Below are 72,089 nucleotides of genomic sequence, written 5' to 3'. Positions count from 1 at the left end.
GAATTTGATTAGGGCTTTGATGTTAGAGTTTGTATAAGGTTGAATCGAGGTTGATTTCATGCTTGAATCAAATCAAAATCGAATAAAGTCATGAAAACTTAGTCTTAACTATATAAACCATTCAACCTTTGGTCTTAAAGGATGAGGAAATTTTTTCAAAAATTCTGAAATAGCTGGAAATGATGTAGGGAGTATTTTACAAGCCTTATAAAAATTTGGGGACCATTCTGTAATTTTTGAAAAGTTGGATGACCTAATGGGAAATTTTGGAAAAGTTATGAATTGTTGTGTAATTGTTCAATAATTTATGTACTATGCTGGAAATTAATGTTTGAGTATTGAAATTTAAGTTATGATGTGAAATTTGATTATTTTGGAAAGCTTGTAAAAAATTGAGGTTTAAATCACAAATATGGAAATGTTGGGAGCTTAAGTGAAAATGTTATGTGAAATTTGGATTAAATGGAATTTGAATGGTCAATTGGAATTGCTAAGGTCAACATTTATGTTGTGACATGGAAATTATATCGAATAGGCATCGAAAAATTTGTTAGGAATTTATTTTCCAAAGTATGTCTATGTTAGTAAGATTCTAACATTTGGTTTGAATTTGTATATGTTTGGTAATGATGTTCATTTAGATTGAGTGCTTGAAATCAACATAAAATATTATTAAATCTAAGGAGAAGCTTAAGGATGAAATGGGAAAATTATAAGGAAGGTTGCAAGCTAAGGACACCAGGTGAGTGCAAATTTAATTTGTATTTATGTTATCGAACAAGCATTTGTAACATCCCAAAAAGTGGGCTAGTGACCAAAATATAAATTTTGAAAGTTTTAGGATTAATGTAGAAAATTGGGAAACGTTTAAAGACATAAATGATATTTTCCCAAAAAGAATTTTATTCCATAAATGGATTTAGTTTAGTGATCAAATTATAAGATTTTGAAAGTTTGGTGACCAAAGTATAAACTTTAAAAAGTTTAGGGGCCAAAATGTAATTTTAAAAAGTTACAAATGGGTCACGAAAATAAGAAAATAAAAATATTATTTTCACATTTTTAAAATTTTAGAAAATAATATTTAAGGATTTAATTCCATGTTTAATTTGGACTGTTGGATTAAAGTGACAAAATTGTAAGTTTTGGAAATTGCAAGGGCAAAATGGTAAAGTGGGAAAATATTTTGTCTATCTTTGACTATTGGAAGATGATAAGGTTGATGTGACTTGATATTAATGTAAATATCAAGTTCATTAAGGGTAAATTAGTATAGATATTTTGATTTCAAGGGTAAAGTGGTAATTTGACATTTAATGATATTTTATTCAATATTTAATTAAGAAAGATGAAGAAATATAATATGGTTTCTTCATCTTCTCTAGCAGCAAACGTGAGATCTCCCAAAGGTAAGAAAAATATTTCTTGTCCATTTTTGAGTCAATTCCTTTGGAATTCGAGTTATGTCGTGAAATAGGAAAGGGATCTACGCGAAAAACGCTATCATTTGGTACCAATATTTCTTTCTAATCTTGCTGGATTTCAAAGATCCCAAATCTAAGGGTTTATTTTCATGATAGGATTCATGAAATTGATGATAATCTTGATGATTTAGAGGTTGTAGATTCATTTTCAAGCTTGATTTATGGTTAAAACATGTTCGATCTTTCTAGAAATTATTCTTTGAAAATTCGAACATGATGTATTTGAGTTAGAAAAATTATGGAAAATTATATATGGTCTGCAAATGATGTAGGAAGTATTCTACAAGATATAGAAAATTGAGGGAACATTCTATAATTTTTGAAAAGTTGGGGGACCATCTTGGCAATTTTGGAAATGTTGTGAATGATTGTATAATTGTTTAATAGTTGATGTACTATGCTGGAAATTACTATTTTGGAATTAAAATGAGTATTTAGATGTGAAATATGACCATTTTGGAAGTTTGAAAAGATTGGTTATTTAAGTGCAGCATTCACATAGTTAGTGTACTGATACACTAAGGAAGTGTATCAATACCCCCCTTAAAAAGGAAATTCGAATGCAATTTGTGTATCGATACATAGGCAGTGTATCAATACACCAGTGAAGGGATATACCGATACCCTATAGTAGGTACTGATACACTGAAAAGGGAAATGAAATAGATCTTTCCTTTAGTTTAAGAAATGAAAACTAGAGTACGTTATTGAGAATATTGATATGTATAAATGTATGATTGGGTAGATATCGAGCACAAGCAAGTTCTGAAACGCCCACAAAGTTAGGATCAATCCAAAGAGATAAATCATAGAAGTATATTTGGATATATAAAGTGTCAAGGTAAGTGCAATTTAATTTGTACTTATGTTATTGAACAAACATTGGCTTGCGATGAGCCAGTGACAGAGTTACTATGGTAAGAAGTGACTCCTAAAATGTTATTTGATTTGTGATTGATGTAATTATTATGTGTGCATGAGTACATGAAAATGGGTATATGTGTCATATGTTATTATATGTGACATGATCTATATGATTACATGTATATGCGATAGGTGATATTGAATTACATGAATATATGAAAATATAATACAAGCTATGTGGCATTGACATAAGTGACTATAAGAACATGTAATATAAGATACATGAATCTAATATATGAAAATACATGCCTATGTGACAAGCTATGTAAAACTGTGAGATAAGTTGTAGGGCATTGATATACGGACTATATGAAAGTATGTACATGAATACATGTATAAGTTTATATGTTATTCTATGTGCTATGTGACGTATATATGAACATATATTAATACATGTGATATGTGTTACATGATATGAACCTATGTGATATGGGTTATATGACAAGAATGATATACAAGCTATATGAGAACGAGTTATGAGATATATGTTTACATACATGTGGTATGTGACAGAAGAGAAGGAACATGTGATTATAAGAGAAATGATATAAATATATAAATATATGAAACATAATGATAATGCCCATGATAGGTGACATGAGAGCTATAGGTATAGTTGGCATGCCAAGAGTCGAGGGTTATCTATGTTCTTCGAGACATATGGACTGATTATCTATGTTCTTCAGAATATATGGACTGATTACCTATGTTCTTCGGGACATATAGACTGATTACCTATGTTCTTCGGGACATATGGACTGATTACCTATGTTCTTCGAAACATATGGACTGGTCATGCGGGACATTTATACGAGCTGTGGTGACAGCATAATAGTGCACAACCACAATGTACTCACATACCTTAAGTTCTCAATAATGTACATGGGCCTACAAAAGGTATCAAAAGTGTGTTACATGAATTATATGATGTTACGTGTGTTTCTTTGTGAAATGATATATGTATTATATGATATACAAAAATGATAAGTACAAGATCATATAATAAATGGGTTAATGATAATGATAGAGATCATGATAATGATGATATATGTGCATGTATGCATTCTGTTATATGAAATGTTCTATGGTTTTATTATATGTTTTATATGCCTCACTAAGTCAATGACTTAGCGTGTGATTGTTTCACACGTAGGTTCTGTGAAGAAGAATGAGTAAAGTTAAACAAGACAGGCCAGCTCTCCTTTCCAAAGATCAAATCAGAAAAGAATTGAATGGTATGTATTTTGTAATACTGATTGTGGTTGGCATGTAAATAAATATTGAATCTGATATGCTCTAATCCGTTTTATAAAATCATATGATTGTATTTTATGTAATTATTCAGTCGTATTTAGTAAAAGTTTTAAAATTATTCACTAGTTTGGTACGAATAAATGTTTTGAAAAGTGAATGTGACACCTTAGATTCATATCTAGTCGGGTATGGGTTAGGGGTGTTACATTTAATGGTATCAGAACTACGATTTAGCCGATTCTAGGTTTAAACCGAAGTTAAAAGTGTTTTAAAAAGTATACATGCAAACACAAAGTGAAAAATTTTCTGATCTGATAGTGTAAAGAGTGTGTTGTCTTGTTAATAGAGTTAAATTGTTATGTTAAATGTTTTATTATGAGAGCTTCCAAAGTGAAGTGGAAGGCGATTAACCTGAAGGTAATAGAAATTCACCTGCCCTGACCAGGCAGGATGAAGAGCGAACACCTCAGGGAGTGCCTGTATAAGATTAGAGAATGTTTTTCATGATGTTGGATAATATTCTTATGTGTTTTCAATTTTATACTTCTTTAACTCATAGAATGAATGTATCAAAATAGTTAAAAGAGTTAAGAGAACCCGAGTTCAAGGGTGAATTTGAGGAAGGTTCTGTTGTTACAGACCTTTGATTAAATAATATGAAGATAATGTTAGAAGGTTTTTATTTCTCCAAAGTGGAGAAGTTAAATTGAGTAGTTTCGTTACTACGTGGGCAAGCTAGAGTATGGTGGACAAATGTCACCATGAGAATGTTAAAAGATCAAGTGACGTGGTTATTGTTTGTATAAGAGTTCAAGAATAAGTACATTGATGATCAATTTGTAAGACAAATTAAGCTAGAATATACGAGCTTGAAACAAGAGAATTACACCTTGTATGGATATGAATGTAAGTTTAAAAAGATAAGCAGATGTGCTGCTGAATTAATTCCGATTGAAAAGGATTCATGTGATTGGATGTTTAGGGCTTGCACCTTAAATTAAAAGAGTGTTATTGGTTTTGAACTTGTTCTCGTTTCAAGAAATGGTTAATCGCGTTAAAGCTCTAGAGAGAGCCCATAATGAAAGGTTTGGAGAACGAAAATCTCAAATGATAAAGAATAAGGTTCTGTGCAAGTAGTGTTGACTATCAAGGATATGAAGATGTGATAAAAAAATTTGTTTTGAGTGAAAAGGGAAACTAAGACCTACATTCATTGGACCTTATGAGATCTAAAAAAAAATGTGGATCTGTAGTATAACAGGGAAATACAAATAAGATATGACAAAACAGTTTCCCATCTCTTTGAGCAGTGAAAATTCGAGGACAAATTTTCTTAAGGGGGAGAGATTTGTAACATCCCAAAAAGTGGGCTAGTGACCAAAATGTAAATTTTGACAGTTTGAGGATCAAAGTAGAATATTGGGAAATGTTTAAAGAAATAAATGGTATTTTTCCAAAAATAATTTTATTCCATAAATGGATTTATTTTAGTGATCAAATTATAAGATTTTGAAAGTTTGGTAACCAAAGTATAAACTTTGAAAAGTTTAAGGACCAAAATGTAATTTTAAAAAGTTACAAATGGGTCACGAAAATAAGAAAATAAAAATATTATTTTCACATTTTTAAAATGTTGGAAAATAATATTTAAGGGTTTAATTCCATGTTTAATTTGGACTGTTGGATTAAATTGACAAAATTGTAAGTTTTGGAAATTGCAAGGGCAAAATGGTAAAGTGGGAAATTATTTTGTCTATCTTTGACTATTGGAAAATGATAAGGTTTCTGTGACTTGGTATTAATGTAAATATCAAGTTCATTAAGGGTAAATTAGTATAGATATTTTGATTTCAAGGGTAAAGTGGTAATTTGACATTTAATGAATATTTTATTCCATATTTAATTAAGAATTATCATATGATTTCTTCATCTTCTCCAGCAGCAAACGTGAGCTCTCCCAAAGGTAAGAAAAATATTTCTTTTCCATTTTTGAGTCAATTCCTTTGGAATTCGAGTTATGTCGTGAAATAGGAAAGCGATCTACGCGAAAAACGCTATCATTTGGTACCAATATTTCTTTCTAATCTTGTTGGATTTCAAAGAGTCCAAATCTAATGGTTTATGTTCATGATAGGATTCATGAAATTGATGATAGATCTTGATGATTTAGAGGTTGTAGATTCATTTTCAAGCTTGATTTATGGTTAAAACATGTTCGATCTTTCTAGAAAATATTCTTTGAAAATTCGAACATGATGTATTTGAGTTAAAATATTATGGAAAAATTATATAAGGTCTGGAAATGATGTAGGAAGTATTCTAAAAGCTTTATAAAATTAAGGGACCATTCTATAATTTTTGAAAAGTTAGGGGACCAATTCAGTAATTTTAGGAAAGTTGTGAATGATTGTATAATTGTTTAATAGTTGATGTACTATGCTAGAAATTACTGTTTTGGAATTAAAATGAGCATTTAGATGTGAAAGATGACCATTTTGGAAGTTTGAAAAGATTTGTGATTTAAGTGCAACATTCACATAGTTAGTGTACCAATACACTAAGGAAGTGTATCGATACCCCGCTTAAAAGGAAAACTTTCGAATGTAATTTGTGTACCGATACATAGGCAGTGTATCGATACACCAGTGAAGGGATGTACCGATACCCTATAGTAGGTATCGATACACTCAAAAGGGAAATGTAATAGATCTTTCCTTTAGTTTAAGAAATGAAAACTAGAGTATACTATTGGGAATATTGATATGTATAAATGTATGATTGTGTAGATATCGAGCGCAAGAAAGTTCTAAAACGCCCGCAAAGTTAGGATCAAACCAAATAGATAAATCATAGAAGTGGATTTGGATATATAAAGTGTCAAGGTGAGTGCAATTTAATTTGTACTTATGTTATTGAACAAACATTGACTTGTGATGAGCCAGTGACGGAGTTACTATGGTAAGAAGTGAATCCTAAAATGTTATTTGATTTGTGATTGATGTGATTATTATGTGTGCATGAGTACATGAAAATGGGTATATGTGTCATATGTTATTATATGTGACATGACCTATATGATTACATGTATATGCGATAGGTGATATTAAATTACATGAATATATGAAAATATAATACAAGCTATGTGGCATTGACATAAGTGACTATTGGAACAAGTAATATAAGATACGTGAATCTAATATATGAAAATACATGCCTATGTGACAAGCTATGTAAAACTGTGAGATAAGTTGTAGGGAATTGATATACGGACTGTATGAAAGTATGTACATGAATACATGTATAAGTTTATATGTTATTCTATGTGCTATGTGATGTATATATGAACATATATGAATACATGTGATATATGTTACATGATATGAACCTATGTGATATGGGTTATATGACAAGAATGATATACAAGCTATATGAGAACGAGTTATGAGATATATGTTTACACATACATGTGGTATGTGACAGAAGAGAAGGAACATGTGATTATAAGAGAAATGATATAAATATATAAATATATGAAACATAATGATAATGCCCATGATAGGTGACATGAGAGCTATAGGTATAGTTGGCATGCCAAGAGTCGAGGGTTATCTATGTTCTTCGAGACATATGGACTGATTACCTATGTTCTTCGGAATATATGGACTGATTACCTATGTTCTTCGGGACATATAGACTGATTACCTATGTTCTTCGGGACATATGGACTGATTACCTATGTTCTTCGAAACATATGGACTGGTCATGCGGGACAATTATACGAGCTGTGGTGACAGCATAATAGTGCACAACCGCAATGTACTCACATACCTTAAGTTCTCAATAATGTACATGAGCCTACAAAAGGTATCAAAAGTGTGTTACATGAATTATATGATGTTACGTGTGTTTCTTTGTGAAATGATATATGTATTATATGATATACAAAAATGATAAGTACAAGATCATATAATAAATGGGTTAATAATAATGATAGAGATCATGATAATGATGATATATGTGCATGTATGCATTCTGTTATATGAAATGTTCTATGGTTTTATTATATGTTTTATATGCCTCACTAAGTCAACGACTTAGCGTGTGATTGTTTCACACGTAGGTTCCGTGAAGAAGAATGAGTAAAGTTAAACAAGACATGTCAGTTCTCCTTTCCAAAGATCAAATCAGAAAAGAATTGAATGGTATGTATTTTGTAATACTGATTGTGGTTGGCATGTAAATAAATATTTGAATCTGATATGCTCTAATCCATTTTATAAAATCATATGATTGTATTTTATGTAATTATTCAGTCTTATTTAGTAAAAGTTTTAAAATTATTCACTACTTTGGTACGAGTAAATGTTTTAAAAAGTGAATGTGACACCTTAGATTCATATCTGGTCGGGTATGGGTTAGGGGTGTTACATTTAATGGTATCAGAACTACAGTTTAGCCGATTCTAGGTTTAAACCGAAGTTAAAAGTGTTTTAAAAAGTATACATGCAAACACAAAGTGAAAAATTTTCTGATCTGATATTGTAAAGAGTGTGTTGTCTTGTTAAATTGTTATGTTAAATGTTTGATTATGAGAGCTTCCAAAGTGAAGTGGAAGGCGATTAACCTGAAGGTAATAGAAATTCACCTGCCCTGGCCAGGCAGGATGAAGAGCGAACACCTCAGGGAGTGCCTGTATAAGATTAGAGAATGTTTTTCATGATGTTGGATAATATTCTTATGTGTTTTCAATTTTATACTTCTTTAACTCATAGAATGAATGTATCAAAATAGTTAAAAGAGTTAAGAGAACCCGAGTTCAAGGGTGAATTTGAGGAAGGTTCTGTTGTTACAGACCTTTGATTAAATAATATGAAGATAATGTTAGAAGGTTTTCATTTCTCCAAAGTGGAGAAGTTAAATTGAGTAGTTTTGTTACTACGTGGGCAAGCTAGAGTATGGTGGACAAATGTCACCATGAGAATGTTAAAAGATCAAGTGACGTGGTTATTGTTTGTATAAGAGTTCAAGAATAAGTACATTGATGATCAATTTATAAGACAAATTAAGCTAGAATATACGAGCTTGAAACAAGAGAATTACACCTTGTATGGATATGAATGTAAGTTTAATAAGCTAAGCATATGTGCTGCTGAATTAATTCGATTGAAAATGATTCATGTGATTGGATGTTTAGGGCTTGCACCTTAAATTAAAAGAGTGTTATTGGTTTGAATTTGTTCTCGTTTCAAGAAATGGTTAATCGCGTTAAAGATCTAGAGAGAGAGCCCATAATGAAAGGTTTGGAGAACAAAAATCTCAAATGATAAAGAATAAGGTTCTGTGCAAGTAGTGTTGACTATCAAGGATATGAAGATGTGATAAAAAATTTGTTTTGAGTGAAAAGGGAGACTAAGACCTACATTCATTGGACCTTATGAGATCTTAAAAAAAATGTGGATCTGTAGTATAACAGGGAAATGAAAATAAGATATGAGAAAACAGTTTCCCATCTCTTTGAGCAGTAAAATTCGAGGACAAATTTTCTTAAGGGGAGAGATTTGTAACAGCCCAAAAAGTGGGCTAGTGACCAAAATGTAAATTTTGACAGTTTGAGGATCAAAGTAGAATATTGGGAAATGTTTAAAGACATAAATGGTATTTTTCCCAAAAATAATTTTATTCCATAAATTGATTTATTTAAGTGATCAAATTATAAGATTTTGAAAGTTTGGTAACCAAAGTATAAACTTTGAAAAGTTTAAGGACAAAATGTAATTTTAAAAAGTTATAAATGGGTCACGAAAATAAGAAAATAAAAATATTATTTTCACATTTTTAAAATGTTGGAAAATAATATTTAAGGGTTTAATTCCATGTTTAATTTGGACTGTTGGATTAAATTGACAAAATTGTAAGTTTTGGAAATTGCAAGGGCAAAATGGTAAAGTGGGAAAATATTTTGTCTATCTTTGACTATTGGAAGATGATAAGGTTTCTGTGACTTGGTATTAATGTAAATATCAAGTTCATTAAGGGTAAATTAGTATAGATATTTTGATTTCAAGGGTAAAGTGGTAATTTGACATTTAATGAATATTTTATTCCATATTTAATTAAGAAATATGAAGAATTATCATATGATTTCTTCATCTTCTCCAACATCAAACGTGAGCTCTCCCAAAGGTAAGAAAAATATTTCTTTTCCATTTTTGAGTCAATTCCTTTGGAATTCGAGTTATGTCGTGAAATAGGAAAGCGATCTACGCGAAAAACGCTATCATTTGGTACCAATATTTCTTTCTAATCTTGTTGGATTTCAAAGAGTCCAAATCTAATGGTTTATGTTCATGATAGGATTCATGAAATTGATGATAGATCTTGATGATTTAGAGGTTGTAGATTCATTTTCAAGCTTGATTTATGGTTAAAACATGTTCGATCTTTCTAGAAAATATTCTTTGAAATTCGAACATGATGTATTTGAGTTAAAAAATTATGGAAAAATTATATAAGGTCTGGAAATGATGTAGGAAGTATTCTAAAAGCTTTATAAAATTAAGGGACCATTTGTAATTTTTGAAAAGTTGGGAGACCAATTCAGTAATTTTTGGAAAGTTGTGAATGATTGTATAATTGTTTAATAGTTGATGTACTATGCTAGAAATTACTGTTTTGGAATTAAAATGAGCATTTAGATGTGAAAGATGACCATTTTGGAAGTTTGAAAAGATTTGTGATTTAAGTGCAACATTCACATAGTTAGTGTACCAATACACTAAGGAAGTGTATCGATACCCCGCTTAAAAGGAAAACTTTCGAATGTAATTTGTGTATCGATACATAGGCAGTGTATCGATACACCAGTGAAGGGATGTACCGATACCCTATAGTAGGTACGATACACTCAAAAGGGAAATGTAATAGATCTTTCCTTTAGTTTAAGAAATGAAAACTAGAGTATACTATTGGGAATATTGATATGTATAAATCTATGATTGTGTAGATATCGAGACAAGAAAGTTCTGAAACGCCCGCAAAGTTAGGATCAAACCAAATAGATAAATCATAGAAGTGGATTTGGATATATAAAGTGTCAAGGTGAGTGCAATTTAATTTGTACTTATGTTATTGAACAAACATTGACTTGTGATGAGCCAGTGACGGAGTTACTATGGTAAGAAGTGAATCCTAAAATGTTATTTGATTTGTGATTGATGTGATTATTATGTGTGCATGAGTACATGAAAATGAGTATATGTGTCATATGTTATTATATGTGACATGACCTATATGATTACATGTATATGCGATAGGCGATATTGAATTACATGAATATATGAAAATATAATACAAGCTATGTGGCATTGACATAAGTGACTATTGGAACATGTAATATAAGATACGTGAATCTAATATATGAAAATACATGCCTATGTGACAAGCTATGTAAAACTGTGAGATAAGTTGTAGGGAATTGATATACGGACTATATGAAAGTATGTACATGAATACATGTATAAGTTTATATGTTATTCTATGTGCTATGTGATGTATATATGAACATATATGAATACATGTGATATGTGTTACATGATATGAACCTATGTGATATGGGTTATATGACAAGAATGATATACAAGCTATATGAGAACGAGTTATGAGATATATGTTTACACATACATGTGGTATGTGACAGAAGAGAAGGAACATGTGATTATAAGAGAAATGATATAAATATATAAATATATGAAACATAATGATAATGCCCATGATAGGTGACATGAGAGCTATAGGTATAGTTGGCATGCCAAGAGTCGAGGGTTATCTATGTTCTTCGAGACATATGGACTGATTATCTATGTTCTTCAGAATATATGGACTGATTACCTATGTTCTTCGGGACATATAGACTGATTACCTATGTTCTTCGGGACATATGGACTGATTACCTATGTTCTTCGAAACATATGGACTGGTCATGCGGGACATTTATACGAGCTGTGGTGACAGCATAATAGTGCACAACCACAATGTACTCACATACCTTAAGTTCTCAATAATGTACATGGGCCTACAAAAGGTATCAAAAGTGTGTTACATGAATTATATGATGTTACGTGTGTTTCTTTGTGAAATGATATATGTATTATATGATATACAAAAATGATAAGTACAATATCATATAATAAATGGGTTAATGATAATGATAGAGATCATGATAATGATGATATATGTGCATGTATGCATTCTGTATATGAAATATTCTATTTTTATTATATGTTTTATATGCCTCACTAAGTCAACGACTTAGCTTGTGATTGTTTCACACGTAGGTTCCGAGAAGAAGAAGGAGTAAAGTTAAACAAGACAGGTCAGTTCTCCTTTCAAAAGATCAGATCAGAAAGAATTGAATGGTATGTATTTTGTAATACTGATTATGGTTGGCATGTAAATAAAGATTTGAATCTGATATGCTCTAATCAGTTTTGTAAAATCATATGATTGTATTTTATGTAATTATTCAGTCATATTTAGTAAAATTTTTAAAATTATTCACTATTTTGGTATGAGTAAATGTTTTGAAAAGTCAATGTGATACCTCAGATTCATATCCGGTCGGGTACGGGTTGGGTGTGTTACAAATTAGTTTGCGATGAGCCAGTAACATAGTTACTATGGTAAGAATTGACTCCTAATTGCTATGTGATTTGAAGTTTATGCGTATATATGCATTTGGTGAGCTAATAGAATTAGTGAATAAGATGAAAATGCAAATTGGTGAAATTTGTCTAGATTTGTGTTATGAACAGTAAGTTTAGAAAATCACCATAAATTCTACAAAAATGATTAGGGGTGATTTTTATACCGTTGGATAAGTATATAAGTATAGTTTTGTTTAGAATAAACGAAAAATATATTTAAAGAAGTATAAAAAACATAATAATTTTAATCAGTGATAGGTCAAAAAGCAGGACAACAAATTTTGTCCAAGATGACTTCTAGCAGTCCACTTTGAAAATTCTCTATAAATTGTACAAATTGAACTAGAAAAAGTGACTTATATGGTTAGATTCGTATTCGAGTCTAGTTTCTAGTGGTATAAACAAAATAATTTTTAAATTTGTAGATTAATACAAAATAATGTTTCTTTGAAGGTAGCACAAACTATCGAAATATGAAATTGTGATAAATTCGTAAAGAAGTGAATTAGAAGCACTAAATTAAGCTTAAATTTTGGTGAAGTTTATGTTTTGGATTTGAAAATAAAGTATTAATGTGAGTGTATTTAATTATTCTATATAAGTATGACATGAGGAAGACTTGCGATGAGTCAACCTCGAATGGCTTAAAAGAAATTGATTTCAATTTGTTTTATTATATTTTATATTATTGTGTTTGATGATTTATGTGAGCACCATTTTTTTAGTTTTTATTATTTTACAAACCCAAAACCCAAACCTAACCAAGCCTAAACCCAAATACAAACCCAAAACCCAACCGGGCCTCAAACATACCCAAAACCAAATTAAACCAACCCTAAATTAAACCCAGACCTGAGGCCCAAAATCAGACCCAACCGAAGGCTACCATTTTCACCCCTAACCAGCAAACACCCTTTTCTGCCCAAACCAGCAGACACCTTTCCTTGCACCAATCTCGGTAACCCCACTCCAAGCCACCAAGCTACACGCCTTTGTAGAAACAAAACACAAACAACAAACAATAATCATTTCATTTTTCAGATGTAAATGGGTATAACCCATGAGTTAAACATTTGAAAGAGGCCCCCAAAAAAATACTGTAATACACTATTTTCAAGCAATAACATCGCCTTCAAAGGTTATTCATCATTTTTTGTTTTGTTTAAATTTTTTATTCGAATAAATCGTTCCTTTTCTAGTGTTCTTGCTCTGTTAGTTTCAAAACCCAGTAGTAATTTTTTTCTTTTAAGTCTTTGAATAATACCAAATTACCGTATGTTTCGTAAAAATTATATACAATGATTTTCTAAAAAGAACCTTTACATGTTTCGAATAAAGAATAAAATAGTTTTTTAATCAAATATAAACAATAAACAACCATTTTTACAGTAAAAAATATGAAAAATAAAAAGAAAGTAGATCGGGGTCATACTTGAGTCAGGAGAAGGTCGCGGAGTCCGGGTAGCCGAAGAGTCTTAGACTAGTTTCGAGTGGTTTTAGGGGTTTTCAGTGTTTTTTAGTCCTAAAATAGGCTCTAGGAGGTTAGATCTAGGTTCAGTACCGTTTTCGGGGCATTTTGTGTTTTCTGACCGCCGTGTGTGGTTGCCAGACGGTGGTCAAAGGGGATTAGAGGCAGTCAGCCTACTACCTGTCGGGGGAAGGGGAGAGCTTTAGGAGTTTTTTTTTCTATTTTATTTAGTTTGATTACAAATGAAGAGAAATAACAAATGTTTGACTTATATAGAAAAAGTTTAGGGTATATTCACGTTTAGCCCCCTGATATTTGCGCGTGTTTTTGCAATTTGGTCCCTGTAGGGACCAAAACTTCCATTTTGCCTTTTCTGTTCATACGTTGTTTTTTAGTTTATTCTTGTTTCAGTCCCTCAACATTTAGTGTATTTTTGCAAACAGGTCCCTCGACTTTGTTAATTGTTTGAAATGTGTAGACCATGATTGCATGATTTTCCATTATTATGTTAACTTATAAAAAGAGAGAAATTGTCTTTAGTTCCTTTAAATTTCTGCAATTTACATTCCAGTATTAACATTTACTCTTCATTTAATTTTAATATTTTTACCTTGCTACTTGATTTTAGCTTTTTTTTTTTTATTTACTCGTTTAGCATAATCTTATACATTTAATTTTCATTCAATTAGTCAAATCTTGCATTCCTTTTTATTCCTACATTCAAACATCATTTACTTTTTTTCCCTTTATTTTACTTTTCCTTTTATTTGCATATAATTGCTTTAAATTTACTTTCCATTTTAATATATATTTGCATTAACTTACCCTTTTATATACATATTTTGATCCCTTTAATATTTTCCTATTTATTACTAATTGTTTGTATACATATTTACGTTATTACTATACATGCATTAAATATATTTATATATTCTATTTAAATTTTAATTACTTTCCCCATATTATTATACGTGTGTTTATTTATATAATAAACTCATTTTAAAATTATGTGTTAAGTTTTTATTTGTTTACTGTAGTAATATTTTTTTTTGCATATATTCTTTTTTTATGATTTTAAAAATGCATAAATATATTTTAATAAAAAATATATATATATATATATATATATATATATATATATATACTTGAATATCTACGTAATATATTTTCAACAAGGCGATCCATTCGATATTTTGGAAAGCTATAAAATATTTTATTGTTCAACTAACCTATGGAAGACCCTCAAACACTTAGGGTGCCCTTTAGAGGATAAATAGAATATATATATTTTTATTATCATATTATGTGTTGCTAATTAATTTAATTAGATGTATTTTATTTGCTAATGATTTCCTTGCTCAATCCATGTTTCCTTTACTTTCATATTTTTATTTTTCAATTAAACTTTAATTTCTAAATCTAGTTTCTTTTAATTTAGCCCTTAAATGTAGACTCCTTTAAATCTTGTCCCTAAACTTTTAATTTTAGGATAATTTTTGATTTGGCCCTCGCTTATGCCCGAGGTTCCAAATTAATTATTCGATAGTCCATAATTGATTAAAATTTGATTAGGATTAATATTAGAGCCTCTATTTTAGGCCTAATTTCACATTTAATCCTTAAATTAGGAGAATTCTTAATTTGGTCATCGCTTTTCCTCAAGGTTCCAATTTAATTATTTGAATCATAATTAATTAAGATTAATATTAGAGCCTCCGTATTAGGCTTGATTTCAAATTTAGTCCTTTAATTAGGTGAATTATTAATTTGATCCTTGCTTTTTCTCGAGGTTCCAATTTAATTATTCGAAGTAATATTTATTAAAAGTAATTTAAATTAATGTTAGAATCTCTACTTTAGATTAGATTTCAAATTAGTCTTTTAATTTAGGGAATAATTCGAGTCGACCCTCGTATAAATGCTCGAGGGACCATCTCTATTATTCGATTCAATAATTGGTTTAAAAATCAAATAGGGTAAATATTAGAGCCTATGTTTAGGTTTAATCCCCGAGGTTCCTTAATTTTCATAATTTGACACTTTAAGCTAGAAAAAGCCTTAATTTACCCTTAGCTTAATTAGGATGAATAAAACTTTGTTTGATTGCATTTTGTTTTTTAAACCTAAGGCAATGTTCACTTATTAGGGAATTAATGGCATATCTCTCGCAAGTATGCTCAGGGGGTGACTACTGGTGATTCCCGAAATAGGTCGACATCCTTTTCAAAATCACATCAAGTTTTCTGAAATTAAGACAATATCCGGTTATTAGGTACAATAGTTGATCTTCCGAATTTATGCTTGGGAGTGAATGTTATCGGTCTCAATAAACGGATACCATTTTCAACTTTGCATCCGTAATGATTTTCAAATTAAATAAAGATCGAACTCAAAATTTCTGATTTTAAATATAGGGTAATCAACTAGGTACCAATTTTTGGACGCTTGTGGGGTGCTAATCCTTCCCTACGCGTATCTGACTCCCAAACTTGATTTCTGGATTTTACAGACCCTAAAACTTGGTATTTTGATAAAAATAAAATGTTTTATTAAAATACCCGATTTTTATGGTGCCCCAAACACACCTTAAATGATTGGTGGCGACTCATCCTATTTCGAAAAATTCTTTTAAAAAGAAAACCCCCGAGTCAGTATCAGTCTTTCCCCGCCCGGGCGAAAAACTGTGTCGACAGCTTGGCGACTCCGCTGGGGATGTTTTGTTTTTAAAACAACTTGAGAGTCAAACCACGAGTTGGTTACCCTGTATTTAGAATTCCAAAATTATGAGTTCTATCTTATTTTAATTTACAGTTCATTATGATTTTTCAAAAGAAAAAATAGATTTTCTCTATGGTCAATGCTTACACTTCTGTGAATTTATTTAGGACTGTTGCATATCATAGCTCTAAACCCGAGCTCAAACATGGTTTACCTAAATAGGGAGAAATGCCACACCTCTTGAGGAGCATTGAGCTTCCTTGTGTGGGTCTGATAAAGTATCTCTGGAAAGTATCCTAAGTTGCCTATCCGGATATCGGATCCGAGGTACGCTTTTAGTGGTGTGATCCACTGAGTTGAATCCGATTTGCAAGTCAGTAATGGGCCAAAATCAGAGTCAACCTTAGCAGGTTGTAAGGATGGCTTGGGAACCCTTTGCTAGAACCCAGCCTCATGTAGAGAATTTAGTAAACCTACCTCTCTAGAGCCATGTGGATAACCTATGAGAACTAGAACGCATGCGGTTAGGATTATTAATTTCCTTTGTATGCTTTATTTTTCAGTATCAACTTTGAGTTATATTTCATTTTCTTTGCTAATATTACATTTCTTTGGCTAATCATTTCAACTAAATCGATTCTTTTGGTCTTGTTTCTACTAACTTGATTTCTTTTGTCTGGCCTTGTGCTTTGTTGCATTTTTGCATGAACATGACATATCCTTCAAAGGTATTGATCCCTGAAATAACTGATCTTTTAGAAGGTTCTTGAAAAACAATGCCCACAACAATGCCTTTCATTGGGTTAGATGAAATTTTGAAGATCCTCTATGTAGATCGAGTAGCGTTAAGACAGGGTCTACCTACTAAGGAGATAAGCCAGACGTCAGCCAGCCGAGGTAACAAGTCAGACTCAAGAAGATTCGATACTGAAACCAACAGTTGAATATCACGAACCAACTCGAAAAAATGCTGAAAATAGGAGACGAAGTAGAAGTTTTGAAGATGATGCTATACCCAATCGCTCGCAGGAGTTGGACAACTTACAGATAAACCATATTTTCACTTCCCCAGTGTACCGAGACATTGTCGGTTTTTCAAGAATTGTTCAAGGAACATTTATTTTTGGGATCAATTCCTTTTGCATTTGCATCTCGCATTTTGCACACCCATTTTGCATTTGCATGTGCATCGTTGCATCTTTGCATCTTTGCATTAACATATATACATTGTATATTACATGGTATACAGTGCATCTCAACATCCATTAATCACGGATCCTGAGAGTAACTTTTGGAGAATCTTGTGATAAAATCTTTAAGGTAAAATGAAGTTACCCCATTCGTAACTAGAAAATGATTGAGAGCTATGGACGTGATGTTAGTGTCGTCTGAAGTTCGAAGCACATCATAGAGATCTATGGGGCACCGAGGAATAAGGTCCAAAACTTAATTAGCCCAGGAGCATAAACCTTTAATAATGAGACATCCTGGTGTGAACCAGGAAATTTTATTTCATCCATTATGAAACCTTATGGCACTGGCTTTTTCCTGTTTGAACGTGTTTTTCTTCTTTCTTTATTTTCTCAATACATATTTTGTTGATTGAACTTATGTTTTTTCCAAGGTTATGAGTAATAAATCACGTTTTAATCTTGTAATTATTTGAATATCGAATGACTTAAAGGTTCTTTAACTACTTCATTAATCACAGATCTTTGATAAGTGGCAAGATTAAACCTTCCATACCCCATCCAAAGCCGAAAGAACCACTACTTGGTTCCTTACCCGAAATAACACATGTTTACTACCAAAAGACTGAACCTTGATATCACTTCCCCCTGAAACCATAAAGTCATGCCTCTATCCTCCTCGAGGCACCAAAATCTGTACTTTTACCTTCCCAGACAGAAATAACCTTTCCATAACATTACCTTTTTCATAATTACGACTTTAAAGTCACACATTTCCTTTCCTAGACACAAAACCAACATTCATTTCCCAACCTCGATAAATCATGGGGGCATAACAAGAACCATTCTTGCAAGAAAGATAAAAGGGAGTGTTACACATCAAGTTTTTGCAAGAGAATTTGAATAATTGGGGCATACTAGGAGCAAAGTGAAGTAGAAATAAAGGGAATCATTGAAATAATTCTATCATGCATTAATTACATTGTCTTCATGTAAATAAGGTTAATCCTGAATACTCGTCCCCTTGGGGATACCTCTTTTACAAAGACTTCTGTGTATGAGATGACGAACGACTTTGTTTCATTTATCCTTTCAAATATATATATCCCTTGTTATCCCTTTTTGAGCCTATAGTATTTTTCTTATGATTCAACCCTAACCAATGATCACCCTCCACACAGGGGGCAAGGTGAAGGAAATCTGCTCACATAAGCGAAAGCCAACAATCCAAATTTTGTTACAGAGGTAAGTTATTGTAAAAAATAAAAAGATACCACAAGGTGGACAAAATACGAGAAAAGAAAAAAAAGAGATATAACAAAAAAACATAAAAAAGAGAGAAAATAAAGAAACAAAAAAAGAAAAAAAAAGAAAAAAAAGGGAAAGAAAACGATCAAATACTTCAAGACGAGCAGTTCAAATATCTAGAATCAATTTGCTAGAAGATCAAAGATCACCAAAATAAAATAAAATAAAAGACATACGAGCAGATTCAAGTTAAGTAAGACAAGATTGAAGACAACAGAACGAATCGATCCTTGGTTCAATAACCCTTAAACACTTGTTTGGGCCTATTTATCCCTTTCTTTCATAATCGTGAGCCCCGACCTACGTTACATGCATGAAAAGTCTCTTCTAATCATACATGGATTTCTAAAATTTTTAATGCATGATAGTGAAAAATAGTTTTCAAAAATTAGTTTTCTAAAATTTTTAAACACTATCTTCACATTTCATTCCGCACCTCAGGGTTAATTTTATTTGCAAAAATTAGTTTTCTAAAATTTTTAATGCATGATAGTGAAAAATAATAAAACGAGGGTTCAAGATATAAAATTTTAGATGACATCTTGAAACCAAAGGAGAATTCGAGTTGAAAATTGAAAAGACAGCTCGAACACGAAGATTGTCAACCACTGCACAAAAGACGATCTTATACATTTTGATAAAGCATTGCATAACCCAAAAGCGAACACGAGGGCTGGGAACCGATGAACACTTCCAGAAGATAAACATAACGGCTACTTCATCATCACCAGAATCAAGGATACAAGATTTCAACCAAAGAAGCCAGCCTGAAACACATTACCTCCCCAAATTAACCTGAAACACATTACCTTCCCAAGTAAGCCTAAGCCTTATATCAACATTAATCTTTACACTTTTCAAATGTATATAATTTTTGAAGGATAAAAAGAAAATTTGACTTATTTGATATTCAATGAACTCTTGTTTTACAATTTGTTTTGATTGTGAACCGGAAGAAAATGACAACACTTTTGAATTATATTCAACAATTTTTTCACAATTTTAAAATAAAAAAAAAAGAAAAAACATTTTCAAACATGACAATCTCAAGTGAAAAAGGTTCTTGAAGCTGGCGAGGCTCATTCTGCCTCTATCAGATAAAAAAACAAATGATGCTTGAATAACGAAACATTTCTTAAAAGCAAATAGTCCGAGAGACCATAAGGACTGGAGGATAAAACTTCTAACACTTCCTTGTGACGTTGTCAGAAGAAGATGATCACCTTAGTCGAAAGGGGCACGTATCTCAGCTCGGGGTAAAGATTCAAGACATTTATGTTAGAAGAATTGATCACTTCTTAAGTGTCTATCTGGTTGTCGCAACATGAAGAGAAGCCCTGAAGCTATTCAATAACATTGCTGATTAGCGGCACAAGAGTGAGACCATTCGAGATTAAGGTTTTGGCACAAAGAGAGTCATGAGTACCCACATTGGGGATTACCTAAACCAGATGTCGTTAAGATCACAAGATTCAAAACAAACAGACATGGTGAATGACCCTCATCGCTTGGAGTGCCAGGGTCGAAAGATGTAAACAAAAAGATCATACCTTAAGAAATAAACCATTCATGCTTCAGTTGGAAGACCTGTTTGGAGAAACAAATTTGATCGAGCAATCAAGTCAGGGAAAGAAATGGCGTCAAGGCCATACACCTGGTCATAACAAGAATTCGAGAGAGAAAACATTTCCTTTGAAATGAAGGCAGAAAATAAAGACCACAAGATGATCAGGTTGATCCTCAAAAGATTACAAACCTGGGCTGGCAAGTTGCTACCTCTATATTGAGGCATGTTCCATGCAAAGATAATCAAGTGAAGGAAGACTGAGGCCTACACTTTGATCCAAAAGAAGAATTGATGATCAACATTTTTGCATTCAATAACTTCATTCATTACATACATATCTATTGCATTCACATTTTCATGCATCAAGACAGATTTTTACGGATTGTCCAAAGAAAGGAGAGAGCGAAGAAAAAACATGTTCGAGCCTCGAATGGAGGGGATTTTGTTCAAAGTGGCTAAGCCTCAAAGATCGAGGAGCATAATCGAAAAGAATCATTTTGTTGATTTGGGGATTGGTTCAATGTGAGTGAGTAGTGTCGCTCTTGGGATGGACCCAACAAAGACAAAAACTCAGCACAGATAAAGGATAAAAGATTCACTGGACGATATAATTCAGGGAGCCAACAGAGATTTCATTTCACGACTTCAACAAAGAATCAATCCATATTTTTAACCATTGAAAGAAATGGATCTCAGCAAAATTCAAGGACCTTTGGGTCAATACCTTCGGGTGCTTCAAACACAATTATTACTGACTAGAGCTGGGTATATGGGCTAAGGCCCGCGGGCTACCCGTTTAACCCGCGGCCCGTGTGGGTTTCGGGCCTTAAAATTCAAGACCGTTTATGATTGCGGGCTTTTTAGCCTGGACCGTTAAACCCATGGGTTTAATGGGTATACCCGCGGGTAGCCCGCTTAATTTATTTATTTTTTTAATTTATTTTATGTTTTACAATTCAAATTTTTAAATCCTGTTGTGCATGATTAAGTTTAATTATTGGTTGTTAATAGATTAAAATAGTGGAGATATTTATCCAAATCTTTAAAATTCAGATATGATTTGGTTCTTTAAAGAAACAAATAGCATCAAACCGTGTAATTCTAAAATAAAAATGGAGAGATAATTCTGAATGTGTGTGTGAATTAATCCCCAATTATTCTTTTGCTCCCAGTAATCTATACACAATACAATTATTTGAAATCTGGTTAAAATTGTTTCCTGTTTGTAAAAATATAAATTACAGTTGTAAAAGGGTTAAGGGTATAGATCAGTAACTAAAGCAATGCACCTCGTTTGGCATTCATTATGGACAAAAAGTATCGACACAATTTAAAAAGTGTCGATACATTATGTTGATCTATTTTCTAATTAACCGGTATATTTCTATCGGTTACATTGTAAATTTATCTATTACATTATAATTATCCGTTTTGATGTTTTTGGGGTCGATACTTTTAATAAATGTATCTACACTTTATGTGTGCACCTCGTTTGGCATTTATTCTGAACAAAAAGTATCGACACAATTTAAAAATGTATCGATACATTATGTTGACATATTTTCTAATTAACCAGTATATTTCTACCGGTTACATTGTAAATTTACCTATTACATTATAATTATCAGTTTCGATGTTTTTGGGATCGATACAATTTTAAAAATTTACCTATTTTAACGGGGTGCGGGTAAGCCCGTTTAGCCCGCGGGTTAAATGGACGGGCCTTAAAATTCAAGATCGTTTATGATTGCGGGATTTTTAACCCTTATCGTTTAAGCCCGCACCATCAAAACCCGCGGGCTAAACGGGGGGGGGTAGCCCGTATACCCAGCACTATTACTGACATATAATAATCTTTTGCAGGTTTAAAAATCTTCAAAGGGAAGATAAACCAATCAACATTTCCAATAGAGATTTCATAATGAGAAGAACTCATCCAACAGAGGGAGAGGAAGTTCATAATGAGAATAGCTTGTTCGACCTATCGCTCGATTCACGACATTTCAAATAAGTGACGACAAATTTGAGAAATTAACATTTCCGATGGAGAGTTCATAATGAGAAGAACTCGTCCAAAAGAGGGAGAAGAAGTTCATAATGAGAAGAACTTGTTCGACCTATCACTCGATTCACGGAATTTTGAATCAATGACGCCTCGCTTGAGAGATTAACATTTCAAATGGACAGTTCATAATGGGAAGAACTCATTCGATAGAGGGAGAAAAAGTTCATAATGAGAAGAGCTTGTTCGAGATATCACTCGATTCACGATATTTTGAATCAGTGATGCCTCGCTTGAGGGATTAACATTTCAAATGGAGAGTTCATAATGAGAAGAACTCATCCGACAGAGGGAGAACAAGTTCATAATGAGAAGAGCTTGTTCGACCTATCACTCGATTCACGTAATTTTAAATCAGTGATGCCTCGCTTGAGGGATTAACATTTCAAATGGAGAGTTCATAATGAGAAGAACTCGTCCGACAGAGGGAGAAGAAGTTCATAATGAGAAGAGTTTGTTCGACCTATCACTCGATTCACGACATTTCAAATCAGTGATGCCTCGCTTGAGGGATTAACATTTCAAATGGAGAGTTTACAATGAGAAGAACTCATCTGACAGAGGGAGAAGAAGTTCATAATAAGAAGAGCTTGTTCGACCTATCACTCGACTCACATCATTTTGAATCAGTGATGCATCACTTGAGGGATTAACATTTCAAATGGAGAGTTCATAATGAGAAGAAATCATCCGATAGAGGGAGAAGAAGTTCATAATGAGAAGAACTTGTTCGACCTATTGCTCGATTCACAACACTTTGAATCATCAACGTCTCACTTGAGGGATTGCCATTTCTGATGGAGAGTTCATAATGAGAAGAACTCATCCGACAGAGGGAGAAGAAATTCATAATGAGAAGAACTTGTTCGACCTATTGCTAGATTCACAATACTTCGAATCAGCAACGCCTCACTTGATGGATCATATTTCCAGTAGAAAGATCACGATGAGAAGAACCCTCTACTTGAAGAGCATAGATTGAGTCAAAAATAACGCTCTAGTATCTTTGCTTCATTTCAGTTTCACAACAATGAGCAAAAACGGGAAACTGTGAGCACCATTTTTTTCGTTTTTATTATTTTACAAACCCAAACCCGGCCAAGCCCAAACCCAAATACAAACCCAAAATCCAATCGGGCCTCAAACAGACCCAAAACTAAATTAATCTAACCCCAAATTAAACCCAAACTTGAGGCCCAAAATCAAACCCGATCCGAGTCTAACCTAGCTTGGAAGCCGCCCACTTTACCCAACCGAAGGCCACCATTTTCACCCCAACCAGCAATCACCCTTTTTGCCCCAACAAGAACACACCTTTCCCTGCACCAATCTCGGCAGCCCCACTCTAAGCCACCAAGCTACATGCCTCTACAGAAACAAAACACAAGCAACAAACAACAATCATTTCATTTTTCAGATGTAAATGGGTTTATAACCCATGAGTTAAACATTTGAAAGAGGCACTGAAAAAATACTGTAATAAACTGTTTTCAAGAAATAATAGTGCCTTCAAAGGTTATTTATCTTTTTTTTTTTTTTTTTTTTATTCGAATATCTTGTTTCTTTTTTAGTGTTCTTGCTCTGTTAGTTTCGAAACCCAGTAGTAATTTTTTTTCTTTTCAGTCTTCGAATAATACCATATTACCTTCTGTTTCGTAAAAATTATATACAATGATTTTCTAAAAAAAAGGAACCTTTGCATGTTTTGAATAAAGAATAAAATAGTTTTTTAATCGAATATAACCAAATAAACAACCATTTTTACAGTAAAAAATACAAAAAATAAAAAGAAAGTAGATCAGGGTCATACCTGAGTCGGGAGAAGATCATCGGAGTCCGAGTAGTTGAAGAGTGTTAGGCCGATTTCGAGTGGTTTTAGGGGGCTTTTGGTGATTTTTAGTCCTAAAATAGGCTCTAGGAGGTTAGATCTAGGTCTGGTGAGGTTTTCGGGGCATTTTGGGTTTTCTGGCCGCCATGTGCGGTGGCCGGAGGGGGTCAGAGGCGGTCGGCCTACTGCCAAACTGGGGAATGGGAGAGTTTTAGGAGTTTTTTTTAGTTTGATTGCAAATGAAGAGAAATAACAAATGTTTGGCTTATATAAGAAGAGTTTAGGGTATATTCACGTTTAGCCCCCTGATATTTGTGCATGTTTTTGTAGTTTAGTCCCTGTAGGGACCAAAACTGCCATTTTGCCTTTTCTTTGCATACATTTTTTTTAGTTTATTCTTGTTTCAGTCCCTCAATATTTAGTGTGTTTTCCCAAACAGGTCCCTCGACTTTGTTAATTGTTTGAAATGTGTAGACCCTGATTGCATGATTTTCCATTATTATGTAACTTATAAAAAGAGAGAAATTGTCTTTAGATCCTTTACATTTATGCAATTTACATTCCAGTATTAACATTTACTCTTCATTTAATTTTAATATTTATTTCATTGCCATTTGATTTTAGCTTTTGTCGAAACGATCTTCGCCCGGTGAAAACAAGTGTCGTTATTTTCTAAATCTCGTCTCGAAAAAGTAAATGTTTTTCTTCTAGTATAAGATAAAATGTTATATTATTTATCGCTGTATAATTGGTCACCAAAACACTATATTATTTTAATAAAATTTATAAAAATATTATTAAAATAATACAAAAAGGGTCTGTTTACCAGAAAATGAGTTCGGGAGTCGGTTATGTGTGGGGAAGGATTAGCACCCCACAACGCCAAAATTGGTACCTTGTTTATTAATTAACGTCTTTGCATTAAATTAACAAATTTGAATTTAATTTTAATTTATGATCCCATAAAAATCATTAAGGGTACTATTTTATATCAATAAATCATTTAAAATAAATTCCTAATCAGTTAAAGAAATATTTAATGATTTATTGTATAAAATAAAATAACCCAAATATATGTAATAAATATAATTATTAAATTATAAAAAAACCTAAAACCTTATTTAAAAAAATTAAAATAAGTATGGTATCATTTAATCAAAATTAAAAATTCATTATTAATATATGAAATATTATAATAGTCAAAATATTTTTTAAAAATAAAATATTAAAGCCTAGGGATTAAATTATAAAATATAAAATTAATCACTATAATTCGAAACATTATTAAATTTAGATATTAAAAGTATAATTTATCATAATTAACTAATTGGGATTAAAATAAAATTTATTGAAAATTAGGAATTAAATTTAGTATTTACCCTAAATATATATGTGCATGATTAAGTGACTAAAAATAAATAAAATAAAATTATAGATCCGAATTAAAATGCATAAAATGTGATTTCAGTGACTTAATTGTAAAATTATAGAATCAGGGGGACTATATATATAATTTACCCATACCTATAATTATGCAGAGGCCCCTCCCCAAAACTACGTAGTTTTGAGGAGGTATAAATAGGCCAAAATACGCCTAAAATCCTCAATATTTCTCATTTCTCATTTTTGCTTCTCTCTCTAAGGAGAGAGAAGCTCTCCCTTCTCTCTAAACTCCCTCATCGGAGGGAAGGCCGGTCACCGCCCGACCACTACCAGGCATTATTCTGGTAACCGCCGGTTACTATTTTGGTCACTATTCTGGCAGCCGGTCACTATTCATGGTGGCCGAAAAATATAAAAATACCTCAAATCGTAGATCGAAACACCCTAAAACCAAAACCACCCTATTTTTTTCCTTAAAAACTTCAAAACGACTTAGATCTAAGATTTTACCTTCGGTAAAAATTGTGTCTGGCGACGTTTGAACTTCGACAAAAGTATGTTTCTTATCCCTTTTATTTCCTTGCTTTCGAATGGCTACTGCTATTTTCTTTTCGTGTTGTTGTCTGTTCTTTTCTTGCGGGTTTTCAAGGCTTTTTATAGGCCTCGGAAGACTTCAGACAACCATTCATTCGGTGAGTCACCGGATCTACGATTGTGACTCACCATAGGTTTATGAAGTGTGCGGTGAATCCTTAATCTTCTGGAATTTTTAGTATGAAGGTGGTGGCGTGGCAATCACTGGTTGGGGCACTTGGAGGCGGTAGCCGGAATAACTCTAGGGTTGGTGAACCCTAGAGTTTCTGCTAGATTGGTTATGGACCATTGGAGAAAGTTGGAGGCTGGAACTGTGTGTAAACTCTAGCAGAAAACCCTAAATGGGTCTTCGACCTACTAGGTTCTATTTTTGGTCCTGGATCGGTTCTAGGCCTGACTCGGGTTGAAATAGTAATCGGGCCTCCGGGTCCTGATTTGTAAATATCTATTGTAATAAAATTTATTATTTATTAATTATAATAATAATAATATAAAAAATATAAAAAACGGGACGAAAATGACTGTCGACAGCTGCCCCTCTTTGCTCATTTTTATGTTAACAAGAATAGAGCAAAGACAAAAGACAAAGAATTTTCGTCCAGTTAACTTTATGCTTTGATGAGAGATCCGCTTTATTCAAGGGAAATCAAAATGATGTATGACATTGTTCCTTCTTGATGAGGACATTTGGTCATGTTTAGAGATAAATGGTGATAACACGGTTCCTTCGTGATGAGGACGCCTGGTTATCTAAGGATGACGCGACTCCTTCGTGATGAGTAGTTCTGATTGGTAGATGACATTGTTCCTTCTTGATGAGGACATCTGGCCATCTTTAAGACGTTTGAGATAACATGGTTCATTCATGATGAGGACGTATGGTTATCTAAGGATGACGCGACTCCTTCGTGATGAGAAGTTTGATTGGTAGATGACATTGTTCCTTCGTGATGAGGAGTTCTGGCCATCTTTAAAATATTTGAGATAACACGGTTCCTTCGTGATGAGGACGTCTAGTTATCTAAGGATGATGCAGCTCCTTCGTGATTATGAGTTCTGATTGGTAGATGACATTGTTCCTTCGTGATGAGGACATCTGGCCATCTTTAAAATATTTGAGATAACACAGTTCCTTCGTGATGAGGACATCTGGTTATCTAAGGATGACATGGCTCCTTCGTGATGAGGAGTTCTGATTGGTAGATGACATTGTTCCTTCGTGATGAGGACATCTGGCCATCTTTAAAATATTTAAGATAAAATGGTTCCTTCGTGATAAGGACATCTGGTTATCTAAGGATGACACAGCTCCTTCGTGATAAGGAGTTTTGATTGGTAGATGACATTGTTCCTTCGTGACGGGACATTTGGCCATCTTTAAAATATTTGAGATAACATGGTTCCTTCGTGATGAGGACATGTGGTTATCTAAGGATTTTTGTTTCCTAAAATATCAATAAATGACGCATTTCTGAATATCATGATCCTATTTATGCCTAAAATGTATGCAATGATGCAATTTTAGTGTATTTTCTTTTTCGAATAAGGATCATCTCTCATTGGCCATCTTGTGATTCATTTCATTTTGGGTACAACAAACAAGATCGATTTACTTCAACTGAACATCTTGATCTCTTACTCTTTGATTGTAGCTAACATAACCAATTACCTTAGCTGAAAACTTTGACCTCATACTCATTAATCAGATATAGTCTTTTCTTTCTTCTTGAACCTCGCCAGTACCAATGATCAACTATTCCATATGTGACAAATATTTTGGATCATCTTCATATGATTGAAACTTTCTAGGTACTTCAAATTTTATTTTCCATGTATCGATGTCATTATACAAGCTTGAAAGTTGAAACCATTATCAATTTCAGAAAACCTGTATTTTTTAAAAAACATTTGTACAATAACATTACTAGAAAAAACCCCTTTAATGACGTGCATTGCGCGTCATCTATGGGTGCAGATGACACACAAATGAGCTTCATTGAAGCCACCGTCATAAATCTCAGATGACACGCAATTGTGTGTCATAAGTATATGACACGTATTTATGACGCGCATTGCGCGTCATTGACGCCCCCGTCATAAATGAAGACGACACACATTTGTGTGTTATAAATTTATGACACGCATTTATGACTTACATTTACGACTTACATTGCGTGTCATTGAAGCACACGCCAATAAAAAAGATGACACACATTCATGTGTCGTGATTGTATGTTGTAAATTATATATATATATATATTGTACATTGATAAATAATCAAACTAAATCACATTTAATGCCTCATAATACTAAATATATATATCATATTATATATAAGCAATCCATTTGCATACAATATATTAACATTAAGTTATCAAAAATATTGTAATCATATGTCGATACAAAATATCATGGCATAATAAAGTTTGCCACATAAGATACCCATTCTTTGCGAATATCATCAATGTCATCATCTTTGTATTCTTCCTTCCCATCACCAACCTAACTAAAAAATATGAAATAAGTATATAATTTATAATTATTTAAATTGAAGTATATAAATATCAAAGGGTACTAAAATGACCAATTTTACATATGCATTCTTTGAAGCATATGTAAAAATAAATTTTACACATTTAATTAGTAAAACTTCCCATATAAATTATATACAATATCACGGCACGAATTCACAGTTTTCAGTATTGCTAACAAGTATTTACATTAATTTGTATATAACAAGTACTTGCATTAATTTTACACATTTAATTAGTAAAACTTCCCATATAAATTATATACATTATCACGACACTAATTCGCAGTTGATGCTGCCACCATCAAACATGTAGTCAACAGATTCATATTTAACCAGGTTTGCTAGAACTAATCTGATTCTTGTTATTGATTCAACAAGGGAGAACCCAAGGGTTCTTAATATTTACTTGATTTTATTTTTCATGGGGTTTTATTTTAATCATAATAATAATATTATTGCAAGTATGAAAATAAATAAAGTAGTTTGAAATAAGTAGACATATATATACTAACTTGGTGTTGTAACAATAAGTAGAAAATAAATAAAGTAGGAATGTTCACAGGAACTTACCATTTTATCAACAACAATCTTGACATTCGGGTCGTAACCTCCTTTTTTCATTTGTCTTGCCTTTTTCCACAACAATGCTCTATTAATCTCGCCTTCCTCCTTTCTCGTTTCTTGCATCTAAATTGTACATTCGTACTATAGTTTGCTAACTATTTGAAAGCAAAAGATTCTGAATAGTTTATGCATCAAACTATGACAAAATTGGAAAAATATCTACCCTTTTGTACAATTAAATAACAACTAGAGAGTCTAGATTAAGGATGACAGGAAAGGAAAAATAAAAAGCATACCCAAGCTGCGAGAGTGAACGATTAATATTGCCTGCCTCTTTTAATCGCTCCTCTGCAGCACCAGTTAACTTTTGTCGCTTTGAGCCAACTAGATCAATGAAATTTATCCGGCTTGTTTTAAAGTAACTTACACCATTGGCTACACTCTGTAACAATAAAGAGTACTTCTGAATCCCTCAAGCATGATTGAGAGGGTATCTAAGAAATTATCAAATAAATAATGACATGGTATATAAGAAAATTCCTCTTTGCATAGCTAAGAAATTAGTGATTTGATTCCACCAATTTGTAATTGGAGAAAGTATATCGGCTCAAACCTAAATACTATAAACACAAAATAGAACACTTGGCATTGGAAGCATTATTACCTTGCATCGAGATTCAACAACACAAGTTAAAACACTATGGGAATGAGAACATTCAGCATTGATACTAGTTACACATGTCCTTCTACTTGATAATCCCTACATCATTCATTCAAACAGCTTATTACTAGAATAAATGGTCCAATCCATTTCTCTCAAGAAAAAGAAAAGCATTAGCATTCTAAACATAAAAATTGAATATCTTCTTCATGAAAGATTATAAAGAAATTAGCAATCAAAGCATCAGCCAAAAGGAAAAAAAAGAAAAAAGAAGAAAAACCTTTAGCAATAGCTTAGTCAATCCCTTCATTGAATGCACATACTCTTCTTTCAAATTCTCAACATATACGCCATATTTTACATCTTCTCTTATCTGGATGAAAATGATAGAACAGTATAAAAAATCCCAATATTTTCATCCAGTAAAAAATGGAAACTTAAAAGTTAAATAATAATCCATTCTACCTGCAGGTTTCTTTGATTTGGATCCAATAAATCTGTTACTTTCTCATTGTATATCTGCAAAAGAAAATTGAAAATGAAGTGATAAGGAACAAGAATAATACAACGCTAAGCAGTCCAATTATGTCAAATAAGAATCAAAATAATTTAATTAACTCTACCTCAAGAAAAGAATAGCAGATTTGATACTTGAGATGTTTATCAGCATGCTTAATTTGCTCCTATAGAATAAAGAAGGACAGAACACAAACTATTGAAAATGGTCCATTCTTAAAATTCAAAAAAATCAACAAATTCATTGATGAGCATAAATTCAAAACTTTCACCTCATTTATACGATCAAATAAATGCTGAACACGAGGAGTTAAGCCTTGCTGATCGCTTGATAAATTTTCTTCAAACAAGGCATTTGCTGGACCCCAAATAATATAAGTCTTTCCGCTGCCAGTCTAATGAAACCATTTTATTCGGACCCAGAAATTAAAAAACGGTATTAATCAATACAAAGTATTTCACGCATGAAATCAAAGAAAATGAAGAAGCAAGTACCTGGCCATAAGCAAACACGAAGCTGAAGTGTACCTTAAGAGTATTAAAAAATAAATTTATAGCCAACTGCACCATTAAAAATAGGGGTGTACACAGTCAAGCTCCTCGTCAGTTACTCAGGCTTGACTGAGTAAATAATTAAATGACTCGATTACTATCAAACTCAAGCTTGAGCTACTTGAGTGAATCAAGATTGGGTACTTTAATTAACTAACACTTAAGGCTCTCCGCCCTTTATTTTTAATATAGTCAATATTTCTAACAAGAAACTAGTAAATGGATAAAATATAGTGATTAATGTACATATTAATAAATTATCAAACATAATTGAGTCCGGCAAGTTGAGCTTGAGTGTCTCTAGTGAATTACAAGAAGGGTTCAAGCATGAAAAATGAAGCTCATTCAAGCTCAATCCAAATTTAAAGTGTCAAGATTTCTTATAAAGCCGACTTTGAGCTTGGCGATGTATCAGTTCGACTCAGTTCAATTATGTCCCTAATCATAGCACACATGAATAAATGACTAAACAACCTTTTTCTTATATAGTAGTCAAAGCTCCCATATTTTGTGTATTATTAGTTTCACAACTTTCTTTTATACTAGTCCTTTCTTTCAGCGAGGAAAAGCTAAAGTAGAAAGGGTGGATATCAGTTTAATCTGTATACACATTATATGTACAAAACATAGTGGAACACCATCATAAAACTTCTAGCAGTAGAATAAGGCTTCACAAAAATTCAAATTTTAAAGTATTATGAAATCTTAGTTTAGTCTAAAATTTGAGTGCTCACCCCAGGTACAATACCATCTGCAACTTTCTGTAAAAGAGATTCCATGTGTTGAGCCTGTTCACTCAGAAAACAAAAATGATTCCACAAAGATAGGGATATATCTGAAAATTTTCAATCATGAAAATCATTGGCAGGAACATAGTAGTCTAACCTCATGCCGAGGGATCCTTGTCTTAATATCATCAAAATATTTCACCCCTATCACTTGAGAATTTGTTAAAGAATCTTCGTTCTTCAAGCCATTTAATGTGTGGTGTCCTTTCTCGAATAATTTTAGGGTTGTAGCTGGGCCAACTCCCCAAACTTCGCCAAATAAACTTATTGTTCTTACCTGCAAAAGATTGAAAAGCAAATGTTGTAAAGTAGAAAAGTATTGGCAAACATTTCTTCTCCATAAAATTTACTACCAAATATAAATATGGGCCAATCATTGTAAAGAAAATTTATATTTGTAAAAGTAAGCCCAAAGAAATAAAAAGAAAAGAGTAGTCTAAATTAAATTGAAAAGGAACCTTTTATCTTACCTTCTCATCAGTTTCAAAATGCCCCAATTTAGATAACTTTCCAGTAGTCACTATCTCCAGAATCTGCATGAATATTCCAACAGTCTGGGATAAATGTTAGGGGACTAAAAGGTTTTTGTTACAAAAAAAAGAGACTAAAAGGTCTATACATCTTTGCAAATCACTTATAAGGTACATTTTTCGGTAATTTATATTACTACCTCTGTCCCACATCACTGCCCTCTTAGAAAATCTTGAATGGAAAAATTAAAACAAGTTAACCAAACTAAGCAGCAAATGCCGCAAGCAAAAGTTCAAATCAGAACATGTTCGCTTACATGATCTTGCATTGACTTTCCAATTCCAGACAGACCTTTTACCTGATCTGCACTTTCAATTTTAAAGGGCAGCTTCTCAACAACTGAAATAGCCTTGTAGTAGCTAAATGATATGCGGTCATCACCCAATGCTTTTGAAAGAAATTAACCATATCATGTTAGATCCTCAGAAAGCAATGTGTAACTAGCAGTAATGGCACATATCTGAAGCACAACCAAGTCTCACCTCTATATATGTTCACAAGTTTCCCAAATATCTCTGTGATGTCTTTGTTAAAATCTGGTGGACTGTGCTGCAAAGGTGTAGGTATGCCAACCTAATCACCGAACATAGTATAATTAAACAAGTAATAGCACAACAAAAGCTTGAAACTTAAAAGCATACACCTTACTGTTAAGACGCTTATTTTTAAGGCTATTATTTGCATTATGCAAACAAAAATATGGTTGTCCCTTGTTCCCATATGTAATGGGATAAGGGGGAGATAAGATAGTAGGCTACCCCCAATACTAGGTTGAGAGCGGCTTCTGTAAGAGACCTCTAAATTATGAAATGCCCTCCATGGGACTCGATCCCACGACCTCAAGGTTAAGAACCTTGTGCTCTACCAACTGAACTGAACAAAAAGAGTGGACCAAATAGACAAGTTTCAACTTTCATCAGAACCAACAATGGAACAGGGAACTCACATCCTTATCTTGAGTACTGAGGTTTTCAGGACTGCTAGGTACAGAACTGGGAGAGTGAGGCTCAGTATCTGATGTTGCTGATGCAGAGTTAATTTCTATATCTCCTTTCCTTTCTTCGTTAGTTTGCTTTATCTCCTCGGGTGAGGGTTTGATCCTTTTGCAATTTAACTGTTCATCATAGTCGCAAGAATTTCTGTTGGCTAGTTTAGGTTTTTGACTCTTGTCAGGTACATCCAGTCCTGCCGAATCCACTTTCAGGGTATAGAAATCCCCAGAAACCTTTTCACCAGCTTCCAAGCTGTCCTCCAACCACGGACACAACAGGACATGCTGCAACAAGTATTTATTGCAAAACAACTTATACTTCAAGCAAGCACTTCAGAAATAAATTCCAACATACGAACAATACATCAAAATGGATTCCCAATTACTGGTACAATTTGAATACAAATATTGAAAACAGATGTGACTATAAATGAATTGTTCAAATAACAATTCTGTAATGTCTGGAAGATGAATTTGATAGAATGAATCTGGACTTAGCTTCCTATATAAATTGTGAGAATGAAACGAACACACTAAATACAAATTAGCTAAAGTTCAATATACCCATATATTTTAAAGGGTATAACAAGATGAATTCCAAATTCAAAAATACCTACAAGTATTTCAAATCCACCGCCAAGATCTGTTTAGAATATATATTTCAAATTTTGGATTTGGATTTCCTTTGTTATATAAATTATGGGAACAAACTACATGCATTCTAAGGTTCAGTATGGTTGTATATGTAGAAGGTATAAACATATGGATTTCAAATTTACAAATATCTATAAATATGTCAAATTCACTACTAACCTAAATCTATAATCATGAATGTCACTTGTGTTTCATTTAACATACACTTCCGTTCATTCTTGAAATCTAAGTTCCCAAACACAACCCTAAAAAATCATGAATTTAAAAATAATCATTGAAGTCATAATTACATGTTCTTTATCAATTTACCGAATTGAAATGTTGCAGTTTTCCCCAAGCAAAGTCAGGACACCAAAGAATTTCCAGTATTCCATTGAAATACCATCAAATTAAAAAGACGAGAAAGAGAACTGACCCCTTTGAAGCGAGCCAATTGGTCCTCATTGACGCGGTGCAAAAGAGCATCTGAACTGATAGCAAAAACATGAGTCACTTTATCCTAGAACTGAGTCTCGATCTTAGCTCCCATTTGTACCAGCTTTTGCTTCCAAATCTACAATTCACGCAATAAACGATGTAACAAAAAATGTAGCAAATAAATGAGATAGTTAAAGCAACGGAGAATAGAGAACAGAGAGACCTGTTTTTTTTTTTTTGGTTAAAAAAATAAAATACCTTCATACCGGAATCGGAAGCTCCAGAGATGGGGTTTTCATGGAGGTTTTCCGTGAGAAGCTTACGTTTGAGAGGGTTGGAGGATGGCGACAAGGGGCACTTGATCTTAGCTGTTGTGGCGGGGGAGAGTTGTGAGTTTGGATCTGGCGGCAGAGCGTTCTCCTTAGATGATTTTGGGTTCTTTCGTTTGGATTTTGGAGGGGTAGGGTTTGGGGGAAGAAGCATTCTCCATCTGATCTCTCAATATCATGTTTCTTGGTAACATGAATGCAAAGAGAAAAAGGGGGAAGCATGCGTGCGTGAACTGATGCAAAGAAAAAAATGGAAACATAGGTTTAGTATGAACTGATGATCGAGGAGGACTAGAAGCGGGAAAGCATGCATGATGAAAATTATGGGGGGAATTAAAAGATGACTTTTAGAGATGACACACAATGAAAAGTGTAATCCGTGTGTTTGCTAAATTTTTTGGATTATGACTATTAAATATGACACACATTATTGTAAGTCATAAATCATTCAGATTTTAAGAAACATGACATTTTTTATGACACACATATTTTGCAAGTCATAAATTAGTGTGTGTCATTAAAGGTATATTTTCTTGTAGTGTAATACACCCAGGATTTTATGTACTTCAAGTTAAATTACATATTTAAATTTTCAAAGCAAAATGCTTGCAAAAATGAGAGTTAACGAGAAAAGTCTCTTTTTATTTATACAAATGTAAAGAGTTTTTGAATAATTACATGGCAAACTTTTTCTGAAAAATGTAAAAGAAAAAGAAGTAGGCGTCTTCACATATCAATAGCATAAATACTTTTGAACTGGCATGCCGCAAAGTGACTCAAGTATAGCTTCTGTCAAAAGGATTTCGAGAATCGTAATAATGCATAAGGATGTAAAGTCTCTTCTTGACTATAAAATATCTAGATGTTATGCATCATTAACAAAGAATCCAAGATTTTTTCCAAACATGAATCTTGAATTATAACACTCAAGCCACCCTTTACGGGTTTTCAACTTGAGACCTCTATTGGTTTCAAGATATCATTTTTGGATTTTCATCTTGAACCCTCCTTTTTTCAATCAAACAAAATACCTTTTAACTGCATCTGAATTCACTGGGTGGGGTAATTCTGGCCCATCCATCTCAGAGAGAACCAAAGCTCCTCCAAAAAAAGGCTTTCTTTACAATATAAGGTCCTTCCCAATTCGGCATCCATTTTTCTCGGAAATCCTTTTGAATAGGTAAGATCTTTCTAAGTACAAGATCTCCTTCTTAAAATTATCGGAGGTGAACTTTCTTATCATGTGCTCGTATCATCCGTTTTTGGTACATCTGACCATGACAAATAGCTTTTAGTCTCTTTTCTTCAATCAAATTTAACTGGTCATATCTGGCTTGTACCCATTCTGCTTCATTTATTTTTACCTCTGATAAAAATCGAAGTGAAGGAATTTCTACCTCAATAGATAGGACAACTTACATTCCATAGGCTAACAAAAAAGGAGTTGCCCCAGTTGATGTTCGTACTGAAGTTCTATAAGCCAACATAAGAAATGGTAGTTTCTCATGCCAATGCTTATAAGTTTTAGTCATCTTCTCTATAAGCCTCTTGATATTCTTATTAGTTGCCTCAACTGCTCCATTCATCTTTGGGCGATAAGTAGTGGAATTATGATGCTTTATTTTGAATTGCTCACAAACTGATTTCATCATCTTGTTGTTAAATTCAAAGCATTGTGAGAAATAATCCTTTCTGGTAGACCATATCGACAAATGATTTTCTTTTTCAAGAATTTACAGACTGTGGTCTGAGTGACGTTTGCATAAGAAGTTGCTTCTACCCATTTGGTAAAATAGTCTATTGCTACCAAAATGAAGCGATGGCCATTTGAAGCTTTACGGAAAATTTTTCCAATAACATATATGCCCCACATAGAGAATGGCCACGGAGTCATCACGTGGAATGGATAAGGAGAGGTATGCATATTGTCTCCATAAATTTGACACTTATGACATTTTCGGGCATAATTGATACAATTAGTTTCCATAGTTGACCAATAGTACCCAAATCTCATAATTTGTCTAGCCATTGTATGCCCATTGGCATGAGTACCACATACTCCTTCATGCACCTCTTCAAGATTTATTTTGGCCTCTTTGGTGTCCATGCATCTCAATAAGACTTGATAAAAGCTTTTCTTATATAGGATCTCACCATCAAGTACATACCCTGATGTCATTCTTCTGATAGTTCTTTTATCATTCTCAATTACCTATTTAGGATAATTTGATATCTGATGTATTGCAAGATATCATAGTACAAGGGGTTCTCATATTATTTTTCTTCAATATTAAAACAATGGGTTGGGTACTCATAAGCCTGCATTTCAATAGACATCGTGCTCAAATGCTCATCTACCTTGAATGCGACTACCAAAGTGGCCAAGGCATCTGTCATCTGGTTATCTTCTCCAGGAAGGTAATTGAAGGTTACTTCTTCAAATTCTTTGATGAGTTCCACAATCAATTTACGATATTCTATAAGCTTGAGATCTTTTGTCTCCCATTCCCCCTGATTTGGTAAATTACTAGGGCTGAATCCACATATACCTTAAGCATTTTTATCTTACGTTCAATGGCAGCTTTAAGACCCAGAACACATGCCTCATATTCAGCCACATTGTTTGTACAATCAAAATTGAGTCGGCTAATAAAAGGATAATGTTCTCCAGTTGGTGAAACCAAGATTGCCCCAATTCTATGCCCTAAAGCATTCGAAGCACCATCAAAACTCAACTTACAATATTCATTAGTGGATGTAGCCCGATTCTTCCACTGAGATTGTCATTAAATCTTCATCTGAGAAATCAAACTTTATTGACTCATATTTTTTAGAAGCCCTGCTTGTAATAAATTCAGCTATGACAATTCATTTTACTGTTTTTTGACTTACATACTGGATATCAAATTCTGACAACAAGATCTTCCAACGAGCTAACCTTCCAGATAATGCAGGTACATTCATCATATACTTCAAAGGATCAAATCTGGATATGAGCCATGTGGTGTAATATAACATATACTGCCTAAACCTTCGAGTGGCCCATACCAAAGCACAACATAATTTTTCAATAGGCGTGTATCTAGTTTCACAATCAGTGAACTTCTTGCTGAGATAGTAAATTTCTCTCTCTTTTTTCTCAGTTTGATCATATTGTCCTAATACACACCCCATTGAATTTTCTCAAACCAATAAATAAAGAATTAAGGGTTTGCTTGGGATAGGTGGTACTAAGATTGGGGTATTTGAAAAATATCTCTTAACTGCTTCAAAAGCTTCCTGACAATCGTCACTCCATGCCCCAGAATTATTCTTGCAAAGGAGACGAAAATTAGGATCACATTTTTCAGTTAACTGTGAGATGAATCAAGCTATATAATTCAATCTTCCCAAGAATCCTCGAACCTCTTTTTATGTTTGTGGGGGTGGCAAATATTGAATAGCTTTAACTTTATCTGGATCTATTTCAATTTATTTCTTGCTCATGACAAACCCTAAGAGCTTTCCAGATATCACCCCAAATGTACACTTATTTGGGTTAAGCTTCAACTGAAATTTCCTTAATCTTTGGAAAAGCTTTCTAAAATTCTTGATATGTTCATCCTATAACTTGGATTTGAAAATCATATCATTGACATAAACTTCTATTTCTTTATGCATCATGTCGTAAAATAATGTTACCATGGCCTTTGATATGTTGCACCTGTATTCTTCAGCCCAAATGACATTACTTTATTACAAAATGTTCCCCATATGGTAACAAATGTTGTTTTTCCATATCATCATGGTACATTTTAATTTGATTGTAACCAGAGAAACCATCCATGAATGAGAACAAAGAAGTTTTAGCAGTGTTATCCACCAATATGTTATGTGCGGCAAAGGAAAATTATCCTTCGAACTAGCTCTATTGAGATCTCGGTAATCAACACACATACGGACTTTACCATATTTCTTTGGTACATGGACAATATTTTCTACCCACTCAGGGTACTTGGCCACTTTAAAAAACCCGACATCGAATTGTTTTTTTACTTCTTCCTTTATTTTTAGCAGCATTTTGGGTTTCATTCTTCTCAGCTTTTGTTGAACAGGCTTACATTCTAGTTTTATTGGTAATTTGTGTACTACCAACTCTGTATCCAAACCTGGCATGTCCTTATATGATCAAGCAAATACATTATTGTATTCCCGAAACAAATTAATCAAACTCTGTCGTGCTTTATCAGATAAAGTAGTGCCAATTTTCACTTTTTATTATCTTCATCTTATCCCAAATTTAAGATCTCAGTATGTTTCTCATGAGGCAGAATTTGCTTATCCTCTTTTCCACCATTTTTAACAGCTTCCCCTTGACATTTGGGCTGCTCAAAATCAAATTTTGTGTCAATGTCATCAACATCCATGTTATTGATATGTGAGTTCCTGAAAGGAAAATGAACAAGAGTATATATACATATAATCATAAAAATGCATAGAAAATATTTTCCATGTGAAATTAACTGGAATGCATCTTTTATTGAAAAAAAAACACATAGTTTAACCCTTTACACAAAATGAACTATTACCCAAGGGTTTAAGCAATAGAGGAAATTCTTGTGTATTACTCTGAAAAAGACTTAAAAACTATAGGTAATTCCTCCATAGTCCAATTATTCAATTCAAAGTCTGGTGGTGCGGGGTAAATGCTCATAGCTCTCTTTTCTTCAGATTCATCATTTGATATGACATTGATACTCAATTATTTCAAAGCATCCTCAAATATTAGCCCTTCGTTTTGTTGATCTTCTCGGAATATATGTCCTCCAGACATAAAAGTATTACTCAACAATGGAAAAGGCATTGGTTCCCAGCTGAGATCTTCTCCAGCTAACTTTGCCTTCCTCACTTCCTGGTTCTTCCTAATGTTTCTATGTTTTTCCCTTACAGTCGGATGATATCCCAAACCGAATCGATCTTTCTTAATGATGGGAAAAACTGGATTAATTGGTCCCCGCAAGTGACTTCCTAACCCTTTTCTAACTATTTCTCTTTTCCCAGGGTTAATTTGAGCTCCATCTTACTGCAATCTGAAAGTCTAGACTTGGGCAGCCTTTGGCCTTCGGCTACAAATGTGGCATTAACAAACTCCAATGATCTAAAAGAAAAATCAATAGTTTTTTCATCCAATTCAATATATGGAGCAGTGGTAGAGACAGAAGCAATGATATCTTCTTTAGCATTAAGACATATCAGCCTCCCATCATCACAAATTTTAATTTTTGGTGAAGTGTAGATGGAACTGCCCCTGCCTAGTGAATCCAAGGCCTCCCCAGTAAGCAATTGTAAGTGGGTATAATATCCATCACAAGGAATTCCACTTCATATGTAGTTGGGCCAATAGTTAAGGAATGTCAATCTTTCCTAACACTTCTCTTTTAGTTCCATCAAAAGCTCGAACAATGCTCTGACTATTTCTCTTGAGTGTGCTATCAACTGGTAGTTTTTTCAAAGTCACTAATGGAATTACATTTAAAGCTGAGCCATTATCAACTAACACTCAAGATAGAATATGTCCTTTGCACTTAATCGTGATATGCATGGCTTTAGGAATACCATTAATCCCAGAGGGGGTTTCATCTTCAGAAAAAGAAATGAAATTTTCAGCCTGTATGTTTGTGACCAACCTATCCAGCTTATTTACCGACAATTCTTATGGTACAAAAGTATGATTTAACACTTTCAGTAAGGCATTCTGATGTGCCTCAGAGCTTAATAAAAGTGCCAAGACTAATATACGAGTAGGCAACTTATACAACTGTTTAATAATATTGTATTCACTATGTTTGAGAAATTTCAGAAATTCTACAGCTTCATTCTCAGTTATTGGCTCGTTGATGACAGGTTTATCTTCTCTCAACTGTAGGTCAACCTTTTTCCCTTTGTTAACTTGCTTCTCAGGCTCTTTGGAATAACATCTTCCACTTCGAGTAAAATGTCCAACCTCATCTACTTCATTATTTTCTTTTACTATCTCATCCATCTTACAACCATATTTCAATAGCACTTGCTTGTCATCTTTATACAGGAATGGAGATGGAGGTATTTTAACCACTTTCGAAGTTATTTTCTCTGATACTCGAATCCTTGGTGTAATAATTAGAGGACAATCAGAATTGTAGATCTCTCTAGACGATCCCTCAGAGGCACAAATATCGATTTCTTCTTCTTCTGGTACTTCCTTGAAAAACTCCATTTCTTTTTCATCCATCAACTTTTGTACCAAATCTCAGAAAAATGGACACTGTTGTATAACATGTCCGTCACATTGGTGGTAATGACATATTTTCACTGTTGAATTTTTCAACTGGAAAATAGGCATCAACAACCAACATTGATCATTTGACTCCACACCCAACACATGGGTGATTCTACCTCACTAACTTCCATTATAATTTTCTTTCTTTTCTCTTCACTGAAACATTGATTCCCATACCTGCGTGGTTTGGCAGTGGATTTTGGGCCACATTAGGCTGCTCATTGTCACCAAAAATGATGACATTCATGTATCTAAGACTTTGAATGAGTTTCTTAAATGACATGCAGTTCTCAATAAAGTGTTCATGAGCTCTTGCATGATATTCACATTGTAAGCTAGCATCGTACCATTTAGGGTATGGAGGTTGTACAGGTGATATATGATAAGGTGGCACCACATGTTTATCATACAAAATATGAAACAATTCCTTGTAGGTCATAGGAATTGGATTAAACTGGTGCTTCTCTCTTTATTGCCTCTCTTTATCCCTTGCCTGATAGGGTTTTGTGTAGATGATCTTGTATCCTAAGGTTGAGACACCGTGATGTTATTGGATTTGTATTTCCTCACGTTATTTACCTCACTCTCTTTCTTTTTTATTGGTGGTTTCTTACTAGATTCACCACTATCAAGTTTCCCACTCTTAACTGCCATTTCAATCATCTCACCAGCTGTGACTATGTCAGCAAAGCTCTTAAAGGAATTCCCTATGAGGTGAGTAAAGAAATGAGCTCTTAAAGTATTCACATATAACACAATTGTTTCATCTTCTTTAATGGGTTGATGTACTTGTACAACTATGTCCCTCCATCTCTGGGTATACTGTATGAAATTCTCGTTGGATTTCTTTTCCATACTCTGCAACACCAATCGATTGGGCCTTATGTCTTTTATATGCTTATATTGTTCAAGAAAAGATTTTGCCAAATCTTTCCAAGATTTAATATGAGCTTTACTTAATTGGTTGTACCATCGAATAGTTGAACCTGTTAAGCTTTCTTGGAAACAATGAATCAACAATTTGTCATCCCCTATATAACCTGTCATTTTTCTACAAAACATTGTGATATGGGTAAAGGGGCATTTCGTACCATCGAATTTTTCAAAATCGGGAATCTTGAACTTAGGCGGTAACACCAAATCAGGCACCAAACTCAATTCTTTAGCCTCAATTCCATACATGCTAGGGTCCTCCTTCATAGTCCTAATTTCCTCTGCTAACTGTTTCTATTTTTCATCATCTTGTTTGGTTTGTTCGTTTTTACGCTCTTCATCAAGATCATGGACATCTTCAGTTTGTTGTTGGTTTATAGAGGCACTAGGTAAGTTTATGTTTACTCTTCCTGAATGAGTAGTCATTCCTTCTTGGGCCTTAACATGATGGTGTAAAGCCTGGAGGATATAGAGGTTCTTCAATAACTTGAGCTTTTAGACGATCTGTTCGTGGTGTGAAACCTGAAGGGTACAAAGGTTCTTCCGTGGTAATACCAACAGCTGGGGTATTTTCTCGATCCATACTTTTTCCTTGTAACATACTTGCAAATTTCTCCATCATATCATTTTGGGCTTTCATAATTTGTTCATGAATTTCTTCTTGAACTTTCTTGAAGCTTTCTTGCATTTCCAGCTGGGTCCTTTCAAGTTGATCTATTTTATCATCCATTACTTTTTTTCGAGTATGATATGGATGCTTATAGGTTTCTAGTATTCTTCGAAAAAGAAAAAAATCTTTTTTTGTTAATTTTAAGTTTTGAAAATGAATGCAAAAAAAATAAAATGCTAAATAAATAAATGTAATAATGCAAATATAACACTAATAAAATGCAAATGCATGTATATAGAAAGGTGTTGATACTGAACTGATTCATTAGAACAACCTTTATACCAGAAAAAAGTTTTATTACAAAGCTTGTAAAGATACAACATACTATAGATACATCTGAGCAATTTCCCCTAATTGTTGTATATGTTCAAGTAACTCAAAGACCTTATGAGTTTCTTCGGTTACTGGCTCCAATTCTTCACTCAAAGTGGTAGCTTCACATGCCAAGTCCACTAAATATTGTGCCACTCCTGAACTTTCTCCAGATACTTTGCAATGAGGTCGTCTCTTTATTAGACTTTCCATTGAGCACGTTTCTAACGATAGCGCCATTGCAAAATTCCTTCATAAGGGATAATAGGGAGTTGATTCTCCTTTATCTAAAGATCTTGGACTTTAGCTTCCAGTTCATTCACTTGCTTCCTTAGATTCTTAACTTCCGAGTTACTTTCTTGACTTCGTAATGTAGTTTCCAACCTTAAGATATTGCTTTGTAGTTTCTGGTTTTGAGCTTGATTTTCCATCAATCTTTGCTCTTATGCCTCATTTTCTTTGGCAAGTATCTTGGCATGGTGTTTACTTTGTTTGAGCTCTTCTTTACCTTCTTCAGCTTTTCTTTTTAAACTTGTTGTTTCTTGTTTGCTTGATCCTTCGGTAATCTGAGTCTTTACCACCTGCTGATAGATGACTGTAGATAATTGAAATCTATCCTGAGCTGTTTTTCAACCTTGCTAACTTGATATGCTCACCCTTTATGGATATCTATCTCAATTTATTTGTGGTATGCTTCATCTTCCAGCTTTTGTAGAGTTTTTATCCATTGTTTTCTTTCGATATCAAAGTCTTTCTTTGCCAGTCCTAATAGAGATGGTATAATTCTCAAATGTTCTTTGATGGGTTCAACATTCTCAAAATTAACCACTGGAATGTTTTCGTTGACTCGATTAATTCTCCATTGCTCGTATTCGGGTAGAGCTTTAGACTGAAAGTAAATAAATTTACTCGATGAATCCATTTCCAAGCCTCAGTAACCTTTCTGATCTTTTCCTTGTACTGATCACTTCCGAATGCAAATTCTGATTCAGATAAACCTGATGTCGCAGGAATAAACTGCCTTGATCCGTATTGTCTGGAGACCATCAAAGGTGTATATCCTATGGAACCCCATATGCCAAGAAAGGGAACCCAATCGTGCTCTCCACACTTATATGTTATGTTTGAAGAAGTATTCCATGAGGCTAGCCATAATACATCATTATCTTCGAGATTTCCAAAGATATTCATCCATTTTCCTTCGTCATAACCTTCGGGCCATTTGCGAGAAAGGAAATCTTGTAGAGGTGAGAAGCCTTCTAGAAATACCCGTCCAGGAGCTCTTTCTTCATGTTTAAAATGGTCAGAATCCATACCAATAATAGAGGTGCACAGCCTATAAAACGTCCCTCTCCTTCTCGTTTACAGGAATTCAAGGAACGAAATGTTTCAGCTAATATGACAGGAACTGGATTTGCATTCTTGTTTAATCTTTCAAACATGTCTACAGTTTATATATCCACATGCCCCAGAATCTTTTGGAAAATGATTAATCCATAGTTCCTAAAGCCAACATATCTATATTGTTGAGTTAATCGATCGACGGAATCGCCAAGAAAATTGAAAGAAATTGCACAGCGATTTACAGTGGTTCGACTTTCTTAAACAAAGTCTACGTCCACTACCTTAGCTATCCACACTAAAGATTTTCCAACAAATTCACTAATTTGTTCTTTCTTTTGAGGCCAAAGGGATAACCTTACAACTCCCTCAAGAATATACCCCAATTCTTGAGAACACTCTTTCTCAAAGAGAATATTACAAATTCGCAAACTTACAAGGAAAACCTCATAAGGAAAATATGTTTGCATAATTCTAAAACAAAGAAAAGAACACTCAAGAATGAATACAATTGAGTACAAAAGTGTTCTTGAAAGCAAAATGAATATTGAATGAAAAATAGGCTTGAAATGCTCAAACTTGAGGTTTGATGCTTTCTCTTTGATTCTCTCTTAATTCTTGTTGCTTGTTGTTTCTTCTTGTTGATCAATGGCTTCTAAACTTGTTTAAATACTCCTTGGATCAATTCTGAACGTTGGGGATAATTAGTGGAGATAATAGAGCCGTTATTGTGTGAAAACAATTAATTTTCTGGTTGGGAGCATCTCATGCATCGATGCATGCACACAGGTGCATCGGTGCATCGGTGTAAAATTCAAATATTTTGACCGTTTGGAAGACTTAGTGCATCGGTGCACCAAGTGTGCATCGATGCATAAAATGCATTCGATGTTTGAAAATAGCCAGAGTGCATCGATGCATGACTTGTGCATCGATGCACCAAATGCATTCGATGTTTTCATAAAATCCGAGTGCATCGATGCATGAATAGTGCATCGGTGCATGAAACACATTCGATGTTCAATTTATTCATTGGTGCATCGATGCATGGATTGATGCATCGGTGCATGCCTTTGAAAAATTGATTTAAGGCTTGATTTTGGTTCAAAATACTTTGTGAAAATTGTTTCAAAAATATATTAAGTATAAAACACAATTTTACACATTTAGTAAGGATTAAAATTGATCTTAAAGGACTTGGAGTAATAGTTTGATATTCGATTAATTGAATTGAATATAATTTTGTAAAATCTTAAAATTCATTTAACTTAATTTGTTATATCGAAATATCAAAATGTTTTCAACAATCTCCCCCTTTTTGATATAAAAAACACTTGTGTAATTTTAAGATTTATTTATCAAAAATTATTTTTGAAATCAACCTTGAAAAATTACTCCCCTTACTATGACACTTCTCCCCCTTTTTGGTAAATCAAAAAGACTCTATAAAATACGTTTTAAACAAGAATTTTGAAAAACGTAAGCCAATTGATTTATTAATATAAAGCTTAAGCTGCTAAGATCACAATCAAAAAAGAGATTAGTCATTAGTTATAATTCAATATTCATAAACATGTAATGGATAATTGGTCATATATACCTAATGATGCAAAAATAAGAAAATTTAACCAAACCAAATATATATATTAAGTTCAAAATCCATAGAACACCAAATAAATTCAACCAACAAATTTAAACATCCAAAAACAAACAATCCAGAAATATCAAATTCAATCCAAGTTTTAAATCCAAGAAAGCATGACAAGAAAACCAATTTATTCCATCGGAGGTTCGGGATGAGGAGGATAATGAGCTTGAACTTCAAGAGTGAGAGCATCCATACGTTCACGCATCTCCCTCTGAAACTCAGTAATCTGAGACTCCATAGAGGCAAACCGCATATCAAACGACTCTAAGAAAGGTCGAAAATATGGTGGCGTTTGATCTTCTTGTTGAGCTGGTTCCAGTGCAGGCTCATCATTTGGAACTTCCTCATCAATTTCTCTCATAAGCCGTTGAAGCTCTGGATCGTCGTCAGCGGAAGGAGATGGAGGAGGAGGAGGAGCACGAGAAGAACTAGGAGCAGCTCGAGAAGAACTAGCTCCCGGAGTGTGCTTATTGGGTCGAAAGACCAAAAGACCGATTTGCTCATCTTGTACCCAATCTACTTTCTTTAACGAAGTGAGATTGATCTAATTTTGGAGAGGGATGGGAGTGTCGAGAGAGACATCTAGACCGAGTTTGATAAAGAGGTTACTAATTAGACATCCGTAAACTAATGTTTCAACATGTTTAGAAGGAACAATGTTTATGATATCTACTAGTTGACTAAAGATAATCTGTGGAAGGTTTATTTTGATTTTATTCTTAATAAAATACATCCACCATAAATCCCTATTGCGAAGAGTGGAGTACCTACCCAGCGGATGGTCTAAACCACCAAGAGATAATGAAATGAAGAAAACGGTCATGATGGGAACGAAGGGTACTAACACTAGAGTTTGAAAGATAGGGATAATCCACAGTTTCCTTTTCATCATAGGCCCCATTGTCATCTAACCCAAATTGAGAAGCAATAGTTACGGAATCAATAAGAATATATTTTCCTAAAAGGTAGGATCTAATTCCTATGGTTCCACATTGGGTTTGGTTTTGAATACAGACCGCATTAGAATAGAAAATGCAGACTAATTGGTGAAAGACGACAGGTCGAAGTGAAAACAGTTTATCAAACTTCCATTGTTTAAGAATTGGGAGGTATTCGAAGTCAATTTTGGTCATGGCTTGAAGTGAAGGAATACGTTCTTCCCTAATTCTATACGATTGGAAGGACTCCATATACCTATTGTACAAGTCGTCTCTACGATGTTCTGGCATATTGAAACAAGTACTTATGAGGGTTGAAGGAGGATTTGATGGATTTTGAGGTTGGGGAATGGGAGGACGGTTTGAGCGACTAGAAGAGGACCTAGGGAGTTTAGGGTATCACATGATTAAAGGAAATCAGAATAAGGAATATCACCTGCAATTCAAACACATGTATGCACAATAATCAATCCCAAAACTCAAATGAGTCCTCAATAATTCAAGGTTCTCTAAACCATAACCTAATGGGCATATTTTGAAAAGCTATTTGAAAATAATATTTGATAATAATATAGTTTTCGTGAAAACAAAACAATTAAATTACTAATTTTTCGAAATCATAATTTTTTTAAAATTTCGAATTTCAAAGAAAAATCTTGAAAAATTGTTTGTTTTGACAAAATTGGTAGTAAAATCTAGTTTAGAACTATCAAACAATCAATGCCCGATATAATGTTCATCCTAGAACTAATCAAAACTAGTTCTAAAATCAAAAATCAATAAAATAGAGCTTTTTGAAATATTACCTTGAAAATTCGGATTGAGAGGATGAGGAGTTGTTTTGCACGATTTAATGATATAAGCAGGTTTTGAAGTTGAAAAGTAAGAAGAAATCGACAAAAATTCATGGATTTCGAGTAAAAGGAGATTTTAGAGTGAGAGAGGGACGAACGGTGTGGAGTTTAGAGTTTTAGGGTTTGAGAAAATATAAAGAAAATGAGGTAATATAACCCAAAACCCGACGGATGCATCGGTGCATGGACTGATGCATCGATGCATATTCAAGGCGTTCATCGGTGCATCATGCTGATGTATCATGCACATTCAATGGGATGCATCGATGCACTGTTAAGTGTATCGATGCATGAAGCACAAAAATGTCAAAAATCCATTTTAAACACTTAAAATGCTAAATTATTTGGCTCAGGTGGTATTGGCAACTCATATATCAAAAATTAATTATGTTCAATCAATCAAATTAATCTTTAAACTTTATTTGAACATAAAATTATTTTTCACTAAGAATCATAAACTCCCCCTAACTAATAGCAAGAATGCAATCAAAGATTTATAAGTATTTTTCAATATTAATTAAAAGTGCTAAATTATTTTAAACACTAAGTGAAGATAGGTCAGTTAAACCTAATTCTCTCCTAAGTGTCCAAAATCTTTCCTTATCTAAGGATTTTGTAAAAATATCCGCTAATTGGTGCAAAGTATCAACAAATTCTATAACTACATCTTCTTAGTGACATGGTCTCTAATAAGTGATGTCTAATTTCAATATGTTTAGTTCTAGAGTGTTGGATGGGATTTTCAGTGAGACAAATAGCACTAGTATTGTCACACTTGATAGGAATAGTACCTACTTCAATTCCATAATCAAAAAGTTGTTGTTTCATCCATAAAACTTGTGCACAACAACTACCAGCTGAAATGTATTCTGTTCAGTGGTAGATAATGCAACACAGTTTTGTTTCTTTGAAAACCAAGAAATCAACATATTTCCAAGGAATTGGCAAGTACCGGAGGTGTTTTTCCTATCTAATTTGTATCCTCCATAATCCGCATCAGAGAAGGCATGCAAGCTAAAACTAGAGTCTCTAGGATACCAAAGTCCTAAACTAGGAGTGTCCTTAAGGTATCTAAAGATCCTCTTAACCTCTAGTAAATGTGATTCTTTAGGACATGATTGAAACCTAGCACACAAGCAAACACTAAACATAATATCCGGTCTACTTGCGGTTAGATAAATCAATGAGCCAATCATGGATCTATATAATTTAACATCCACACATTTACCTCCTTCATCAATGTCAAGCTTTGTAGAAGAACTCATTGGAGTGGCATAAGGTTTCTGTTTCCCAATCCAAATTTCTTGAGCATATCCTTGATGTATTTTGCTTGATTGATGAAGATGTCATCTTTTCTTTGCTTGATTTGGAGTCCCAAGAAATATGAGAGCTCCCCCATCATGCTCATCGCGAACTCACCTTACATTAGCTTAGAAAATTCTTGGCAAAGAACATCATTAGTAGAACCAAAAATTATATCATCAACATAAATTTGAACTGCTAATAAATCTTTACCTTTTCTCTTTAAAAATAATGTAGTGTTAACCTTCCCTTTTGAAAAACATTTTTCAATTAAAAAATTTGACAATCTTTCATACCAAGCTCTAGGAGATTGTTTTAAACCATAAAGTGCTTTTGTCAATTTAAAAACATAATCTGGAAATTTTGAATCTTCAAAACCTGGAGGTTTTTCCACATACACTTCTTCTTTTATAAAACCATTTAAAAATGCACTTTTAACATCCATTTGGTATAATTTAAATTCATTGAAACATGCAAATGCTAATAACATTCTAATTGCTTCCATCCTAGCTACGGGAGCATATGTTTCATCATAATCTAATCATTCTTCTTGAGTATAACCTTGAGCAACAAGTCTAGCCTTGTTCCTCACTATATTACCACTTTCATCAAGCTTATTTCTAAATACCCATCTAGTACCTACAGTAGATTTATTACAAGGCCTTTCAACTAATGTCCATACTTTACTTCTCTCAAATTGATTTAATTCTTCTTGCATAGCCATAATCCAATGTTCATCTTTTAATGCTTCTTTGATATTTTTAGGCTCTATGCATGAAATAAATGCAACAAAATTACAAATATTTCTAAGAGAAGATCGAGTAGATACCCCTTTTGATGGATCACCTATAATTTTACCATCCTTGACATAGTTGTACTCTCTTGGATAAGATACTTCCCTTTCTTCAATGGTTGGATTCTCGAGGGGATCATGAGTTTGCTCATCTTTCGTTTCTTACTTTGATGATGATTCTCCAACGTCATGTCTAACGTCATTTGCTTGTACAATACCTACATCATCATTAACACAAGAATTCTTCCTAAGAAGGGGATTATCATCGAAAACAACATGTATAGACTCTTCTACAACTAAAGTTCGTTTATTAAATACACGACAAGCTTTAGAATTTAAGGAATAACCCAGAAAAATTCCTTCATCACTTTTAGCATCAAATTTGCCAAGGTTTTCTTTACTGTTGTTTAAAACAAAACATTTACATCAAAAGAATGAAAATAACTAATGTTAGGCTTTTTATTTTTGAGAATTTCATATGGAGTTTTCTTTAAAATTGGCCTAATCATTACTCGATTTATAACATAAAAGCGGTATTTGTGGCTTCCGCCCAAAAATTTTGGCAAATTATTTTCACAAAGCATGGTTCTAGCCATTTCTTCTAAAGTTCGATTTTTTCTCTCAACAACTCCATTTTGTTGAGGGGTTCTAGGTGCTGAAAAATTATGGCTAATACCATTAGAATTACAAAACTTAATAAATCCAATATTTTCAAATTCAGTTCCATGATCACTTCTAAAACTAGTGATAGAGTAACCTTTTTCTTTTGGATTATTTTTGAAAATGTGATGAAATGTTCTAATGCTTCATCTTTAGTACTTAAAAATAGAACCCAAGTATATCTAGAATAGTCATCTACCAAGACAAATGCATATTGTTTTCCACCCAAGCTAGTAGTTCTAGTTGGCCAAAAAAGATATAAATGGATCAATTGTAATACTCTACTAGTTGATACATCATTAGTAGTTTTAAAAGAAACTCGCTTTTGTTTTCCTTTAGCACAAGCATCACAGATTTTACCATTATCGAATTTAAGCTTAGGCAACCCTCTTACTAGATCTCCTTGAATTAACCGTTGCAAAACACTCATACTAGCATGTCCTAGTCTCCTATGTCATAACCAACTATCATGCTCATCCTTAGCAACTAGGCATAAATTAGTCATACCAATAGAGTCTAAATGCACTATGTATATGTTTCCTATTCTATGACCAATAAGCATAATTCGATTAGATGCAATGTCAATGACTTTACAACCATTAATTTCAAACAAGACATTGAATCCCTTATCGCATAATTGACTAATACTCAATAGATTATGCTTTAATCCATTCACATATAAAACATTTTTAATTTGTATGGAAGAGGTATTACCTATTGTACCAATACCTTCAATATGACCTTTTGAATTATCTCCAAAAGTCACTTCTCCTCCATTTTTGGCGTTAAGCTCAATGAACCGGCTTTTGTCTTCGGTCATGTGTCTCGAGCATCCACTATCAAGGTACCATGAGTTTGGATTTGTTTCCTGTGCCTTGTAGCAATGCTCCTTTTCCTACAAACATAGATTAATTTTTGATTTTTGGTACCCAAATTCTTTTGGGTCCATATTCATTAGTTTCTAAAACTCTAGTCCCCTTAGGTATCCATTTGTGTAGGATATCTTTATCTTTAGTAGTAATGAGTCATTTAGGAACCCATATACTTTTAACAATTTTACCATTTGAGGTTCTTTGAGGACCTCTATGATTTTAGTTTCTAAAACTTTTTCTAACAAAGTTGGATTTTGAATTTTCTCCTTTTTCAAAATGCTTTGTACCAACTTTATTAAAAGAAGCTTTAAGATCATCAATTTCTTTTTGATGAACATCATGAACTTTTGAAAGTAAGTTATGCAAATCATTATTTTTCTTTTCAAAATCATCAATTTTGATTTGCAATTCTTTAAGCTTACTTTCAAGCTCATTATTGGTCTTGGATATAAGACTATTTTCGTTTTTCAATTTTGAAACATCATTTTTGTATTTTGAAAATAGAGTCTTATAATCCGAAGCCAACCCATTATAATCCTCTAACAACTCATCATAAGATAATTCATCTGAATCAAATGAGTTAGAGGTTACCTTAGAGTTTTCCTCGATGGCCATCAAGCACAAGTTTGCAACTTCTTGTTCCTCTTCATCGGAATCTTCTCCATGTAGCTACATGAGCCTTGTGCTTCTTTTTGAATTGGCCCTTTTTCTTCAATTGTGGGCAATCATATTTGACATGCCCCGGTTTTTTGCATTCATAGCAAATGATCGGGTCTTTCTCCTTTGATTCAGTTTTGAAGCCATCATTGCGTTTGAATTTTCTTCCACAGTTAGGCATCATCAATTTTCTGAATCATTTGGCAAATAATGCCATTTCCTCGTCATCATCATCATCATTCGAATCACTCTCATCTTTTGTGGATTTCTTCTCCTTCTCCTTTGGTGTCTCTTCAATCTTATCGAGGTCCGCCTCATCTTCAAGCATCATTTCATGAGTGAGAAGGGAACCGATTAGCTCTTCAAGAGTTAAGGACGTTAGGTCCTTAGCTTCGATGATTGCCGTCTTCTTTGATTGCCACGCTTTTGGAAGGGAGTAAACTAACTTCCTCACAAGCTTTTCATTTGAAATGATCTCTCTATATGATTTGAGACCATTGACAATCGTTGAAAATCTATCCGTCATAGCTTTGATATCTTTATTTGGTTTCATCCTGAAATTTTCATAGCTATGCGTTAGAATACTAACTTTAGATTTTTTTACCTCATCGGTACCTTCATGAGTGAATTGAAGCTTGTCCCATATTTCTTTGGCGGTTGTACAAGATGAAACTCTTTCGTATTCATCTGGTCCAAGAGCACAAAATATGATATTCTTGTCTCTCCTTCACTCAACAACCTTGGATGAGTGAGAGGCTTGATGTATCCTTCTTCTACGGCATTCCATGCTCCCATTTCACTTGCTTGAATAAAGTACATCATCGTATTCTTCCAATAGGCATAGTTAGCTCTATTGAAGAAAGGAAGCTTGTTGACGGGCATCGAATCGAGACCGGATTCGAAATTTGAAGCGGAGACCATTGATGACTTGATAATCGATGTAACTCTTCCCGAATTGACTCAAGAGGCGATTAAACCTTCAAATGAGTGAGCCTTTGATTCCAATTGTTGAGTTAATCAATTGAAGGAATCGGCCAAGACGGGGTGAATTGGCAATTAAAATTTTGGTGGAAGCTTTTGCAGAAAATTGAAAGAAATTGCACAACAATTTACAGTGGTTCGACTTTCTTAAACAAAGTCTACGTCCACTACCTTAGCTATCCACACTAAGGATTTTCCAACAAATTCACTAATTTGTTCTTTCTTTTGAGGCCAAGGATATAACCTTACAACTCCCTCAAGAATATACTCCAATTCTTGAGAACACTCTTTCTCAAAGAGAAGATTACAAATTCGCAAACTTGCAAGGAAAACCTCACAAGGCAAATATGTTTGCACAATTCTAGAACAAAGAAAAGAACACTCAAGAATGAATACAATTGAGTACAAAAGTGTTCTTGAAAGCAAAATGAATATTGAATGAAAAATAGTCTTGAAATGCTCAAACTTGAGGTTTGATACTTTCTCTTTGATTCTCTCTTAATTCTTGTTGCTTGTTGTTTCTTCTTGTTGATCAATGGCTTCTAAACTTGTTTAAATACTCCTTGGATCAATTCTGAACGTTGGGGATAATTAGTGGAGATAATAGCGCCGTTATTGTGTGAAAATAATTAATTTTCTGGTTGGGAGCGTCTCATGCATCGATGCATGCACACAGGTGCATCGGTGCATCAGTGTAAAATTCAAATATTTTGACCATTGGAAGACGTAGTGCATCGGTGCACCAAGTGTGCATCGATGCATAAAATGCATTCGATGTTTGAAAATAGCCTGAGTGAATCGATGCATGACTTGTGCATCGATGCATCAAATGCATTCGATGTTTTCATAAAATCTGAGTGCATCGATGCAGAATAGTGCATCGGTGCATGAAACGCATTCGATGTTCAATTTATTCATTGGTGCATCGATGCATGGATTGATGCATCGGTGCATGCCTTTGAAAATTTGATTTAAGGGTTGATTTTGGTTCAAAATACTTTGTGAAAATTGTTTCAAAAATATATTAAGTATAAAACACAATTTTACACATTTAGTAAGGATTAAAATTGATCTTAAAGGACTTGGAGTAATAGTTTGATATTCGATTAATTGAATCGAATATAATTTTGTAAAATCTTAAAATTCATTTAACTTAATTTGTTATATCGAAATATCAAAATGTTTTCAACAAATATGTTTTCTTTTGTCTGGATGGCGATAGATAACTTCTTTCAAGGTTGTCCAAGTAATGCATTCACTATCACCCTTCTTCTTGATATTTCTTATAGCCCATTCTTCACTCATCTCAGTCAATAAAAGCACTTCTTCTTAAATGGAGCAGTATTAGGTGACTTGATATATACCCTGTCTTCGTAGATTCTTGGACAATGAATAAGAGCTCGATATTCTTCTATAGTGGGTGTCAAATCTACCTTGCCAAAGGTGAAACAAATGTAGGTAGGGTTCCAAAACTGCGATAGAGCTCTGAACATATGTCAGTCAATAGGAATGTCCAAAAGATAAGCAATATCACCATATAGATGATAAAATAGTTGCTTGTCTGCGACTTCCCATTTCTCCCAGATTTCTTTCAACTCACCCAGATTATTTTGGCGAACGTTTATATGTGTATATTTAACCAGATCTGACACGTATCCAGGTGATAGACTATTTCCTAGAAAAGTTGAGACTGCTCAAACCATCTTAGAACAACTGCATTTTCTTCTACTTCATGAACTCTCCGCTCCATATTTCTAGCTTTCTATATGGACATCAATCATGAATCAACACCATGGTATGAAAAATGTAATGCAAAAAATGAAAATTAATAGAAAAATCAACTAAGAATAATTAATTAATAATCATAAAAATCCTAGCTTCATGCAATATAGTTCCATACTTTGCTTGGAAAATAAAGTAATACTATGTAAATTAAAAAAAAAACTCAACAACTTTTCTTTGTGTAATAACCTTACGAGACTCTTTCGGGTTAGGCTCTACCTAGACTTAGGTTCTAGGTTTGATATATGATGGGTTTAGCTCTAAGGTAAAAATGTCATCGAATTGTCCTTTGTTGGTGCCCTATGGGCTACCAAACCCTCAATCCTAGTCCATTACAGATTTTGGATTGAGTTCAAATCGAAGAAACACACTTCCTTATGTCCATACGGAGGTGAAAACCATACGAGGGAGTAGTTTCTCATTCAAACTAAATAGAATAGAGCGGGGTTTTAGCTCATGTCATGATAATGCAGTACACAGTGTGTGTGGAAAAACATAAAAAATGTATAACACAAATTTATTCTTTAAATTTAAAGACAAATAATTAAATCTGCAAACATTAATAAATAATTTAGTTCAACTAGGGGTGTAAAAAAACCCCGATCCATTGATCCGTTGATCCGATCCAAAAATTCAGATATCCGATCCATTTTTCAATTTTTGGATGGTTCGGATCGAGTATCCAAATTTTTTTTGGATTATCAGATCGGATACAGATCGATAAAAAAATTCGAATTATCTGAAAACCCGAATTTTTTTACTATTTTCGATAATTCGAATACTCTGTAATCCTCCCAACGCCAACCTGGAACATCCTTACTAAACATAGAATTTAATGGACAAACAACGATTAATTTATGAAAATCTAGCTTATGTAAAGTTCAACTAATCTTAACCACTTCTATTGTCCAGTTTGAAAGTCACTTCCATTATTATAGGGTCTCCTCTTTCTTTGCATGAACCCCACGCATCTTAATGGAATATTTAAAAATAATCTTTTTCATTGCATGAACCCACGTAAATCTTCATGAAATATTTAAAGTTAATTGTTTTTTCATTGCATGAACCCCGCGCAAATACCCATGAAATATTTAAAACTAATTGCTTAGTCAAAATTTCAACTAATTTTAACCACCTCTGAAAGCTCATTTTCTCATTTACACTATGTTATTTAAAATAATTATTAAAATAATCAAGGGAAAAATTAAGATAAATTTATAATTTTATTACAAAGATAATTAACTAATAAACTGGTGGTTTGACTCTCTAAAAAAACGTCCCTAGCAGAGTCGTCAAGCTGTCGAAACGATCTTCGTCCGGCGAAAACAAGTGTCTTTATTTTCTAAATCTCGTCTCGAAAAAGAAAATGTTTTTCTTCTGGTATAAGATAAAACACAAATTTGAGAGTCGTCACCAATCATTGATCGAAGTGTCATTGGTGACCAAAACGCTATATTATTTTAATAAAATTTATAAAAATATTATTAAAATAATACAAAAAGGGTCTGCTTACCAGAAAATGAGTTCGGGAGTCGGTTACGTGTGGGGAAGATTAACACCCCTACAACGCCCAAAATTGGTGCCTTGTTTATTAATTAACATCTTTGCAATAAATTAACAAATTTTTATTTAATTTTAATTTATGATCCCATAAAAATCATTAAGGGTATTATTTTATACCAATAAATCATTTCAAATAAATTCCTAATCAGTTAAAGAAATATTTTATGATTTATTGTATAAAATAAAATAACCCAAATATATGTAATAAATATAATGATTAAATTATAAAAAAAAACCTACAACCATATTTAAAAAATTAAAATAAGTATGGTATCATTTAATCAAAATTAAAAATTCATTATTAATATATGAAATATTATAATAGTCAAACTATTATTTAAAAAAATAAAATATTAAAGCCTAGGAATTAAATTTAAAGGCAAATAATTAAATCTGAAAACATTAATAAATAATTTAGTTCAACTAGGGGTGTAAAACAACCCCGATCCAATCCGATCCATTGATCCATTGATCTGATCCGAAAATTCAGATATCTGATCCATTTTTCAATTTTTGGATGGTTCGGATCGAGTATCCAATTTTTTTTGGATTATCAGATCGGATACAGATCGATAAAAAAATTCGAATTATCTGAAAACCCAAATTTTTTACTATTTTCGATAATTCGAAGACTCTGTAATCCTCCCAACGCCAACCTGAAACATTCTTACCAAACATAGAATTTAATGGACAAACAACGGTTAATTTATAAAAATCTAGCTTAGGTAAAGTTCAACTAATCTTAACTACTTCTATTGTCCAGAAAGTCACAATTCTATTATTACAGGGTCTCCTCTTTCTTTGCATGAACCCCACGCATCTTAATGGAATATTTAAAAATAATCTTTTTCATTGCATGAACCCACGTAAATCTTCATGAAATATTTAAAGTTAATTGTTTTTTCATTGCATGAACCCACGCAAATACCCATGAAATATTTAAAACTAATTGCTTAGTCAAAATTTCAACTAATCTTAACCACTTCTGAAAGCTCATTTTCTCATTTACACTATGTTATTTAAAATAATTCTTAAAATAATCGAGGGAAAAAATTAAGATAAATTTATAATTTTATTGCAAAGATAATTAACTAATAAACTGGTGGTTTGACTCTCTAAAAAAAGTCTCCAGCAGAGTCGTCAAGCTGTCGAAACGATCTTCATCCGGCGAAAACAAGTGTCGTTATTTTCTAAATCTCGTCTCGAAAAAGTAAATGTTTTTCTTCTGGTATAAGATAAAACACAAATTTGAGGAGTCGTCGCCAATCATTGATCGAGGTGTCATTGGTCACCAAAACGCTATATTATTTTAATAAAATTTATAAAAATATTATTAAAATAATACAAAAAAGGTCTACTTACCAGAAAATGAGTTCGGGAGTCGGTTACGTGTGGGGAAGGATTAGCACTCCTACAACGCTCAAAATTGATACCTTATTTATTAATTAACGTCTTTGCAATAAATTAACAAATTTTTATTTAATTTTAATTTATGATCCCATAAAAATCATTAAGGGTATTATTTTATACCAATAAATCATTTCAAATAAATTCCTAATCAGTTAAAGAAATATTTTATGATTTATTGTATAAAATAAAATAACCCAAATATATGTAATAAATATAATGATTAAATTATAAAAAAAAACCTACAACCTTATTTAAAAAAATTAAAATAAGTATTGTATCATTTAATCAAAATTAAAAATTCACTATTAATATATGAAATATTATAATAGTCAAAATATTATTTAAAAAATAAAATATTAAAGCCTAGGGATTAAATCATAAAATATAAAATTAATCACTATAATTCGAAACATTACTAAATTTAGTTATTAAAAGTATAATTTATCATAATTAACTAATTGGGATTAAAATAAAATTTATTAAAATTTAGGAATTAAATTTAGTATTTACCCTAAATATATATGTGCATGATTAAGTGACTAAAAATAAATAAAATAAAATTATAGATCCAAATTAAAATGCATAAAATATGATTTCAGTGACTTAATTATAAAATTAAAGAATCATGGGGACCATATATATAATTTACCCATACCCATAATTATGCAGAGGCCCCTCCCCAAAACTACAAGTTTTGAGGATGGTGTAAATAGGGCAAAATAGGCCTAAAATCCTCAATTTTTCTCATTTCTTCATTTTTGCTTCTCTCTCTAAGGGGAGAGAAGCTCTCTCTTCTCTCTCTAAGGAGAGAGAAGCTCTCTCTTCTCTCTAAACTCCCTCATCGGAGGGAGGGCCGGTCACCACCTGGTTACCGCCGGGCACTATTATGGTCACTGCCGGTTACTATTATGGTAACTATTCCGGCCACCAGTCACTATTCACAGTGGCCGAAAAATATAAAAATACCTCAAATCGTAGATCGAAACACCCTAAAATCAAACCACCCTCCTTGCACTATTCCGGTCACCGCCGGTTGCTATTCCGGTTACTATTCCGACCACCAGTCACTATTCACGGTGGCCGAAAAATATAAAAATACCTCAAATCGTAGATCGAAACACCCTAAAACCAAAACCACCCTCTTTTTTTTCCTAAAAAACTTCAAATCGGCCTAGATCTAAGATTTTACCTTCGGTAAAAATGGTTTCCGGCGACGTTTGAACTTCGACAAAGGTATGTTTCTTCTCCCTTTTGTTTTCTTGCTTTCGAATGGCTACTGCTGTTTTCTTTTCGTGTTGCTGTCTATTCTTTTCGTGCGGGTTTTCAAGGCTTTTATAGGCCTCAGAAGACTTCGGACAACCGTTCATTCGGTGAGTCACAGGATCTACGATAGTGACTCACCATAGGGCTATGAAGTGTCCGGTGAATCCTTCAACTTCTGGAATTTTCAGTGCGGTGGTGGTGGTGTGGCAGTCACTGGTTGGGGAACTTGGAGGCGGTGGCCGAAATAACTCTAGGGTTGGTGAACCCTAGAGTTTCTGATAGATTGGATCTTGACCGTTGGAGAAGGTTGGAGGCTGGAACTGTGTGGAAACTCTAGCAGAAAACCCTAAATGGGTCTTGGGCCTACTGAGTTTGATTTTGGGCCTGGATCGGTTCTAGGAATGACTCGGGTTGAAATTGTAAACGGGCCTCTGGGTCCTGATTTATAAATATCTATTGTAATAACATTTATTATTTATTATTATAATAATAATAATAATATAAATAATATAAAAAAGACGGGACGAAAATGACTGTCGACAGCTTTTTTTAATTTATTTACTCGTTTAGCATAATATTATAAATTTAATTTTCATTCAATTAGAAATTTTGCATTCCTTTTTATTCCTACATTCATGCATCGTTACTTTTTTCCCTTTATTTTACTTTTCCTTTTATTTGCGTATAATTACTTTAAATTTACTTTCCATTTTAATATATATTTGCATTAAGTTACCCTTTTATATACCTATTTTGATCCCTTTAATATTTGCCTATTTATTACTAATTGTTTGTATACATATTTATGTTATTACTATACATGCATTAAATATATTTATATATTCTATTTAAATTTTAATTACTTTCCCCATATTATTATACGTGTTTATTTATATAATGAACCCATTTTAAAATTATGTGTTAAGTTTTTATTTGTTTACTGTAGTAATATATTTATTGCATTTATTTTTATGATTTTAAAAATACATACATATATTTTAATAAAAATAATATATATATTTGAATATCTATGTAATATATTTTCAATAAGGCGATCCATTCAATATTTTGGAAAGCTATAAAATATTTGATTGTTTAACTAACCTATGGAAGACCCTCAAACACTTAAACTTTTAATTTAATTATCATATTATGTGTTGCTTATTAATTTAATTAGATGTATTTTATTTGCTAATGATTTCCTTGCTCAATCCATGTTTCCTTTACTTTCATGTTTTTATTTTTCAATTAAACTTTAATTTCTAAATCTAGTTTCTTTAAATTTAGTCCTTAAATTTAGACTCCTTTAAATCTAGTCCCTAAACTTTTAATTTTAGGAGAATTTTTGATTTGGTCCTCGCTTATGCTCGAGGTTCCGAATTAATTATTCGATAGTCCATAATTGATTAAAAGTTGATTAGGATTAATATTAGAGCCTCCAGTTTAGGCCAAATTTCACATTTAATCCATAAATTAGAAGAATTCTTAATTTGATCATCGCTTTTCCCCGAGGTTCCAATTTAATTATTCGAATCATAATTAATTAAGATTAATATTAGAGCCTCCATCTTAGGCTTGATTTCACATTTAGCCTTTAATTAGGTGAATTCTTAATTTGATAGTCGTTTTTTCTCGAGGTTTCAATTTAATTAATCGAAGCAATATTTATTAAAATTAAATTAATGTTAGAACCTCTACTTTAGATTAGATTTCAAATTAGTCTTTTAATTTAGGGAATAATTTGAGTCGGCCCTCGCATAAATGCTCGAGGGACCATCTGGGTTATTCGATTAAATAATTGGTTTAAAATCAAATAGGGTAAATGTTAGAGCCTACATTTAGGTTTAATCACCTAGGTTCCTTAATTTTCATAATTTGACACTTTAAGCTAGAAAAGCCTTAATTTACCCTTAGCTTAATTAGGATGAATAAAACTTTGTTTGATTGCATTTTGTTTTTTAAACCTAAGGCAATGTTCACTTATTAGAGAATTAATGGTATATCTCCCGCAAGTATGCTCAGGGGTACTACTGGTGATTCCCGAAATAGGTCGACATCCTTTTCAAAACCACATCATGTTTTCTGAAATTAAGACAATGTCCAGTTATTAGGTACAATAACTGATATTCCGCATTTATGCTTGGGAGTGAATGTTATCGGTCTCAATAAAAATACTCTTTTCAACTTTGCATCCGTAATCATTTTCAAAATAAATAAAGATCGAACTCAAAATTTCTGATTTTAAATATAGGGTAATCAACTAGGTACCAATTTTTGGGTGCTTGTGGGGGTGATAATCCTTCCTTACGCGTAACTGGCTCCCAAACCTAATTTTTGGATTTTCACACACCCTAAAACTTGGTATTTTGATAAAAATAAAATGTTTCATTAAAATACCCGGTTTTTATGGTGTCCCAATCACACCTTAAATGATTGGTGGTGACTCTTCCCATTTCGAAAAATTCTTTTCAAAAGAAAAACCCCCGAGTCGGTATCGGTATTTCACCGCCCGGGCGAAAAATGGTGTCGACAATTTCTTATGAATGATTTCGGGTATGAACTGCCCAATGTATTTTTATATGATATTTTGATATGTTTGTATTTATGAATACTTTGATATTTAAATAATATATGAATGTGATGGAAAAGCTCTTTGTATGCGTATTGAGATTTGTATTTTATTATACTTGATTTTGTTAATGTTTAAAAAGATTATGATGAGTGAATGATGTATGATACTTGATTGTGATGATATTTGAAAAGATTCTGAAAGGTGAATGATAAATTATTTAAAGAAAGTGCCCATTGTAAATGCATTGAGAATCATTGGTATAAAGGTTGAGCATTTAATAAGTCTGATGTCTTTGTGACGGTGGTGCTACTATTAATGATGATTTAGCAATATGACGTCTTTGTGACGGTGGTGCTACTATTAATGTTGATTTATCACGTCTGACATCTTTGTGATGGTGTTACTAATATTAATGATGATTTAGCACGTCTGACGTCTTTGTGACGGTGGTGCTACTATTAATGATGATTTAGCATGTATCACATCTTTTTTACAGTGATGCTACTATTAATGATGATTTAGCACGTCTGACATTACTTATGTAACAATAGTGCTATTTATGTGTATGCTCGTCTGACTCGAATACTTTGCATTCTCAATGGTTTACATTGGGATATAAAACAAAAAAGTGAAAGGTAAATGCTATGAGATGAAAATGAATGATACATCACTACAGTGCATTATTAGGCGAACAAGGCTCGACCTCAGCACTACGGTGTAATATTTGACTCCTATACCGGGGTCCTCATATGGTTATACCTTGGGCTATGGTTTATTGGTTAATAAATGATAGACAGGTGAATAAGCTGTTGAGCTTATGGGATAAATCGCAAGTATATTGGTATGAAACTTTATATCCGGTTATATCATGTTAATTTATTGTAACATGGATGATATACATATAAAGTGATCATATTGCATTAAATATTGTTATTCCTTTAAATTTTGTGTTGTATTGCTTTGAATATTTATATAATTGCATCACTAAGTGTATACTTAGCGTGTGATGATTTTCACGAGTAGGAAAATGAAGAAAATGAGTAAGGAGCTAAGCTTGGAATCAATCACCAAGGAAATATTTACATGTAAAAATGATGATATCCTACTGTGTTCTAAAAGTTCTAGCTGGCATGTATACGAGAATAAAATATATGCAATTTCTTAATAAAGTTAGTACTAAATATAATTATTAGTATGAATAAATATTATGATATTAAAATATGCTTAAATAAATTAATTTGGGTTTTAAATTAAACGTGGTGGATAGTCGTATTTATTTTATGAAACAGAATAAAATTGTCTATCACTGCTTGAAAATGGTTTTGTAACAAAAAATATTATATTACATTTTTCTCTGAATAATTATTTTATAATAATTGTTAAAGTTATAAAACCGGAGTTGTTTGAATGAAACAAAATTTTACTTAGTTCAATTAAAGAAATATTTTGAATTTTTTATGTGCCATCTGTAACTCGTATTGGCCAGCTTTGCAATGTCATACACAAAACAATCCCCATTTTGTCTGCACCTATACATACCTGAATGAAAAACCCTTTGATTACTTTATTATGGGAGAATGAAGTTATTTTCAACCCTAAAAGGAAAAATGGCCAAACAACTGAAAACATGCCATAGAGACAGAGAAAAACATGCCATAAAGGCAAAATAATATGTGTCAAAAAGGTAGAATTATTTAGAATAAAAAAAGAAAAAATAAAGATACACTCTAATAAAATAAAAGAAAAATAATGAATATCAGCGAGCAACAACTAGTATCAAGACTGGTGTTGCCGCCGATCACAAAGATAAAGAATAAAAGAAACTAACTGTGGTTATGAATAAAGAGAGAAAAAGAGAATAAACCCTAAGAGCTAAAAATAGTTGAATTTTTAAATCCAAATGTAAGTTATAAATTCAAATAAAATTAAGATAACATATTTAAAATTTACACTTACATATTTGATGTATAGGTTTGATTATTTAAAAAGTAATTTGAAAAAAATCAAATATTTACAAATATTGATACAAACTAAACTAATCATATTTAATTTATACTAAAATTCTAACATAGTTAATTGCATCACATGTCCCTAAATTATGACTTTTATTTTAAATTGGTCCTTAAATTTTCAAATGTTCTAATTTCATCCCTACATTATAACTAATATTTTAAATTAGTCCTTAAACTTTTGTACATTTCAATTTCATCCCCAAACTATGACCTTTAACCTAAATTGGTCCCCAAACTTTTTGAATATTTTCAGTTTCATCTCAAACTATATGTATATATAAATCACATCCATTGTTAATAAAATCATTAGACCATGTTATATTATTATATGTTTGAAAAAAAAAATTTAGGTTAAATTGTGGTTGAAACTAATTACATATTTGGATGAATTTGAGGATGAAACTGGAATGTTTAAAATGTTTAGGGACTAATTTAGAATGAAGGTCTAAATTGGTCCCCAAACTTTTTGAATATTTTCATTTTCATCTCAAACTATATGTATATATAAATCACATCCATTGTTAATAAAATCATTAGACCATGTTATATTATTATATGTTTGAAAAAATAAAATTTAGGTTAAATTGTGGTTGAAACTAATTACATATTTGGATGAATTTGAGGATGAAACTGGAATGTTTAAAATGTTTAGGGACTAATTTAGAATGAAGATCATAGTTTGGAGATGAAATTGAAATGTTTAAAAGTCTAAGGACTAATTTAGAATGGTAATAATAGTTTAGGGATGAAATTAAAATATTTAAAAGTTTATGGAATTTAAAATGAAGGTCACAGTTTGAGGATATATATTGCAATTAACTCAACAAAATATAATAAATAAATTCAAAATCAAAATATTTCAAAAAGTACACATGGGATCCTTTGTCGTACTTGGTGATGTATTATGTAGTTTACACTTTACACTATATATTTGATCACGTGACTCGGTATCATATCTTCGAGAAAGGCCCACAAGCCTTGCACGTGTTCTGTAATGTTTGTGTAAAATCCTAAAATACCCTTCGATTTGGCTCTTTTCCAAAAAAAAAAGTCTTCCAGGACCCCTTGCAAATTATGAGATGTTAGTTATTTTTATATGTATCTAAACTATTATTTTTATTCTATTTTGATATGTAAATTTTATATTTTTCAATATATAGTATCAAAATTAGCTCTCAAAATTTATTAAAATGGTTATTTTACTCATATTCTATTTTGTTTTTTTTAATTTGGCCCCTACATTTTATTTTAGGGGAAAAGGCCCATAATATTAATAGAATAACCACTTTGTCCCTTATTTTTTTGGGCATTTTAGCTCAATATTTCATTTTAGGTTAAAAAACTCATATTTTAGAGCATTAATTGTATGCTAACTAATAATTTTCATCTATAGAATGAGCTTTTTGCCCTAAAGTGAAACGTTGGGGTCAAAATGCTTAAAAATAGAATAGGGAGTGAAATAACTATTTTGGCAAATGTTGGAGGCTATTTTTGGTATTATGTCTTTTTTAAATCATACCTAACATTTAGTTTATGATTCAATTTGATATCCCACCACGGTTAAAAAATAATAGAACCATCCACATGACAATTTTTTATTTTTTAATGATAATATGACATTATCTTATGATGACACATCAACACTACCGTTAAATTTTTAAAGGCAGTATATTCAAATGATACATAAACTAAACGTTAGGTATGGTTTTGAAAAAAATTGGATACCAAAACGGAACAAAGGTAATAGTTTAGATACTAAACATTTAGTTTATCATTTTCTATAATCACACATATTTAATTTATTAATGGATTAATTCATTACAAAAGTCTAAAATGAGATGGTTCTCTTAATCTCATTTATTTCATTCGTAAACGTCAGAATTTAAACTCCTACCTTACTTAAAGATTTTAATATTCCATTTTATTAAATCAATTGATTTTTAGTACGTAAATATTAGATTTGAATATAAATATTATTTTTATAATATTATACATTTAAATTAACTCCAATAAATATATGAAAATATTTTTAAAAACTTTAATAAATAGAATAATCTAAACCGTTTCAAACTGATAAAATTCCATTTAGATTGATTGGATTATCTTTTGTTTAAATTTTCTAAAACAAGAATGAAAAATTCCATTTAGTTTGATTGGATTATATTAACCTAATTTCTTGGGAAAATAAAAAAACAACCGATATGAACACATTACCTCCTCTCACCTTCTCCTCCAGTTATTATTAGCCACGTGGAATAGAGAATTCTTGTCCAAACTGAGTTCTCTCACTGTTCGACACGTTTCCTTCTCCAGATACCCAATTTGCCACTTCAGTCTTTTCCCTATCAGAATTCAAAGACTGTTCCTCTCGTTTCTTCATGCACTTTCAAAATCTCCTTCAGTTCCTCTTTCGTCTCTCTCGTTTTTATTTTATTTATTTTTATTTTGGTTTCCGAGTCCAAAGAGGAAGATAAGTAAATTACAGGTAATTTTTTAATTTTTTAATAAAGAAATTGGGTTATTTCTTTTTGGTTTTTTTGTTAGTACTGTACAGTCTCTTATTTGGTTGATGGGAAAAAACTAAATAGAAAAAGAAAATATTTTCTGGGTTTTATCTTTTTGTTTTGCTTTGGGTTTTTGAGACCCAATCTTAAGCTATAACCAAATTCAAGACTTCGCTAACTTTGTTTTATTCTTTATTCTAAGGAATTTTTGTTATCAGGTCGTAGTTAGTATCAGGAATCGTGCATGGTTATTTTCCTAAAAGATCAAGTGTTAGTTAGGCATAAAAGAATAATTAAAAGCTTTGGGATTTTATTTGTTTTTGTTTAGTTTCTGTGTTATGAGTTAAAATTGCCATTACTTGGTTAATTACATCTTAACAGCTGTTTTTTCCCTTTAGTTTCTTGGATTGAAAATGCTGTTGAATTTGCCACTTTAGATATACTGCATAACTTTTAGATTTTATGCTTGTGAAATTATAAAATTTTAGATGAAAAAACAGAATATAATAGAAAATATAAAAGAAATATATAAATTATACGAGAATTTAAAATTTTCGGGAATTGTAACCCATACTCGTGTCCGAATATGTGTCGAAAGAGGTGTAAAGAAACTAGTAATTTAGGGGGGGGGGGAATGAAGAGTGAACATTGATGAATCTAAGTTGAGTGAACGAGGGCGGAGGGATCTTCGGGAAAAATTACCATGGATCGATCTGAACAAACTGAACAGCAGCAGCAGCCTGTGATGGGAGTTGTAGCTGGTGGCGGTCCTTACCAAACTGCTCTCGTGATATCTTCCGGCACTCCAGCAGTGGCGGTCCCTTCACCGACTCGGCCTCCGATTGCTTTCTCTAGTTCGCCACAGCAATTTGCCTACCAACAACCTCAGCAGTTCCACCAGCAGCAGCAGCAACAACAGCAGCTTCAAACGTTCTGGTCCAACCAGATGCAAGAAATTGAGCATATGTCGGACTTCAAGAACCAGTCTCCCACTTGCGCGGATCAAAAAGATAATGAAAGCGGACGAGGATGTGCGGAAAGATATCAGCAGAGGCTCCTGTAATTTTTGCGAAAGCCTGCGAAATCTTCGTATTGGAACTTTATAAATAACATTAACGCCCATATGTTTTTTTTAATCCCAATTAAAAACTCTTTTTATAAATAACATTTTTTATAAGAGAAAATAACTTCAGTAACCGAAAATGCCTTATAATATACGATTTTAACCAACTATTTTTGGATTTGCGAAAATAACCATAAATTCGCAACGCGAACTCCAATTTCGCAACACAGTTTCCAAATTCGCAATGCGATTTTCTTTTTCACAATGCGATTTTCCAGATTCGCAACGCGATTTCAGATTCGCAACTCAATTTCTGAATTCGCAACACAAGTTTCATTTTCGCAACAAGATTTTCTAATTCGCAACACGAATTTTGTTTTCGCATATCGATTTTTGAATTCGCAACACGAATTTTAATTTCGCAACAGTTTTTATTTTCGCAACACAAATGTTTTGGGTATATAAACTACGCAGCAGCAGCAACACATAACCTAAATCCCTAAATCGGAACTCATTCCATCTTCATATCTCACTCTCTCTGGCGACATCCGTTCCTATATCCAACGACATCCTTCCCCATCTCTAATTGTTTTTTACATAATTTTATTTCTATATAATTTTTCAATGATTTCTCTCCCAAATTATCAACTATCAACTTAATAAATGTATGTTTTTCTCTAAGTTAGTGGTGATATCTAGTTTATAGCTCGTTTGTTTAGTAAATTATTTAACAATTTGTAGAATGAAATCATCTAATGTTGATCATGTTTGGATAGATTTGTGTTTTGGAGGGTCATGGGAGAATGTTAATGGTGTTTTACAATATATGTCTTTACCCATGAATCTTCAACTAAAACTGTTATTAAAAAAGTTAACTTATGAAACTCTAATATTACGTGTTTCAAAGAAATTGAATTTAGAGCCTCTAAGTGGATTTAGGTTATCTTATCAGAGAAAATGTAAAGTTTATTTGTTAACCGACAATGAAGATGTTGAACGATTCATTGCTTACATTAGTGTTTCGCAAGATGATGTTACATTGTATGTTGTTGAACCTAGAAGTAGTGAAGTTAGGTCAGTAGCGGGTAGTAATCAACTAAGTTCTTCAGCCCAGTTTATGGTGCTCACAATGTACAACGTTGTTATCAACCTCAAAATTTCATGGTTCCACCACAATTTCATCACCAAGAAAATTTTGTTTCACCACATTTCCAATACCAAACACAATATCAAACACAATCTCAAAACCCACAACCTTTCCCTAATCCAAATCCCAATCAACTTTTCAGCACCAAATTCTGGTTTTCATATTGACCAGTTAGACGATGATGAGCTAACAGAAAAAATTGTGTGTATTAGACAGTATTCGAAATTTGATCTTGGTCAATACCCACACTTTGATCTTGGTCAATACTCAGATTTTGATGATGTTTCAGAAGAAGAAACAGACCCTGCGTGTAATGATTTTGATATTGGTCAATACCCGAATTTTGATGATGAAACAACCATTGCCGAGGAAGATGTTGTTGATGATAATGAGGAGGAAATTAAGGCTGTGAATGAACATGTTGAACATTCATTCTGTAATTCATATAATTCTGAAGAAGAAAAAGAAGAAGAATAAGTCCCTAAAGAAAAGAAAAAGAAGAAAATGCCACAGGAGTATAACTGGAATATGTCATAATTACTTCAGATACCGGAAGAAGAGTTGGTAAAGATAGCAGTTGATTGTTACACAAAAGTTATTCGTATCAAGAAAGATGATTGTTTTGATACAAAGGAAGACTTGAAGATAGCTTTGTATACGAAATGTGTGGAAGATGGCTATCAACTAAAAGTTAACAAATCAAGCAAAGATCGTTTTGAAACAAAGTGTATGATTGACAAAAACTGTACGTGGCGTATGATTGCAAAGAGGATAAAAGATTGCGAAATGTTTCAAGTTAGAACTTTTATTGATAAACATACATGTTCAAGAACCCAAGTTTTTCCTCATCATAGACAGGCAAACAAAAAGGTGTTGGGTGGTTTTCTGGCTGAGTTAATGTTTTTGAATGGCAGGGTATATCGGGGACATGAAATTATGACTGACATGAATGCTCGGTTCAAGATTAGTATCTCATATTCTCAAGCTTGGAGAGCCAAATGTTATGCCTTGGAATTGTTGAGGGGGTCGCCAGAAGAATCGTTTGCCCAACTGCCGGCTTATTGTCACAATTTAAAACTTGGAAATCCGGGGGGTAAATCATCAAAACAGATATATTCGTTCGTTTATTAATTACATGTGCCCAATTATTATAATTGACGGAGCACATTTGAAAGGTCGATACCTTAGAGTAAACTTATTAGCAGTAGCCATGGATGCTAACAATGGGATATTGCCAATAGCTTACGGGGTTGACAAATCTGAAACCTCTGATTCATGGACATAGTTTATGAGGCATCTTAGGGATTGCATAGGTCCTATTAGCAATCTGACAATCACATCCAATAAGGCAAACTCAATTGACAACGTTGTTAGAAGGTGTTTCCCAGATGTTTTTCATGGACTTTGTGGTGTTCATTTGTATAGAAATCTAAAATCAAGGTCTACTGGTATAAAATATCACAAATGGACATACTGGAAGGCTGTAAAAGCTTATCAGGAAAATGGATTTAATAAGCATATAAATTGTTTAAGAAGTGTTTTGCCTCAATGTGCTCAAACACTAGAAGATGTCGGGTTTGAAAGATGGTCAAGAGTACATCAACTTGGAGCAAGATATGGTTTCATGACGTCTAATAGTGCAGAATCAATCAACGCTCTAAGTCGTCATTCCAGAAAATTACCCATTACAATGTTAATGGAGTTTTTTTGAGCCTCTATTCAACAGTGGTACTACAAGAAAAGAAACCATGCAGATATTATTTCTTTAAATTTGTAACTTATCATATTTAATAGATTTTACTAAGTATTATTTATTTAAATTCACAGGAACATTGGAACATCGTGTTACACCATGGACTGAAAAAAAGATAACGAAACGTGTTATGAAGTCAACGTCATGGAGAGTTGAACCATGTTCAAACACTTTGTTTGAAGTATTGGATAATAACTTAAATGGGCTTGTCGATCTAAATGCAAAGACGTGTAGTTGTATGAAATGGAAAACATCTGGTTATCCGTATGACCATGTTATAAAAGTTTCTCTTCATCTAAACCAAGATGATTCAAGCGCATACGCTATGGATTGCTACACTACATAAGTATATCGACAGACTTATGCCGAGATTGTCTACCCTATTCCATATCCTACTGAGTGAGACATACCAGATAACTTACAAACAGTTTTGCCACCATTCATGAACAGAAGGCTACCTGGCCGACCAAAAAATCACGATCGTATACCGTCTAAGGGTGAAAGAAGAAGATATCGACATGTAGTCGGTACAAGGAAAGTGGTCATACAAGGTTGAAATATGGATCACCAGTTCCATCACAGTCATTTTTTCCTCTACCAAAATATGGATCCTCGTCAAAATCCAAAGCTCATATGGTGCCAAGCAAAAGGAAATCAAAATCGCAATCAAAATCAAAATCGCAATCACAACCGGCTTCACATTTTGGGACTATTAACTTAGGTGATTTTTAAATGCAAACGTTGCATTATGTGTATTTTATGTGTGAACTTTTAACATTTTCAGTTAGGCATGCATTAGTAACTTGGCTTTAAACATTGCTATGATCTATTCAGTTATCACTTATATCAGATTGTTGTCTGTTATCTTTTTGAAGGTGTTTTCCTTGAATTGAATTGAAAGTTAAATTCGCAACGAGAAAGTCAAAATCCCAACGCAAAAATCGCAACGCGAATTTAACTTTCGCGTTGCGAATTTGACTTTTGCGTTGAGAATTTGATTTTCGCGTTGCGAATTCAATTTTCTTAAAGGTCTTTTTTTTCCTTCAACATAATGCAGATTGAAATTAAAAAAAAAAACAATTCTTATTTACACTTGACAGCACATTGGTACATCAATTTGCCTCAGACAGTACATCCAAATGCTCCTAACAATAGGGAGCTTACATCCAAATACATCAATTTCACGCAGCTCACTTAAAGGATTAACCTGCAGAAACGTTATGGCCATGAGATTTTCTACACATCTAAAACCAACAAATATGAGCTGAAATTATTGAATTCTAGGTACTTAACCAAACATTTTCAAACTACTTTTGATCAATATTTCATCTAAAACAAAGAGTATATATGTTAACAACACTTGCTCAAACTTACCAATAACAAATGGTTGTTTATGCACACTTTTAGCACCCGGATGCAGGTAGGCAACGTCTGACATATATCTCTCTAGCCATAAAATGACGAAACCACAACCCTACTGCACCACTATCTCTATCTGTCGGAGGTAGAAACTGTTTACCTCCTCTCGTCATACGTTCCAAGGCCATGCATACAAGCGGACCACAATCCCCTCTGGCTCCCGTCGTTTGTTGTGGCGCTGTCTCGTCTATCATCATTGTAACTTTTAACTTACTTGACTTCTTGTTTCCTGAATTAGTCCAATAAGTAATCCCCACCAAGTATTTAGCCAAAAGATCGCTCCATCCCCCACAAATAATATCTTTCAAATCAGACAATGGTATA

At 32.9% G+C, this 72,089-nt stretch overlaps 1 protein-coding gene and 1 pseudogene across 1 annotated transcript; both read right to left on the bottom strand.

Annotated features, from left to right (window-relative positions):
* Positions 1-20,615: 20,615 nt before the first annotated feature.
* On the bottom strand, positions 20,616-31,326 carry LOC120195373 (kinesin-like protein KIN-12B). Its single transcript, XM_039197419.1, has 10 exons — positions 31,252-31,326; positions 31,029-31,151; positions 30,864-30,923; positions 30,706-30,759; positions 30,521-30,613; positions 30,244-30,339; positions 29,876-30,021; positions 23,886-23,997; positions 20,805-20,879; positions 20,616-20,702 (listed from the first exon to the last, which is right to left on the bottom strand). Exons 1-10 carry the CDS (start codon positions 31,324-31,326, stop codon positions 20,616-20,618), a joined length of 921 nt encoding a protein of 306 aa, XP_039053350.1.
* Positions 31,327-31,810: 484 nt separating this feature from the next.
* Positions 31,811-35,172, bottom strand: LOC120195372 (annotated as a pseudogene).
* Between the last annotated feature and the right edge of the window lie 36,917 nt (positions 35,173-72,089).

This window comes from Hibiscus syriacus, unplaced genomic scaffold (genome assembly GCF_006381635.1).
Source record: "Hibiscus syriacus cultivar Baekdansim isolate YM2019G1 unplaced genomic scaffold, ASM638163v2 tig00117012_pilon, whole genome shotgun sequence".
Lineage (NCBI taxonomy): Eukaryota > Viridiplantae > Streptophyta > Magnoliopsida > Malvales > Malvaceae > Hibiscus > Hibiscus syriacus.
This window is presented reverse-complemented; position numbering and strand designations above follow the sequence as displayed.

What these genes read in the sequence shown, in the direction of transcription:
- LOC120195373 (XM_039197419.1), bottom strand. Translation starts at nt 31,326, where the DNA reads ATGGTGCAGTTGGCTATAAATTTATTTTTTAATACTCTTAAGGTACAC. An exon ending in TGACTAAGCTATTGCTAAAG is followed by an intron (nt 30,340 to 30,520) that starts GTTTTTCTTCTT and finishes TGAATGATGTAG; the next exon opens with GGATTATCAAGTAGAAGGAC. An exon ending in GTAGCAACTTGCCAGCCCAG is followed by an intron (nt 20,703 to 20,804) that starts GTTTGTAATCTT and finishes TGTTATGACCAG; the next exon opens with GTGTATGGCCTTGACGCCAT.